General features: G+C 54.1%; 1 protein-coding gene across 3 annotated transcripts; it reads left to right on the top strand.

Moving 5' to 3' along the window:
• The first annotated feature begins 12,440 nt into the window (after positions 1-12,440).
• Positions 12,441-57,362, top strand: WSCD1 (WSC domain containing 1). 3 transcript variants are annotated; one of them, XM_036269344.1, is made up of 9 exons: positions 12,441-12,517; positions 22,830-23,532; positions 28,421-28,535; positions 30,017-30,201; positions 35,418-35,539; positions 49,602-49,761; positions 50,694-50,858; positions 53,735-53,935; positions 55,227-57,362. In XM_036269344.1, exons 2-9 carry the CDS (start codon positions 23,106-23,108, stop codon positions 55,577-55,579), a joined length of 1,728 nt encoding a protein of 575 aa, XP_036125237.1. In that variant the 5' UTR covers positions 12,441-12,517; positions 22,830-23,105; the 3' UTR covers positions 55,580-57,362. The 3 variants fall into 3 exon arrangements, with proteins under 3 accessions (XP_036125237.1, XP_036125238.1, XP_036125236.1); XM_036269345.1 differs by lacking the exon at positions 12,441-12,517 and adding an exon at positions 13,808-13,853; XM_036269343.1 differs by lacking the exon at positions 12,441-12,517 and adding an exon at positions 14,073-14,182.
• Positions 57,363-70,031: the final 12,669 nt, after the last annotated feature.

The raw sequence follows: 70,031 nt of genomic DNA, 5'->3' as shown, positions 1-70,031 counted from the left end.
TTTCATTGATTTTCAGATAGAATGGGAACGAGTGAAGGAGGGAGAGAGAGAGAAAGAAACATCAATGTGAGAGAGACATCGACTGGTGGCCTCCCGCATGACCCTGACCAGGGCCGGGGACCGAACTACAACTGAGATGCGTGACCTTAACCGGTATTGAACCTGCGACTCTTTGGTCTGCGGGCCGATGCTCTAGCCGCTGAGCCAAACCGGCAGGGCATAACGTTTATTTTTTTAGAAAGTCCTCTGCTTCTCTAAGACATAAGCCTCACTGGACCCTCCTGTGGGAAGCCTGTGCCTGTCTGATGCCAGCTGAGGCCGGGTGGACACATCCAGCTATTTGGTACTAACAAGCCACCTGCCTGACAGGCCTGAAGCCGCGTGTCCCACCGGATCTCCAGCAGCAATACACCTGATATTTTGGCCTCTAGCTTTACTTTTTATTTTATTTCACAACTTACTCAAAACCCAGGAAGGGTACCATTTATTAGGGGTTTCTTCAAAGATCCTTGATATTTGGTGCATTGAGGAATGGAAAAGAAGGACTGGATTCAGGAAGCCAGATATACAGACAGCCAGAGGCTGTGTCTGCGACCTGGGCCTCTGTGTGGGGGCGGCGCTTCTTGATCTTGCTGGTGTCTAGAAGCGTATTAAGCTAAATTGTGTGTGCTTGTTTGTTTGTTTACCATTGTGTGGTTGTCTGTTAATAGTTCTGGTGTGGGTAGGAAGGTTGTGCTCTAGGCCAAATGGGATATTGACTTTGGTGGGTGAATTTTAAAATATATATATTTTTTATTGGCTTTTAGAGAGAGAGGGAAAGAGAGAGAGAGACATCTATGTGAGAGCAAAACATTGATCATCTGTTTGCCACATGCCCCCTACCGGGGATCGAACCCAAAACCCGGGAATGTGCCCTGACTAGGAATCAAACAGGCAAACTTTCAGGGCACAGGATGACACCCAACCAACTGGTGAGCCACACCAGCCAGACTGGTGGGTGAATTTTGATGCATATAGCTAAAATGGGGGTCTCTGAGCACCCTCCAGTAAAAAAAAAAAAAACCATCTGGGTTTTGAACAAGTGGAGCAAACAGAGAATAAGGATGGAGGCCCACAAGTCTTTCAACACTGCATCAAGCCAGGCTGATGGGCACGACTCTAGGTCTGCTGGCTAGACCAAGGCTGGTCACCTCCCTGCAGGGCCAGAGCAGTCCAGTCCAGCTCCTTGTGGCCAGCTCATTCCCAAGAGGAGGAAGAGACAAAGAGACACCAGAAGGGAGTTTTGGAAAAGATTTCCTCTTGGAAACCAGGCCAGGGAGAAGGCATTCCCTTCTGACACCACTCTTCCAGATGGGGACCCAGGAAGAGGAGCCTCGAGCTGGCTTCATTGAGGCAGCCCCCATGGAGCACCTTGTGAAAGCTGTGAATTCAACAGTCAGTGTGTTGGGTCTGCTCACCCTGCGGAAGCCTGCCCAGGCACACCCCTTTCTTCCCTGCGCGTCTCACCGAGCAGGGGCCAGTGGGGGCCAGTTCTGCAAACATGTACTGAGACTGCCTGACCTTCACAGTGCCCTGAGCTCACAGGGTCTCTGGCCGAGGAGCAGATTCTCTGTCATTTGCTTTGATATTCGGACCCAAGTAAATAATTCAGCAGCATTTCCGCTCCTCCAGCATGTTCGACTGCGGCAATTAGCCAAGGCTCTGTTGGGATTGCCTTGTTTCCAGCGTTCCCTCACCTCTGACCCCAGCGAATTTAATTCAGCTCCTTTAATAATTTCTGGGAGTGCAGTTATGTTGAGTGAGCAGATTCCCTCCTGCAGAAATCGACTTAAATCCCGAAGCTGCATGCTGCATATTCTGGAAAGCTGAGCCCTGGTTTGTTTTGGGTGCGAGCAGGACAGGTTAGCTCCAAACGGAGGCTGGGGGACCAAGCCAAGTCCTGCCTGGATGCATGGGGAGTGCGGGAGGGCTCTCCAGCACCCCTCAGATGAGCTGTTTCCTGGGAGGGTTATGGTGCTAGGAATGGCTCCCTCACTGGGTTCCCACAGGGAACAGAATAGCGGTGAGATTGCGTGATGTTCCAGGTTAGAAACGCGAGCCCCTCCCCCACCGTTCATGCCTCCCTTTGCTCAACGACAACTGATGTTCCAGGCATGAACTGCGACCCGGAGGAGGCAAAGGTGAAAAACCGGTGGTCCTTTGGGCTTTATCGTGGCCCTTTAGGGAAAGACAGACCTGTGTGGTAGACAGGCACAAAGGGATTAAGCCACTCTGGAGTGTAAGGTCATCCCATAATTTGGGCTCCGGTGCTGAGTATCAGACCCTGGAGAGCCAATCAGGCCTCTGTCTGCAGAACTTTGAAACTGAATCAGAAACTGCTCAACATTCCAGGGGCTCCAGCCACCAGGAAAAGTTACTGAGGGGTAACGGGCTTCTACCCTGTGGCTGAGCTGAGGAAGATGCTGGTCTGCGAGGGGGTGGGGGATGGGGAGAGAGACGGAGGGAGGGAGGGAGGGCCAGACACAGAAAGACAGAAGGAACAGAAAGGGAGAGGGAGAGAGGCATGAGGCCAGCATTCAGATACAAGCAGAAGTAAAAGGGGGAGGGTGGATTTTCCGGTGTTTCTAGAGGCTCTCCAAGTTTATATTCCAGGCCTTAATGAGGCTCAGCTACACTCTTGCCCTTGGGGTTCTGTGAACACTTTCATATTGTTATAAGCAGCCCCTCGTCTTGCTTAACCTAGCTTGAGTGAGTTCCTGACACTTGCCAACAGAAATAGTCATAAACTATTACGACAGACGACTGCAACAGTACCGGCACAGCTGTCATCCGGACCAGGCAAGAGGCTGCGGGAGCTCGGACAACGGGCCACCTCACCTTGGGTGAGGAGTCAGGCCGGCTAGGACGCTCAGTATTAAGTTACAGCCACAAAGAAATAATAGCAGTGAAGAAGATCATTAAACAGTTACTTGTCCCAGACGCTCTTCTATATGCTCTGTGATCATCTCTAAATTAGCCTCTGTAGAAATCCAGGAGGCGGAGACGAGGGTGATCCTATTTTTTAGATCGGAAAACCAAGACTTGGAGAGGCTAAATCTCTGGCCCAAGATCATGCAACTCGGAGCTGAGATTTGCCCCCTGCCCCTGCTTCGTTCAGCCTCTAGGCTGCACTGCTCCCCTGCCCACTGACCCTTCCCCAGGGTTTTTCACATGGTCAAGGAGCAGGCAGGGCTGGCTTGAAGGCTGATGGCTGTAGGGGAACAGCAGGTCCAAGGAAAGTAGAGAGGTACAAGAGAGCACGTGATCAGCTACATAATTCGCAGGGCCCAGAGCAAAATGAGGACATGATTCTTTGTTCAAAAATGATTAGGAATTTCAAGGCAGCGGTGGCAGAGCTAATGCCCTTCTGGATGCCAAGCCCTGTGCACCTGTGCAGGTCACTCACACACAAAGCCACCACCACCACCGTTTCCCGCCGTGGGTTCAAGAGGGAGCGTGGCAGGTATGCTGGTCCCAGATAAGGGCAGAGTGGGCCTTTTGTGCAAGACACGTGGGGTTTAATCCTGTAAGAGGCTGGGGAGCCAGTGAAAGACTTTGAGAAACCAGCGATTCCATGTCCATTTGTGCTTTACCCAGAGCAGGTCGCTGTGAGTGCCCCCTCACCATGTCTATAGGTAATTCCAACAGGGGTTTTCCTTTTTTTAATTTTTTTTTTCTTTATTGATTTGAGAGACAGAGGAAGGGAGGGAGAGAGAGAGACATTGATGAGAGAGAACATCGATTGGCCGCCTCCTGCATGTCCCCTCACTGGGTATTTGGCCCACAACCTGGGCATGTACCCTGACCAGGAATTGAACCAGCGACTTCTTGGTGCATGGGTCGACGCCCAACCACTGAGCCACACCGGCCAGGCCAACAGGGTTTTTTTTAAAATGCCTGTGTGGACCTCTTGAATTCTTGAGAGGATCTGGCCAAGAAAGGTCAGAGGCCCAGGTGGGAAATACTCATTTAGGGGACGCTGACTCCATGAACACAGTATTTGTTTTAAAAGCCTCAGCTGGAGGAAAATATTTAAATAGAAGTCATTACTGAGCATGTTCTGAAGCCAACACCACCTAAAACGTCAAAATTGCTTTCCCTAAAAATGAAACCTATTGTAAGTTTCAAACCCCCTTTCTGAAGTGCTCAGTTAGGGTGGAGGAAAATCCATAGCTCTCCCCGGCGGAGCTTCCGAAAGGCGGGAGTGTTCCCTGTTCCCTGGTTAGGCGCTGTGGGACCACAGGGCCCAGGCCGGCCTTTCAGACAATGTCTGCCGGGGAGAAGAGTTCGGATGCGGGTCCTCCTGGGATGAGAAGCATTGTAAGCAAGCACTGGGCGGCTGTGCCCCTGCAGCCAGGAGTCCTAGCCTGGGCTCCTAGTGTTCCCACCGCAGGTCTGGGGCCTGCTCCAGTCCACACCCATCATCCTTGTGGGAGACTGAACCTCAGAGAAGGGCAGGGACCCATCCACGACCCCACAGAGGGCAGTGACAGAGCCGGTACCAGAGCGCTGCCTCTCACTGAGGGCTGGGACTGCCTTCCGCCTGAGGGTCAGGAGAGGACAGTGTGGAGGAGGGACAGACAGTGCAAGAAGACTCAAGGACATTCTGGTAGAAAGAAAGTACCAGTGTTATGATGAAAACAAACACAACGGAAACTATTTGTGTGTATGCACACATGTATGTGCATATGTACATGCACGCGTGAGTGTATACATTCATGTGTATATGTATGTGCACTCATGTGGTACAGTGCATGCATGTGTCCACGTGTTTCATGTATGCACACAGTCTACCTGCATGTGCATGTATTCACGTGTGTGGATATGCATACATGTATTCACGCACACACTCAAGAGTGCATGTGTGTGTCTATGTTGAGATTGGGGGTGCCTAACCTAGGCTGGGGGAATAATTTAACCCAGGAGCTGAGGATCAAGTCTTGGGTAAGGCTGGCAAAATGTGGATGATGAGTTGGGCTGCATCAGACCTGGAGTGGTTAAGGAGTTTGGACCTTATCTTGTAGGATCTTGAAGGATCATAAAGAAGGTGGCAACTTGGCCAGGTTGGCATTTTATTTTTTCTAAATATGTTTTTATTTATTTATTTGTTTGTTTACTTATTTATGTATTTTTCTTTATTGATTTAAGAGAGCGAGGAAGGGAGAGGTAGAGAGAGAAACACTGATGAGAGAGAAACATCAACCAGCAGACTCCTCACGCCCCCTACTGGGGACCGAACCTGAGAGCTGTGCGTGTGCCCTGACCGGGAATGGCACCAGTGACCTCTCGGAGCACAGGACGACGCCCCACCAATCGAGACACACTGGCCAGGGCAGATTTGCATTTTAGAAACTGTAAATGCCCACATACAAGATGAGATTATTTTTCTTTAATTCTTCCCCCAGAAAAGATTTCCTCCGAAGTCTCTCATGTAACCAACAGGACGCTGTCCAGATTGTTTTGAAGAGCAGGACAGTTTGGGGAAAAACATGGTAGCCTGACCCCTTGATCTGTCAGTAAAAATAAAAGGACACAAAGAAATAGAACACAGGTAGAGTAATTAATTACTCCTGGAAGACGGACCCCAGAATTGTTGAGTGTTCCTGTAAGCAGACCTTTAAAAGGTTATCTTTAAAGAGCACTGAAAAAGGGTCTTTCTTTTTAGGAGCTGGTCATGATGACGGGTGAAGAGGTGCTTGCAGCTGGATGTGGAGGAGCAGACCTGTCCGGATAAAGGGCGGTTGTGGGAGGCAGAGCCCAGGCTGCTACTGGACACGAGGTCCCCGGAGCCTGAGCTGGGAGGAGGGAGGCAGGCTGAGGGGGTTGGGGTGGCACCGGCCTTAGCGTGTCCCAGTGGCTCCTACAGGGCAAGGCTGCCTCTGAAGGGCCACCCTCACTCACAGCCAGCTCCGACTGCCTAGAAACCCCGGTGACAGACACGGAGTGACTGCTGGCACTGTGTCCCTTCCATTTCCCTGCTCTTGGAGCTCAGTCAGAGCGGGGTGGAGTCTGCGCGGAGAGCCTGACACACACCTGACTGCTGCCATCTCTGAGCGGAGGCACCAGGAGGAGCACAGGGCCCTAAAACCAGGCCTTGGCTCGGCAGGGATGGCGCTGAAGCGACTCACTGACCTGGGGACCCCAAGGGAACAGGCGGCCCCAGCTATTTGTCTTAAACTCAGGCCAAAATTCTGAGGGTCAAACTCAGACACATAGAAACAAAAAGATCCCACTCCACGCTCCCTGGTCCCGGTTGCCATGGTAACGGCAGGCCTGGACCCGGTGGTCAGGATGGTCAGGACCCACCACCCCTCCCCCTTCCCCCCATCACTGTTTCCAACTGTTGGTGAAACATTTTCCGTGGCTCTCCAGCACCCAGCTCCGGGCTGAAGGCCCGATTCCCGAGGGTTTCCCGAGACACTTCTGGCCTTGTGCCCCGCCCCCTTGCCAGCCGTAGAGGATTTCTCACCTCCCCTGGGCGTGCCAAGTGTGTTTGCCGCCTTCGTCTTGACCGTTTTGCATCACCCCCTCTTGGTCCTGGAATATTCTTCTCCTCCACCCACCCACTTCATCAACCCACATCTCTCTTTAAAGTGTTCTCCTCAATCTCCACTGCTATTCCTCCAAAACGAATTCTTCACTCTTCGGAGCTGCCCAAACGGGCGAACGCAGGGCCTTCAGAACCTATCTGAATTACACAGACATGCTCTATGCCCCCAGACCCCGCCCGACCCCAGCCCTCATCCGCTGTCCTCCAGTTTCCCGCCTTCCCAGATCCCAGGTGCACACCTCTGCCTCACACAATCCCAGCTGGAGGTGGACGAGGCAGCAGGGAGCTTGAACACTTCATTGCACACGTCTTACAGAGCCTGGCCCAATGCGGCCACGGTTCTGGGGAAGCAGCATCCATGAACTCCAGCATGGCCCTGGCCTCGTGCAGCGATGCATCATGGTCACGCGACACCTCTAGCTTCCAACCTTCTCTAGTATGAGACGTCCAGTTCATTGAAATGAGCCCATTGGACATTCTACGGGATACCTGGCCAACACCTCTCCAAACGGTCAAGGTCACAAAAGGCAAGGACCGATTGAGAAGGTGCCGCAGAACAGGAGACAGGAGAGGAGTGACAGCCGAATGCATCGCGGTGCCCTGGATTGAGTGTCCTGGGACAGAAAGAAGACATTCGTGAAAAAGCTGGTGAAATCCAAACCAAGTCTGGATGAATCACGTGAGCTTCTCAGCTTTGACAAAAGTACCCTGTACTATGAGATGTTCACAACCGGGAAAAGTGAGTGAGGGGTCCAGAAGAATTCTGTCTTTGCAACGTTACTGTAAATCCCAAATTATTGCAAAATAAGTGTATTAAAGTGAACCCACCTCCTCTTTATCCGTGCGACCAGCTCGAGGTGCTTCAGCAACGTAACTCAGTAGATGACTTGCACGTGCAAGGCCTTTGATGAGTGACTTACAGGGAAGCTCAGAAAAATGGAACAAAGATGAGGAGCTTGCTCTGCGAAGCACATACGTGTGCCCGCTGGTGCACCAGGCAGCAGGAAGAAAGAGAGAGCGGGGGGCCAGTCTGCCACTCTCGGTAGGGCCTGCCTACCACCCAGCACCCTTACACCCAACTGACAACCAACCCCATAAGCTCTGCCTCTAACCCAACCAACCGGCTTCTGCACTGGGTCCCACCCTGTTGCTGCCTTTGTGCAGGTAGGTTGGGTGTTGGGTCAGACAGCTATAAACCCAGCAGACCTTATTCCAGCACCTGCCAATCAGACTCCACGCCAGGCCCGGTTAGAGTCACCATCATAACTACCACCAGTTGGAAGAACCATCATATTAAATATACACCCTGTGCCAGGAACTGTGCATAGACAGAAAACACTTTCCCCATTTTGCAGATTAAAAAACTACTGGGAGAAATGATTGAATTTGCCCAGCTAGAGAAGCAGAACGGATCCCAAAGCACTTTTGTTTCATTCTCCTGTCTCACTTAAAGCCCTTCGACATCACTGAGACAACCCGCCCCCTTCCCAGAAAGGCAGACAGGACAGCAGGGGACGTTTTGCGCGAGGGCTGTGCAGCCCATTCAGGTGGAGCCAGACGGGTGCTCAGGCCTCCTCCTCGTCTTCGCTCAGTGCTCTCTCTGCTACCTCAGAAGTCCTGAAACTTTCAGGGCACCTCTGGCCCAGCCCTGGAACTGTGGGCTGCTCCCCGACCAGACCCGTGCTCAGAGGGGCTCCTATCCCCCAGGCAGATTCCAGGCTCTCCCTGCCCCTCTGGGCGACTGCAGGCACAGCTCAGCAGGGGGAACAATTACCATCTCTGTGGTTGCCATCAGAGGCTGATTTAAATGGCTTCAGCTCTCACAGGACAAGCAAGTAAATAGACAACTCAGCAAATCCTGGAACCAGCCTCAGGTCTGCACGCAGGGCTAGGGCACCAAACAGTTCACAGCACTGCAGGGGATTAGAGGAGGGAGGCACAAAGGAAGGAAAAACCCTACCTGCACCCCCACCCCCGCCTTTTGAGGTGTTGCCAAAAGTTCTGCGTCTCTGAGCAGTGCTTTTCCCAGTGATGCAGTCCTCCACGGGAGGAAACGGCAGCTTTCTAAGGCTACTCCGCAGTGGTCAAGCCCGGTCATCCTGCTGGCCAGGGTGCCAATGGAGAGCCGCTGAGAGCTGCGTGGGCAAAGGAGGATGCTCGGAGCAGGTGTTCCAAGATGCTGGCGGGGCACCTGCTTCCTCATCCCAACACAGGTCCCTGGCAGGGGGGACGCAGTGCAGTGAGTCACGCGTCCTCCCTCCGGTCTCCCTGGTGGCCATTAGAATTCAATGGACGATTATTGTGAGATGGTGGACACAGACAGGGATGGCCTGTGACCTGGGCAGGAGGGAGTAGTCTCTGAATTCTTGGGAGGAAACATGGCAACAACTGGAAGCCTGCTTGGGTTCATTTAAATATATCACACTCGCCCTGGCCGGTTTGGCTCAGCGGTTAGAGCGTCGACCTGCAGACCAGAGAGTCCTGGGTTCGGGTTCCGCCAAGGGCACGTACCTCGGTTGTAGTTTGTCCCCGGCCCTGGTTGGGGTCGTGTGGGTGCCAACCACTCGATGTGTCCCTTTCACATCAATGTTTCTCTCTCTCTCTCTTCCCCCCTCTCTCCCTCCCTCTCTATCTGAAGATAAGTGCAAAAATGTCCTCGGGTGAGGATAAAATAAATAAATAAATAAATATATCACACTCAACACATTGCATTAAAAAAATCAATTAATTATTTACTTAATTTAGTGAGCATGACTATGACCAAGAATTAAGCCTGACACTAAGGGTATAGTTGTGAATGAGACAGAAAGGTCCCTGGCTGGGTGGGGGCTGAAAGTCTAGCTGTGAGGGTCGGGGAGAAGAAGACAGACAGTAAACAAATACATATACAAGGTAATGATGGGGTGATATGTCTTCTGCAGCCTGGGAACTGGACAGGGAGGTGGCTATAGGGGGGCCTCTCTTGGGAGGTGGTATTTGGAAGATAAGAAGGCCTATTAGATCAAGAGAGCATTGTACCCGTGGCATTTCTAAATCGTAGCAAAGCCTTGGGAGAAAGCTCTTCATGTATTTACTAAAATGTGTATGTGCCCTGGCCAATGTTGCTCAGTGGTTAGAACATTGACCCACAGACCAAAAGGTTGAGGGCTCAATTCCCGGACAAGGGCACATACCTGGGCTACAGGTTTGATCCCCGGCCCCGGTAGGGGTGCGTGCGGGAGACAACCGATCAATGTGTCTCTCTCACATCAATGTTTCTCCCCCCACCCCCCATCTCCCTCCCTTCCACTCTCTAAAACTCCATGGAAAAAATATCCTCGGGTGAGGATTAAAAAATTATTTTTTAAATGTGCTTTGTGCTCGTTCTGTGACAGTTTGCTAAGAACTCAAGAGGCATTTATTTGATCCTGTCGGGAACCCAATAATGGGTGCATTTTCTCTAATTTGCCGACGAAGACATTGAGGCTCAGAGAGAGTATGACTTGCTCGAGGTGAGAGAGAGGTATGGAACTGGGATTCGACCCCCTGCCTGGGCTTGTCACCCCAATGCCCGTGACAACTCAGCTGCCCTTGACAACATGATGCAGAAATGTGGGGTGGACAATCAGTAACTGGTTCAGTGACTTTTCAAAGACTGATGACCAGGTGAGCACCCTGTGGAGGGAGGTTGCTGTGGTGGAGGCACAGGCTTGATCTACAGCCCTGCCGTGTCCACTGATGTCAGTGACACGAACGAGGGCTCAGGCAGCCAATAACGGTCCAGCCTTCTCTCCAACCACCCCTGACCTTGCACCAGCAATGTCAAATTACTGGCAATCTCCCTAATACACTGCGTGGTTCATGCTTTCCTACCTTCACATATGATGCGCTGGAATGGCCCTGGCTCCCTATGACCCAGATGATGCCTACTTCTTCTTCAAGAGTCAGCAGAAATGTCACCTCCTCCATGAGGCCTTCCCTGAATGTTTCCAAAATGACAATGCAGCTCTTCTGATTTCCAGTGCACCACGCACATATAGGGCACACACAGCTAGCTGCCTTCCCAACAGCCATCACACTCTTCTTTGCAAACAGAGGTACAATTTGAGCAAGTGGCCATGTGCCTGAAGCTGCAAGCATCCCAACCGATGTAGCAGAGCTTCCCGTTTGTGGTACGTCATCACTTTGGCTCCGTTTCTTTGTCCAGTTCTCCACACTGGAAACTCAATGAGGGGACAGGTTCTTCTTTTCAAAGGGTCTCCAATGTTGAAAAAAAAATTTATGGGTGCCTTGACCAGTGAGTCCATGATAGGATGAGTGGATGGATGGATGGATGGATGGACGGATGGACGGATGGATGGATGGACCGATAGATGGAGAAGCCAGCACATGACACGAAGCTAGGAGGCAATGTAAATTTTTGGGATCCAGTCATTGGGAGCCACAAGAGAGAAGATGGACTCAAGAGCCAACACAGGACTGGGATTGAAGTGGGATCAGCCTGTTCTGATTCCTAGTCCCAGCCTTGCAGAGGAGGTGGGAGAGTGGGAGGTGGGAGAGTGCCTAACTCAGCGTTAACTGCGCATGTGCCAGCGCTGTTGCGGGACCAACATACGACCCCCTGTGATGTTAAGATATCTTCCCACAGTTGCTTCTGGGATACAGACAGAGATGATGTACAAGCTCATATCAAACAGCCCCAGCTATGTAGAGAGAGAGAGAGCTATGGCAGAGTTGGACTGAGGTTGGAAGTGATTCTGTTATCAGGCATGGTCCAGGTGGCCTCCTCATACCCCTTCTCTGTCACATTGTTACAGAGGAGGGCCTCGTCCCAACTCTGAAATACTCGTGGCCATCTGAATGCTGTCATGGCCCAAGCCCTTCTCAACTACTTTCTGGATGCTTTTATGCGCCTCCTTTCTCAGCATCTCTCCCCAGAGTCAACAGGTGCTCCTTCCAACCTGCCTCCCACTCAGGCAGTATGGTGCACCCCCGGAGGGCTTTGCAAAGCAGGTGCAGTATGGCTTTGGCCACAGAAATGGCACAGATGCCCTGTAGGCTTTTTTCTTCTTTCCTTGAGACAACTGTCCTCCCTTGTGGCAGCCACTTCACTTCTCAGCTACAATCCTCTACCCCAAACGGTAGCTGCAGGGCAGGGACAAGCCTCTCAGAGGACCTGGGCTTGAGTTCCCAATGGGGTTTTATTGTGAGCCTGAGGCCCATGAAGACACCTGAGCCCACTTGTGCATTTGAAGTGCGGCAATGGCACGGAAGGGCCAGGGCCAGCTTCACAGGCATGAGACCTGTGTGGGGCACGGGGCCCCCTGCTGGAAGGCTCCACACCTGCTTTAATGTTCTGCTCTTATCTCTTGAAATTCTTAATGATTCTTGAACAAGGGACTCAACGTTTTCATTTTGCTCTGGGCCTTGCCTAGCAGTTCCCAGAGAGGGCTTTGAAATTCAAATGCACTGTAAAGTGTGCAGTGGTCATTATTGCTGATAATAATAGCAATGCACACATCCACATTCTGCAAGGGATGTGTATGGGGCTCTTCTGCAAGCCAGGGATGCTGGGGCCGCACAGGACGTGTCTATGCCCTGTGCCCTTGCTAGTTCGGGGAGCTCCCCATGTTCACCATGAGGGAGCTGACCTCTAACCTTGGTGCTTGGCCTGACCAGCTGTGTGAACGTAAGCAAGTGCCTTTTCTCTCTGTGTACCATTTGACTGACCTACAGGAAAGCGGGGCTCCCACTGGTCCCCAGGTTAATCCTCTCCCTGCTGCCCAGCACCTGTTGAAAGGCTCCTCGGAGCCTTGCCACGCAGCTCTGCCCCTAGCGGGAGTCAGAGGCATGAAACTTGCTTTCAGGAAGACGGGGCTAGAGCCACGCCACGCTCCCACAGCCTCTGCGGTCCGCTGCCTCCTGGAGCACCTTCGCAGTCAGCCATGGGTGAGGACGTGGCCCACTGATGCCCTGGCAGGGCAGGGGTGGCACTGTGGCTTGGGGATTTCTGAGGAGCAGGGGTGGGTTGTGGAGGGGAAATCCTTAGGCTTAGGTCCAACCCTTACTTTAAAGGGGGGATTGTGTATATAGCAGTTTTGTTGTATACCTGTGTGCCTGTACCAGCACCTGTCCATCTCAGTGTGTGTATGTGTGTGGGGGAGTATATGCCTGCCTGTGGGCCATGCCCAGTATGACTCTGTGTAAGTGTCTGTTAGTGGACTCGTGTGTGGCACTGCTTCTGTGGATGGCTGTATCAAGGCAAGGGTCTGTCACTATGTTGGTGTGGAGCAGTGGGGCAGCTGGTGGCAGGGCCCTGAGTGTGTAGGCAAGGGGATAGTGTCAGTGTAGTTGTCGGTGGTAATGGTTCCCTGAACGACTATTTCAGACAGCATGTGTATATAAGGATGTGGGGGCGTCAGTGTCTAGCTCTGCATGGGACAGTGATCCAAGTGCATCTGTGGGATGGTATCACAGTGCTACAACTGTGTGGCAGTGTGTATATATGTGCCTGTCACAGTGTCCCAGGATGTTTCTGAGTGAGTGGGACAGAGCTCAGTGTGTGTGCGCGCGTGTTCGAGTCTGTGAAGCAGTGACTCAGAGTGTTTGCATCAGACAGTGTGCGTCTGTCCCTGTGTGTGTGCATCTGAGTGAGTGTGGCAATGTGCTCCCCTCTGTGGCAGTGCCCAGTGAGTGTCTAAGTGTGTCTGGGTGTGAGCGCCAATGCATTCTGCTGTTGTGTGTATTCCAGCGAGTGAGGCTGTGTGTGCATGTATGTGTGTATGTGTGAACAAGACTGGGGTGTCAGCGTCGTTGCTCGGCACGCGGCCGCGCAGTGGGCTGGGCTGGCGGGCCAGGGCAGGTTGTGGGCACCACTCCGCCAGCCACGACCCCTCCCACGGGCAGGCAGGAGGGCGGTGGCGCGGGCGCCTCTAGGACCCGGCGGCGGCCGGCCGCTGTCCCCAGGCCGCGCGAGTGAGCATGTGCAGAGCCGGTGCCCGCTCGCCCGCCGCCCGCCCGCCCGCTGCCCGCCGCCCGCCGCCCGCCGCCCGCTCGGCGCCCGCTGGCTCTGCCGCCGCAGCTCAGCCCAGACGTCCGCAGCCCCGAGGAGCCCAGCAGCGGCGCCCTGTGCCCGGGCTGCGTCAGGCCGCTCGCCGCGGATCCCCCGGGGGCGTGCGGGCACCAGGGGCGCTCGGTCCGGGCACTGCAGGGCTGCGGGCTCGCCGCCCCGGGGAGGCGGGCGCGTGGCCGCCAGCGCGGGCGCCCCGGCCGGCCGCGATCGCTGGTGAGTCCTGTCTCCATGCCCGGCCGGGACGCCCGCGCAGGCTGCAGCTGCAGGCTGCGGGCTGCAGGCTGCGGGCAGGGTTTTCCCTGGCCGGCCGGCGAACAAGTTTGTGCAGACGCGGCCGGGATCGCGGTGGGACTGCACCTGCTCTGGCTTCCGGGCGGGCTGGCGGGGGGCGCCTTTCGGGGGCGGGGAGTGTGAGTGTGCGCGCGGCGGGGAGCGCTCCGGCAAGACCGGGCTGGCGCGGGTGCGGAGGCAGTGGCTGCAGCCGATTCCCCCTCCTCGAGTACTACGAGACCGTTCGTTTCCCCGGATGAGCCACGGATCAGGTACCCGGGAGGGGGGCGAAGACACGATTTGGGGTGCGCACTGCCTCTCCTAGGAAAAGACGTTTACCCAGCAGCAGCTCCCTCTCGTTCAGCTACCAAGCCAGGCTTCCGGTCAGCGGAGGGTTTTCTCCAGCTCTTGGTGAACTTGAGCAGAGGCAGAGGCTAAAGCGAAATGTGTGTATTTTGTCCCGATATATCTACCCCAAGTATAGCTTTGCATCTTTGCGGGTGTGGACGGAAACTGACGACCGGTGGCCGCTCATTGCGTTTTTCTTTTATGCTGAGACGCCTTCGCGAGTACCCTGCCTCTGGGTAACCTGGGGGTTGTCTTTTCCCGAGCATCTGTACCCTCAGATAATGCCAGCTCCGGTGCTGGCTCCCCCCTGAGGAGGCGGGGGCAGAGAGGGAACCCCTGTGGCTTTGCTGCCCTGAACTGTGGGAAGGATGAGTGCAAGGGTTCCAGCCCCCACAACCCTGCCCTGCGATCCAGCTGCTGCCCAAACTCGCCGGGTCCCTAGCTGCTCCCAAGATGGACAGACTCGGAACTCCACTGTACTTTTCTAACAGCGTTAGATGCCATGGTCCTTCATGTCGTCCCTCTTGTCGCCAAGACAGTATGCTTCTGTTTCTGGAGGCACATAGATTGTCCCAGGTTGGGCCACCATGCCATGGTTCAGATCAGGAGATGGGGGCTTTTTCTTTTCTTCTCTGAATTGCCTAGGTTATTAAGTACAGAAAGTGAGGGCTGGCAGGGAGTGGAACAGAGGAGGCAGAAAGCTGGCTGGTCCTGCCCCGTCTGCCGCAGCCCCTGCCTGATGCTTGCAGGTGCTGGAGAGAGGGCTGGGGGAGATGTCTCTCAATTATGTTTCCCACTACCTCATACACTCCTAGCTTGGCCCTCAGATGTCTTGTGGAGAAGGTGCCCTGGTGGGTCCCCAGAGCCCAGAGGTTCTACAAGGAGGAGCAGCTGAGCTGTTTTGTGGGAGGATGTGTTGGTCTCCCAAGCACACTTGTTAAAGGAGCTCCTTGGTGGGCTGGGCAGCTGGGCTGGTGGGCTGAGCCTGGCAGCTGCATCTTCTCCAGGAGGGTCTGTCCCCTGGGTCCTCACCTGCTGCTGCATCCTCCTGTCCTCAGAAGGACCATTTCCACATGGAAGGAGTAGTGCCTTATTTGGGGGTTTTAGTGGGTGTTAGCCTCCTGTGGAGTGCTGTTCTGTGGCCTGCAGCATACCTGGCTGGAAGTGGAAAGAAGCCTGGATTAGGCAGAAGGCCAGATCCCCGTCCCTTCCCTCCTGTCTGCTTAACCAGGCAGAAGTGGATATTCTGGGCCACCAGTTGGTCGGCTGCTAAAGCCTGAGCCTCCAGCTGAGTCAGTTCCAGCCCAGCACTGGGGAGTAAGTGCCTTTCGGGCGGCACAGAACCTCCAGCCAGATGGAATCATGTCTGAGTAGGGCCCCCAGGGAATGGGGATGGGTGCTTTCCTTTGTAGCCGCTCCTGGCCTGTGCTCTCATCTGTCTCAGATCCCCATCAGTCTTGGTGAGACTGGATTCTCTGACTCTCCCTCTGGTGCTACACTGAGGTCAAGGCCAAGGACTTTGTGGCAGCTCAGTGTTGAAGCCTTCAGGGTCTTCACCTGTGAGATGTGCACACTGATCAAACCCACCAGCAGGGGCAGAGCTGGGCCGGATTGAGCGCACGTCCATGGCCTTGGACCAACTTCTCCTTGGTCCACACTGCTTCTTCTAATCTCTCCTCGTGGCTTTAATAATCCATACTGACACAATGCCGGCAAAATTATCGAAAATATGCAGCTTTTAGAGAATGTGGTTAGGGAGGAACTCTGCCTCCCAGTGTGGGTGTGAGAAGTGGAGGGAAGAATGGGCTAGATTGATATTGTAAGCTATGAAATGCAGTGCACCTATTGGTGGCTGTTAAGGTCTCTCCCCTCCACTCTGCTTCTCTTCTCTTACTGCTGGAAGCCAGAGGGTGGCTATCTTGGCATGAGGGGGCTAAGAGGGAGGGCCTGATGATAGGAATGCAAAAGTGTCTTGCTTCCCCGCCCATCTCATGAGTCCCTTGTCCCAGTGACTGCAGGCACAGCAGGCAGAGAGCCAGGGAGGGCCAGGCTGACTTTGGGTGGGTACTTCACTCACTTGCCCAGATTTGCGCAGGTTGCTCAATGGGATCTAGGCAGCTTGCAAGAGTGCACCACTGAGTAGGAGAAACATATGAACAAATGAACACAATAGGGTTCTATGAAAGAGGTGACCCAGAGAGAGCCCAGAAGAGGTTGTGATTGGCTGCTTCAAGAGAGGGCTGAGCTCCAGATCAACTGAGTGAAAAGGGAAAACACCAGCCCTCACAGTGGTATTCTGTCTTTCTTTGCAGCCCTGGCCCCTAGCACGGTGCCTGGAAGAACCTACATCTCTGGTGTTGAACAAATGAAGGCCATGTGATAGTAGAAGAAACCACAAACTTAGAATCAGAAAACATGGGTTCAGGCTAGCAATAGTATTTGTCTTTGCCCATTTTAACTGACCCTCTTTCTGCCTCAAATACTGCGTCTATACAATGGGGATGATAATGATTTTGACTTCACAAGTTTATGGGACAATCACTCATTTGTTTGTTGAGCTGTTCATTTGTTCAACGCGCTTGATAGGGTGTGGAACTACCTTGCAATTTCTAATGTGGTATAGAAGAATTTATTCTTATTTAGATGAACTTCAGCAGTAGGGTGGATGGAGGAGCCCCTCTCTTTTGCACTGAATGGAGTTTCGACCTTACCATTATATTTTATACCTTTTTAGCAACATTTCTTATTTTGGACCTTTCTTCTTAAGTTCAGAAGATCAAAGATTTGCCTCTTTAAAGTTAGGGACCCCAACCCACTCCCATTTCCCAGACCATGTCTCACCCAAGGCCTAGCAGACTTATATTTAATGGGTCCTTTTCTGTTTCTGTGTCTCCAAGACCCAGAGGAGTGGAACCCCAGGTTGAGGGTGGCATGGCCCTGAGCATTGGAAGGTGGCCAATGGGCACAGATTTTCTGGGTGCCTGTCCTGTGTTCCACTTGAAAGTGGGCAGAGGCCCTGACTATGTCTCCAAGGGGCTCACAGGCTGGGAGGAGAAGTAGGCAGAGTAGCAGTGAGTCTTGACTCCAGGTAGGATCAGGAGCAATTCACAGAGCATCCAAACTTGCTGTCTAGCGCTAGGGAGCACCTCTGTTCCAGGGATCAGGAGGGCATCACGGAAGAGGTGGTATTGGAGCTGATGCCACATTGATTTATGGCCACAGTGCATTTCAGAGCCATGGGACAGGGCACAGGCATCCACGGCCGATGGAAGAACCTATATGAGGGGGGCGCAGAGCACCTCATGCTGGCCAGGGCACACTGGTTGGGAGAGTGCATTCTGGAAGCAGTGGCGAAAGGAAGGGGTTGGGGGACCGAGCCAAGAAGGGCCACTGAATGCCAGGCTGAGGAGCTGACACTTGGCCCTGTGAGTCCTGCAAAGCTATAGCAGGCCGCAGCATTAGTTCTTGTGTTAGAAAGATCACTTTCTTAAGCTACTGGGGGTGGCCAACCTATTGGAGGTGGGTAGGGTGCAGATGACAGGCACTGAGCCCCAGAAGGGCAGAGGCAGGCTTTGGTATGGTAGGAAAAGATGGGGGGGGACTTTAATTCAGAATGCCGAGCCCAGCTGAAGGCTCCCTGGTGTGGTTTTGTGGGATCCTAAGACTGAGTCCCCCCTGGCTGCCAGGCATAGAGGCTGGGGCTCAGAGCACCCATCTCCCTGTCTGGAGAGCGACATGCTGGGCCCTGTTCCTTTGTCTTTAGGGCTCCCACTTCACTAAGCTCCTGGCTCTGAATCCCTCGGGGGTCACAGCCTCCTGTTGCTGTGGTCACAGTGGCTGAGATGCTTCTGGGTTGTTGGGAGTCATTCTCCCCTCACCTGCCCCTGCTTGTCCTCTCTGGCCGGGGGGTGGTGGGGAGGCAGAATGATGTGACTGAAACCCAGTGGCCGCTGGTCAAGCCTGGGCCAGGTGTGAGCTCCTCCAGCTCCAGGCCCCCTGGGACTGCCCCCTGTCCTGTCCTTCCCCCCCCCCCCCGCTGCTGCCACCCCTCACCTGCTCAGTTTCTCAGACCCCTAAACCTAGGAGAGGCAGGTGCCATCGGCCCAGTACCCTCTCCTTTATGTTCAGCATCTGCCTGGGACCCAGATAACAACAATGGAACAGAAGAGGGCTCAGGCTGTGCGATCCCCGCCTGAGCTAGCCTCTTGCTCCCTCCCTGAGACCCCCAGCAGCCCCTTTGTCCTGTTACTCTCCTCTCATTCCTGAGAGGGAACTCAGGGTCTCCGTCCCCAAGGCCCTGCCCTCCTCTGGGGTGACACTTGGACTCTAGAAGGCCGCTGGGCATGGCAGAGGGTGCCCAGCTCTATCCAGCCCGAAACTGCACTCAGCCCGGCACCCCTCCCACAGGCCTGAGCCTCAGGCAGGCTGGAGCCTCCCCACTGTCCCCCTGGGAAGCACGGCTTAGGGAAGAGTGGTGCAGACTTCTGGAAGGGGAGGCCGCGGGGACTGGCACCCTGGCTGCGTGGCAGTGTCTGGGGTTTGACCCGACGCCGCCATGTGCAGCACCATCTCCAGCAGCCTTGGCCTGACACTTTCACAAAGGTGCTGACGGAGGCACAGTCTACTCCTTTCGGGGATCAATCTTGCCGGTGCGAAGCCAGAGCTGGTGTGGGGAGAGAGCAGGGAGCTCAGCGGGCACGGGGTGGGCTCTGAGGCCGGCGGCCTGCGTCTGCGTGCGGGCCTGGTGTGTCTGACCTTGGGCAGTGCACTTCACCCAGCCGGCTGCACAGACCTCGGCTCTCAGCGAGCGTAGTCAGGCGTCTGCCTCGGTGGGATGTGTGGAGTGAACGAGACGGCGCAGGTACGGTGTCCAGCGCAGTCTAGCCCATGTATTAACACTGCAGGTGCTCAGTAAATGGCGTCGTGGAGAAATAAGGCAATTATGAATAGCTGTCTTGGCACAGGACCCCCTTCAAGTAAGAAGGGGATACTAGGCACACCCCAGGGCATGGGGGACTAAGAGGAGGTGAAGAAGGTAACTGATTTCCCCGTGACACGGCCACTGCGAGCCTCTGACTTTTCCTTGTTTGCCTCTTTGCATTCGTAACCCATGTTTGCCATGGTTAGTAGGCAATAGAAGTTTTACTCCCTGATTCAACCCCACAGCAATGCAATGTACCCCCATTTAACAGATGAGGAGCCTGAGGCTCTGCCCTAGGCGGTGATTTTCCCAAGGTGGATTTGCTTTCATGGAGAGACCCCCTGGTTTGGGGGCTCAGTGGGCACAGCTGATGGGCTCCCAGGCCCAGTGCATTCAGGCAGCGGCTAGATATCCCCCCGGTATTGGCGCGTTCTGCTGTAGGACTATCCTCGTAGCTGGCTGTGCGCCCTTTAAAGATGCTCCCACCACCCAGCCCTTCTTCAGGTCCAGTCACTCAACAGACAGCTGCCAACCCTGCGTGCTGGGATCTGGGGACGTGGCGATAAATCATGTGATCTGTACCCTAGAGGGCCTGCCAACCGGGAGGAGAGGTGGGCATGGCAGAGAGTGGGGGTGATTGGCAAAAATAATATTGGTGGAGAAGCGTGGCAGAAGTCCAGGGCAGGGGACAAGTTCCTGCATGCTTTGAACACGCAGGCCCCCCACGCAGGCCCCGCAGGTGTCCTGGGCTGGGAATTGGCTTTGTGATTTTAAAAGTTTGGAGTGGCAGCCTGCTTTATAGGAGGCCTGGGTCATGGAGCTCTGGCCTTAAAGTGGCTGACCCCTGCCTTCACACTCAGTTCCCACCTCCCCAGACCAGGGGCAGCCCCTCTGGGAAGGGGAGAGCCCCAGAGAGGTCTTTGGAAGGCCTTGGGGAACTTGGGTGTGATCAGTAGAATTCTAACTGTAGCCCTGACCATGCCCCTCCCACTGTACCCCACCCTGACTTGTAGCTCGTGTCCAAATCCTGTATATAAAATGTACATGGGATCCACCCACATCTTCAGAGTTCTGAACTGTGAACCCATTGCCCGCATTTCTGCTCTATCTTATCAGGCCCTTCCTTTCCATAGCAGGAGTCCTTCCTTCCCCCCTTTTATTTGAATTTTATAGGATTTTTTTGCTGATAGAATCCTCGTCTTGTAACCAGAAGTCTTTTGTGGGCAGACCTGGAAACGCCTCCTCACGGAGTTACAGCAGAGAAAAGATCACGTAAACCTCAGGCACCTCGTCCGCTCCCAGGGTCTGAAAGGCCTCCCGGTGGAGCTGCCTTCTGCAAGCGAGCTCATGCATGGCTCCACGTCCTCTGCTTCTCAGGCCACGCTCCCCGGCTCTGGATAAACGCAGCTCGAGGTTGCCTTGCCGTAAAACCCCACGCGAGCAGGTTTCTGATACCAGGATCTGCCTGTCAATTTACCTTATCATTCATGTCAATAAATAGATTGAGAACCGAAGATCTCTGAGCATCTGTACTGCCAGGCTTCATGCTGGAGGCCAGAGTTACCAACATGAATAGGGTGTGACCTCTAGCCTGAGTCAGTCACAGCCCTGCCAGGATGACTGACAAGCAGGTGGATATAAAATCATCCCAGGATGTGAGTACTGGGGTAGGGGTCAGCCGTGGGCTGTGGGAATACTGAGGAATGTATCCCAGTGGCTGGGTGGTGGTCAGGGAAAGCTGCTCGTAGGAAGTAACACCTGCGCTGAGGCTTGGAGGCGGCACAGAGATTCATTAGATAAAGAAGGAGGGAAAGACCTAAAAGGCGGTGTGTACAAAGGCACCAAGACAGAGATGCTGCGGTGGTCGTGCTGGACCATGGTGTGTGTGTCGGTGTGTGTGTCTGTGTGCACACACGTGCATGGCTGCATGATGGGGAGGCCGAAGGAAAGGGCCTGGTAAGAGATGAGCTAGAGGGGTTGGATCATGGAGGGGCCTTGCGTGTTGTGCTAAGGAGCTTGGAGTTTATCCCCAAAGCCACGGAGAGCTATTGAAAGGAGTTTTAAGCAGGGGAGTGCTGTGATCAGATTTGCGTGTTAGGAAGATCACCCTGGCAGCCCTGTGGAGGATGGATCGGAGGGGCCAGAGCTGGAGACAGGGAGATCAGTCAGGATTTCTTGGGATTTTCTCTGTGGTTTTACAAATCTGATGAGGCTGGCTGGGGTGGGCCTGGCACACACCAGCCAAGAGAGAAAATAAAAGTCTGAAATGGCTTCCTGACTCAGAGTTTAATTCCACCTTCACTGGCTGATTACGCAGCCTGCCACCCCCGCTCCAGCCTGCTGGGCCAGCTGCCCTGTATTCCCAGATCCCTGCCCTCCCCAGAGGCCTCAGAACCTGGCAGCTATCAGCGCTCGACTAGAAAGGGTCGTGCTGGTCCGGGCGCCTCTGAATCCTCACCCCTGGAATGCCAGGCCACAGAGCCCAAACATTGTCTTTCCCCTCACACCCGGCCGGCTGTTCCCAGGGCACAGAGCAGCCATTGAGGGGCTGCCCGGGTCTGGCGGGGCTCCCAGGCCATGTTAGTTACGGGCAGCGGCTTGGTCACGCTTCTCGGAGCCTTTCTTCTTGGGACAAGCCTGTCCTTGTGCTGTGGGCCTTCCTCATGCTGCAGCCCAGCTCCAGGCAGCTGCAGACCCCTGTCAGTCCCTGACAGCACACCTCAGAGGCCGCCCCAGGGGGGACAAAGCTCAGTGTGAGAGCCGAGTGCTGGGGAGAGGAGAGTCCCTGGAAGGCTGCTCTGAGAGCCCTTCCCCCTTCTGTACATCAGGTGCCCAGCCCCGCGCCCCCTCGCAGGCGCAGGGCCTTGGGCTGTCCTGTCCCTTTGGCCTGTAGCCTTCAGGAAGCCCGGATGACGGCAAGTTCTCTCCCTCCCCCTACCCACTCCGGTGTTAAAAACTGACCAGTCTCTGCGGAGCAGTTTCCAAAACCCAGCCTGCAGTCGCAGTGTGCCCCTGGGGGTTGGCAGATTGCACCCTTGTATTGAGCACCTGCTGTATACTGAAGCTGTGGACCAGGTGCACTTACATGTGGCGGGGTCTCGTTGTGGGCGGGGTCTCGTTGTGGGCGGGTCTCGTTGTGGGCGGGGCCTCGCGGTGGGCGGGCTTCGTTGTGGGCGGGGCTCTGTGCAGTTCAGCGCAGGGCCTCTGAGTACAGACCCGGGATCCTCTGGGGAAAGTTTCTTGGCCTTTTGTCCCAGTTTCTTAGTCTGTAGTGTGGGGTTGCAGTAACCCCCTCACTGGACTGGTGGGAGGAATAAGTGAGATCATACATGAAGCGTTTACCCGAGTGTCTGACACCTCTCCCTCTTCCATGTCGCTGTCCATACTGCGTCCTCACTACTGCTCGGGACAGTGTTGTTCCCATTTTACAGGTGAGGAAGCTGAGGCCCAGGAAGTTAAGTAACTTGCTCCATGTCACACTGCTGGCCAGTGGCAGAGCTGAGGTTTGAACCCAGCTCTCTGTCCAGTGCTCCTCAACACGGCCAGCCCCTTTGGTAAAAACAGTCAGCAGTGAGGGGCTCCTGACCTTGGGGAAGTGGGAGTGGTGGGCCCTCCTGTTTCATTGAAGTGCGTTTTCTCTGCTTTTCCAGGTTTCTGAGCCGGAAGAGGAGGGTCGGCAGAGCTCAGGGATGGCGAAGGTCGTGACTCTGAGGGAGAAGCTGCAGCCACAGCCCCAGGGGCCGGGGAGAAGCGACGGTGCCGTCTGAGCACCTGCTGGAGACGGGGCAGGAGGAACGGTAACCCCGGGAGAGCACAGGCTGGCTCCAGAATGTGGAGATGACGCCTCCGGGGGCCCAGGCCTCCCTCCCACCCGGGTGCTAGGAGCCGTGCCCAGGTTCCAGCCAGGAGCCCTGCCGCCCAGGGGCATGGCCAAACCTTTCTTCCGACTCCAGAAGTTTCTCCGCCGGACGCAGTTCCTGCTGTTCTTCCTCACGGCCGCCTACTTGATGACCGGCAGCCTGCTGCTGCTGCAGCGGGCCCGAGTGGCCCTGCCACAGGGTCCTCGGGCACCAGGCTCCCTGCAGGCCTTACCCGTGGCCGCCATGGCGCTGGGCGTGGGCCTGCTGGATAGCAGAGCCCTGCAGGACCCCCGTGTCAGCCCAGAGCTGCTGCTCGGCGTGGACATGCTGCAGAGCCCCCTGGCCCGGCCCCGGCCTGGCCCCCGCTGGCTCCGGAGCCGCAACTCTGAGCTGCGCCAGCTGCGGCGCCGCTGGTTCCACCACTTCATGGGTGACCCCCGGGGGCTGCCCGCCCTGGGCCCTGAGGCCCCCAGGCCAGCGGCCAGCAGCCGAGGTAGGTGCCCAGCCCTGGTTCCCCTGGCATGTTTGGGAACTGCTCTCAGGAGCCTGCTCAGGGTCACGGGATCCTTTCTCTGGCCCTTGAGTAGCCTGAGAAGTAGGCTCTGCAGGCCCATGGCCTCCACAAGTCGTGCCTCCTTTCCTGCTCTGCACCACGCGGGAAGGGCCGGTGATGTGACGCCTTTAGGAGTTTTGCTCACTCAGCAGCTGGACTTCCACATGGCCACGGTCTGGAGGTGTGAGCCGGTTACTTCGAGCTCAGGCTTTGGGTTCAGACAGTCCTCATCTTGAATCTTGGTTTAGTCACAAACTTGTTGGGTAACCTTGAGCATGTGGTTGAAGTTCTCTAGGTCCCTCTGGAATGGAGATAGAGATCCCTACCCGTGGGTTAGTGTAAGGATTAAATGTGAACCTGTAGCGCAGGGGTTCTCAAGGTGGGGTCCCAGACCAGCAGCTTCAGCATCCCCGGGGAGCTGGTTCCAAGTACAGAGTCAGGGTCTCCCAGACTCGCTTAGCCCTGAACCGTGGGGCAGGAGCCGCAGACCGGGCAGTCACGCTCTCCCGGGGTTTCTGAAGTATGCCTCCGCTGAGGGCCCTGGGCTGGAGGACCTTGTGTATTGTTTGGCATTCAGTAACTGGCAGCTATTATTATTTAATAAAAATAGCGAACTCATATGGCATTTACTATGTTCCTGTAAATGTGCTGTTTACTGGTACTGTGATTAGATTCCAATATTACAGATGAAGAAACTGAGTCACAAAGACATTAATTCCCAAGGGCATTCTCTTAGTTTGCATTCCTAGAAGCAAACCCTGAAACCAAAATTCCAATGCACGTGGTATGTTTGGGATGTGATCCCAGGAACACTGTTAGGGAGCAAGAAGAGAAGACAGCCAATACAAGGTGTGTTCTGGAGCAGGTGGGGACTCAGGAGAGGGTAGAGCATGCATCTCAGGGTGCAGCGTGGAAGCAGTGAGGCCTGGGGGACATGGGCGGGCACTGATCAGACCCACCACAGTCACACTGCTGAGACTCCAACATGGGGACAGCCTGGCTTCACGTTGGGGCTCTGCCCTAAGTTATACAGTCTCTGTGTGGGGCCCAGTAATGGAGCCTACATGTGATGAAAACCCAGAAAATGTCACAGCTGTTGTGGGGTGGTGACAGCTCAATCAGCATCTCGGCGTCCCTGTCATCCACCCCAATTGTTCCTGTATCCTCAGTCACAGGGGGCATTTCTCTCTTAACTATAGAAAGTGTGGCTGGAGAATAGAGCCAGATATAGAAAGATATGAGGCGAGAAGGTTATCGGCCCGGGTCAGGGAGGGCTGTGAGGGCCAGACCTGGGAATATGACTTTATTCTGAGGACAGTGAGAAGGTTTCAGGGAAGAGAAAGGCACTCAAGCTTCCCTCACCTTAGAAGGGTGACCCTAGTGGCTCAGTAAAAGTAGACTGGAGGACTGTGCATTGTCGTCTGCATGGAAGGAAGTTTCTTCTAAAATCTTCTAGGTCAAAACCCTCACTGTGGGGTTCCTCAGCAAGGCTTTCATGGGAGAAATGAGGGAGAAGTGAGGAACTGATTCTGTAGCTCATTTTATGCAGGTATGATTTCTGTAAACTCTCCTCAACATACTCAGAAACTGGGTCCCTATGCAGGTTGCACCAGTGCGACTTATTTAGACTAAAGTGTAAATGATTGACAAGGTCAACATGGATTTTTTGAGAGAAAGCCATAGACGGAGCACAAGTTTTGAGAACAGTCCTGAGTTCCTGTCTTGGCATTGCCAGTTCTGGGCTCTGTGACCATGGCTAAATGAGCCGCAATTCCTGTCTTTATTGTTGTCAGTCTACATGAATTGAGGACTCATGCCTGGGTCTCCACATATGCTATTCACCATGCACTTCAGGATCTCGGTCTGGTGACAGAATCAGATATGCACCCAAATGATTGAGCATAATTGAGGCATTGTGCAAAGGGCTTTGGGCTTACTAGAGGTGACTAGTTCTTTATAACCTGACTTCAGGGTGACGGGCCAGCAGAGGGGAGGGCTCAGGGTGACCTAGTTATAGCCCTGGGTGTACAGTATGTCCAGAAGAACCAGTGGGTACCCCTTTAAGTCATCTTCGGTGACTTACAAAAGTGAAAGAAGGGCTCCAGTGAAGGCTGAAGGAATGTGGTTGGGTCACCATTACACACCAGTGTGGCCTCATTGGTTCTTAAATATTGGAACGGTGACTACCCCGTGCCCCTGGGGTGCTTTGCACACTCTGGCTGCCCTCCCCCGTGACCCTCAAACCTCCTCACGAGTGAGGCCTAGTGCCTGGTACAGCAGGAACTTCAGGGTCCAGTGCTAGTGTTGAATGGTGGCAATTCTGAATGGTCAGTAACCCCGCGTAGGTTAAGGTTTTTACTATCCCCCGAGATTTCAGGAAGACTTTGTACTCTGGGTGAGGCGGTGGTGTCACATGGCTGGAAATCTTCAGAGAAAGAGGGGAGAGGCAGGGCCCTGGCCTGAAAATGCTCTGGGAGCCCCCTTTCCCTCTGGGGGCCCTGGGGGCCCTGCACAGCCAGGCAGGCCTCGTGGGTGGAGAGTCGTCCACAGTCCAGCCCTCGGGACAGCTGCTGGGGCTGCAGACAAAGAGGGCATCTCTTTGAGGCGCGGGCAGCCTGCCATCCCCCTGAAAAGGGATCCTGCCAGCCGAGGAAGCTGCAGGAGGCTCCATCAATCACTGAGCATTTCATTATACCTTGGACAACATCCATAATGGAATAAAATGTCAGTAAGTTTACTAGGGGAAAAATAGTAACTTCTCCATAGCCAGTTTGTTTTTTATTGATAGTAATTTCCGAAGACATTCCAATATCTCCAAAGCCATCATTAATAGCCTCACAGCATGTCCATTTTGATGTGCAAATGAACAGATGTGGGATCGCAGACAATAATGCATCGCCTCAGTTTCAGCCGAAAGTAATAAATCCGCCTCGGAATGTGTCCCAGCGCATCTCTCGGAAGTCCTTTCTGTACTTTCTCGCCTCGAAAAGCCACGCATTATTTTTCCAGAAGAAAGGGCTCACCTCCTCCTCACAAGCAGGGAGGTGGGCCATCTGTGTCTCAGGCCCCTGCTACAAACCGAGCCAGGGCCGAGCAGGCGTGGACTTCCCCTTCGGACTGGTCATTCCCAACAGAGGGGCAGCTGCAGACTGGCCGGCCACTCCTTGTGTTCCAAAGAACCTGCGCCTGACTGCGTGGAACCATTTGTGTCTCTCTTTTACGAATGTGTTCATTATTCAGCCGATATTTACTGATCCGTCATTACACCAGGTCCCAGGTTAGAGTGTTGGATCAGAATGCTAATAGCTGTTATTTATCCGAACATCTGTTAATGGCCAGGCATTGTTCGGTGTAGCTGTACATCTGTTATCTCATTTAATTCTGAGCCGCCTTATGTGTACATGGCACAATCATCATTTTAATGATGAAGAATTTGAGTTTCGGGGAAGTCAAGTAATTTTTAAATGTTTATTGTTAATAATGATATATTAGCAATAGAAGCAGTCACGGCTGAGCCCGCCCGACAAGCCACGCCTTGCATTAGACACTTTCTGTGTGTCGTGGAATTCTCACCACCGCCCCATGAATTCCATGGGGGCATAGCCCCATTTCACAGGTGGGAAAGCTGAGGCTCAGCGAGAGGCAGCTGCACATGCCAGGTCGTACAAGCAGATAACGGTGGAGGCTGGATTTGAACCTAAGTCTGCCCATTCCCCAAACCTATTTCCCCCTCCCCCGGAAACATGTATGTGCCCTTCTCAGTCTTCAGGGGTCTGGAGCCCGGGCACCTTTACAACCTTTAGGTTAATTTCTCACCAACAGTGATAAATGTTTAACAACCCCTGAGCTTTTGGATGTTTAATTGAAAGCTGTAATAGAATTGCTTCTTTGCTGAGCAGCACATGAGAAATTTCTGAAATATGAGTTTCCTTTTACGAAGCAGGCAGGCTAAGGAGAGAAGTTAATTCTCGCTGACCTGGGTGAAATCTTTCTGCAGTGGTCCATTCTGGTCTCGGTGGTCCTGAGACTTTACATGAAGAAAGAGGAAAGCTTCTAGGGCCTGGGGGTCTGGGAGTCCTGAGTGCAGGGGTGCAGCGTGTGCCGATGGATGGACGCTGGGTGTGGCCACGTGTGCACTGATGACTCTCCAGGGGCTCATTCCTGGAAGGAGGCAAGATGCCGCCCTCTCTTGGGCCAGCACTGCTGCTGCCCTGTGGGTCATGTCCTCCCTCCAGGGACATGCCAGAAAGGGCTGGACTGGCGAGGACCCAACAGTCCCTTGGTCCTGTTGAGTCCCCCATGGGGCAGCTCTCTTACACACTAATCGACTGTTTACACACCTCCAGTGATGGGGTCTTGCTCTCTCCTGGGACGGCAGATTTTTTTCCTTGAAATAGCTTTATCTATTTGCAAGGTGTTGTTGATATTATCTAAAATCAGAGTTTCTAATATCCTCCAGATTACAAGGAGGTGACAGCAGCTGCCCATCGGGGACATTTGTGGAGGGAGAGAGGCCTCCCCGAGCCTAGGAAGGGTAGGGGTGGGCAAGAGGGGACCCAGGGGAGGTGCTTGACTTGCTGAGTTGTGGGAGAAGAAGGTGGTGTTCAGACTGACAGCAGGGTCCTGGCCGGGTGTCTAGGGAGACAGTGGGCCACTAACCAAGAGGAGGGGCAGGAAGGGAACAGGGTGGAAGTGTCCCGAAACACTGCAGGGAAGGCTGGACCAGCCTCATCCCTTGGGCTTCTCGGACAGGTCCCCTGGGCCAGGGAGGGCTGGAGGTGGCCTTGGCATTGCAGGGCCTGAGTCCTCTGTGCTTCTCTGCCTGCAGGCACCTATGTGGGCTGCTTCAGTGACGATGGCCAGGAGAGGACTCTGAAGGGCACTGTGTTTTTTGACTTGAGAAAGATGACCGTCTCCCACTGCCAGGACGCCTGCGCTGAGCGGTAAGTGTGGGCCCAGACCCTCGACTCCACCGGAAGGAAGGTCGGGAGACGTTCCCCGGAAGGAGGGGGTGCCCTGTTGGCTGTCAGAGCGTGACAATGAGAGCTCGGTTGATCGGATCCCAGGCCCGAAGAAAGACAGTTTCCTGATGAGGAGGTTGTGAAAGAGCCCCGGGCTGGTGTTAGGAGACCAGGTTCAGTCCAGCTGTGCCAGGGTCTCATCCTGTGACTCAGCTCTTCGTCCCCTTCCTCTCCTGGGCCTCAGTTTACTTGTCTGTTTAAAACAGAATAAAGGGGTTTAACCCATATTCCTCTGAAGACCTTTCTAGTTCCGTCAGAAGAGTCGGTGTCTCAGAGAAGATTTGATCTTTCTGCTACTCCCAGCTCACCCAGTATCGCCGGACTCTAGTCGTGTGCCAGGGAACGGTCCCCACCGTCAAGGCTCTCGCAGTTCACTGTGTGTGTGCGCGCGTGCGGGGGGCTCTTGATTTATTTCAACCCCATTCGATTCTTTCATGTTTGTTGTGTCATAAATCCTCACCGTCTTCTGCTAGGTAACAACTAATGATGCCCATTTTATAGGTGGAGAGACAGGCCAGAGAAGGGAAGGACAGGGCCCCTGTCACGTGTGTTCTCCAGTCCAGACAAAGCGAAAAGCGAGACTGACACATCTTGTTTTATCCTCCTGACAGTCAAGGAAACAGGCTGAGGTGGTAAGGGACAGTCAGGGTCACACAGCCGGCAAAGTGTCGAACGAGGGTTAGGAGCTTGTGTTTGGGTTTTCAGTGTATTGTGACCATTTTTCACGGTTAAAATCCTGTGTGATATGATGCTGGTTCCATTCGCTGTGTTTCTGTACCTGCAGCGTCACAGCGGGGGAGAGGCGGGTCAGAGCGTCCTTGGGGGAGGGGTCTTGCAGCAGGGCCTGTTTGCAACACGTGGAGGCGATTTGGACAGGTGTGTCCTGGAGCCTGCTTATGGCTGGTGCACGAGAGCAAACAGCTGAATTTTTAGAAATGTTGTAAGCCTGTTACTAAACCATTGCTAGCTTGAAATCATCTACAGAAATTAGCAAAAGCCACCAATTAGGGCTCCTTCCCTCCCATCCGGAGAGCGAGTTTCCAGCACACCACTGCGTGGCTCCGTCGCAGCCTGTTACCATGGCTAGCACCTTAGGGGACCACGCTCAGGCCTGACGAGAGGAACCAATGGGGCTGATTCAATGAGCTTGTCACAAAGGAAAGACTGTTCCCGAAACCTAGGCAGGCGACCCCTTCAGTCTGGCTGAGCCTGAGCCCTGAGGCCACCCACATGCTGATGGCCGTGGCCCCTGCCTCCTCACCCAGACCTAACCCCAGCGTCAAGCCCAGCGCTCAGCCTGGCCCCAGACCAGCTGTCCCCTGATCCGGACCTGAGTGCTGGGAGGACCTGGGCTGTAGGTCTGGGCCCAGGGCAGCTTACCCCAGGCCCTCCTTTCCCTGCAGGTCCTACGTCTACGCTGGCTTGGAGGCCGGGGCGGAGTGCTACTGCGGGAACCGGCTCCCGGCAACCAGCGTGGGGCCCGAGGAGTGTAAACAGGAGTGCAAGGGCGAGAAGGGCTCCGTGTGCGGGGGCCTCGGCCGGCTCTCCGTGTACCGCGTGGAAGAGCTACAGCCGAGCTCCAGGAAGCGTGAGTGTGCCAGCCTCCCCTGAACCCTGCCTGTCCCTGCTCTCGGCTGTCCCCGCCTGCAGCCCCTAGTCCCAGTCACTGGAAACAGAAACCCTGCCCTCCCTGCCTCATCAGCCCCCGGACAGACTCGTCGCAGTGGGAGGGGGTTAGAGCATGCCCACGGCTGCTGGAGTTCAAGACGGAGCCACATCTTTCTTTGTTCCCTGAAGGAGAGAGAGACTGACCAAGAGGCCTGGGGCCTAGGCCTCGGTACGTCTCAAACATGCTGTGTGGCCTCGGGCAGCTCACTTTCCGTCTCTGGGTTCCAGCCTATTTTGTAAACTGCAGAGGCAGACTTAGGTTTCTAGCATTGGGGTAGACCAGATAATCTGAAAAGTTTCCTAGCTATCAAACACCTAGAACTCATGGATAGCGTTGAATAAAGACTATTTTACATGCATAACCAAACTCGCAAGAAAGTAAAGGAACCGCTCACTTAAGGAATGCAGGGGGGACTCAAAATCATAGCCGTGAGCGTCGGAGAGGAGGCTGTGCAGCCCAGGCCTGTGCAGAGAGCCGCTGCTGGCCTTGGCCACAGGCTGAGCTCCCGGTGTCTGTGCAGGACGGGGAAGGAGGCGTGAGCTGGTCAGGATAGGGATTAGAGGGAAACCTCTGCATAAAGGTGGGGTTCAGTTTCACTGACATATAAATCAATGAAACTTAGGTGTTTTGTTTTGTTTTTAAATATCACCTACTAGTTCAGGGAGATAGAAAAAAAAACTTGGTTTGACATGATCTTCAGGGGGAAAAAAAAAAACCTTCCTAAGAATTTGTAATTGCAGGTGTGCACTTGTACGAGTTTTGAGGTTCAAGTTTATACAGTCTGCCTGGTCCCGAAAGCTCCCTCGTAAAACTTGGCCCTGGACCACCTGGAGGTCTGGCGAGGCAAACGCAAACCCCGCAAGGGCTGTGCCGCCAGCCCAGGTGTACACAGTTCCCGTAGCCAACCCAGGTGTACACAGTTCCCGTAGCCAGCCCAGGTGTACACAGTTCCCGTAGCCAACCCAGGTGTACACAGTTCCCGTAGCCAACCCAGGTGTACACAGTTCCCGTAGCCAGCCCAGGTGTACACAGTTCCCGTAGCCAACCCAGGTGTACACAGTTCCCGTAGACACACCCAGGTGTACACAGTTCCCGTAGCCAGCCCAGGTGTACACAGTTCCCGTAGACACACCCAGGTGTACACAGTTCCCGTAGCCAGCCCAGGTGTACACAGTTCCCGTAGACACACCCAGGTGTACACAGTTCCCGTAGCCAGCCCAGGTGTACACAGTTCCCGTAGCCAACCCAGGTGTACACAGTTCCCGTAGACACACCCAGGTGTACACAGTTCCCGTAGCCAACCCAGGTGTACACAGTTCCCGTAGACACACCCAGGTGTACACAGTTCCCGTAGCCAACCCAGGTGTACACAGTTCCCGTAGACACACCCAGGTGTACACAGTTCCCGTAGACACACTCACTGAAGACGAGCTTACAATTTAAGGACAGAACTCAGGAGGAAATCATCAGACGGCAAAACTGACCCCCCAAGAAGTTCAATGGAAAGTGTTTTCAAATAGAGATGACAACTGAGGGCCCCGGTTAGATGCGTCTGAAACTCAGTTTTGTTCTGATTGGAAGATGATGAGCCACAGGTCCACTTAATCTAATTATAAAAGGCTCCTTTAGCCCAGCCCATGTGGCTCAATGGATGAGCATCAGCCCATGCACCAAGAGGTCGCCAGTTTGATTCCCGGTCAGGGCACATGTCCGGGTTGTGGGCCAAATCTGCAGTGGGGGGCATGCAGGAGGCAGCCAGTCGATGTTCTCTCTCATTGATGTTTCTCTCTCTCCCTCTCCCTTCCTCTCTCTCTAATATCAATAATGGAAAAAATAAATTAAAAAAAAAAAAAAAAGACTCCTTTATAAAATAAATATGGTTGAGCACATTTGCTCATCTGGGGGGCCATTCTTTTCATAATTGGGAGGGCCGGGCTGGGAAGAAGTCAGCATGGGAGACCGCCCCCCACCACTGGTAAGGGTGCGGCAGTAGGTGACCGAGGTACAGCCCAGTGTCCAGGCACATGGACTTGTGAACACAACCACGTCTGGCCGTGACCCTGGCAACGACTCCAGGATGGCGAATGGGTTAGTTCAAGAACAGGGCAGAGCTCGGGAAGAGGGGTTAGGTCAGGAGCTGGGACTGCAGAGGGGTGTCCGGGAGAGCTCTCCCAGCAATGGATGTTTGCCACGCAGTCCAGAGGCCTGGCTGCGAGAACCGTGGTGACTACCTGTGGGGTCAGAGTGACAGGGAGAGTGGCTTAGTGCTCAGGGCCAGCCAACTAAGACCGCTTACATGCTTACAGCCAGATAGGATAGATCTGGGCACAAGGGCTCCAGATGGGGGAACAGGGACAAGGGTTGTAACCCTGGCAACACATTCTTTATGGATTCACTAATGAGCCCATTAACTCAGCAGGTAGTGATTGACACCTACTCTGTGCCAGACCCTGTCCTGGCACAGAGGTTGCTGTGGTGCATGAATCTATCAAGTTCTGCTCTGTCACCTGGGCTTCCTGAGGGCCATAGTGTTCCAGACTGGCTTCTTGGGTCTCTGATTTCCCTGGGTTCCAACAGTAGCCCCTGATCCCTCTCATCTGCCCACCAGCGGGACCAGGTCTATCTGTGGGCTCCGGCTGCCCCTCCTGCCTGCTCAGCCACTGAGTCTTGGAGACATTGCTTTGCTTCAGGTTGCCCATTGGTTAAGGGTGAGATGGCCCAGTTATTCAAGGCAGCCTCAGATCTTGAGCTGGCTGGACCCGATGCCAAGGTTAATGTTGAAAGCAGTGTGCTCGCTGCCCTTGTGGGCAAGCTAGGAGCCCAAGTGGTTGACCTTTGCCTGCCCACTCCCTTCTCAAGGAGATGAGCTGGCAGGGTCTCTGCAAAGAGGTGGCCGGGTGGCCACCCATGTTAAATTCAGCTTGTCTCTAGCAAGGAGCAGTCACAAGGAGTCAGAGCAATGAATGTGCTCCCTGGACTGGGATCAGAGGTAGGGGCAGAAGTCATCAATGACTTCATCTTGAAGGTGTCCTTCTGCCCTAAGTGGCCCTGGGGCTGTCACTCAGGAAGCAAGGGAGGAGGGTGTGGATAGACTGCAGTAGATGACAGACAGCCTCTTCCCCGCCAGTCACTCAGTGACCCCCAGAGGCAGCTGATGCTGCCACCCCAGCAGCCCTGGCAATGGCAGTGTGTGCTGTGCCCTCACGTGCCCTGTTGTATGTGGTTCCCTCACCTTCCCAGCCCTTACTGGGCGCCTGCTGTGTCTGAGTCAGGGCTGGGTGTGGGGAGCACAGGGGCAGCCCAGATGCAGCCGTCCCTGGGGCTCTGTTTTTTATTATTTTGTTCAGATAGAGTGGGAGGGAGAGAGAGAGAGAGAAACATCGACGTGAAAGGGACACATCGAGTGGTTACCACCCACTCAACCCAACCAGGGCCGGGGACAAACTGCAACCAAAGTACGTGCCCTTAGTGGGGACTGAACCCAGGTTTCTCTGGTCCACGGGTCGACGCTCTAACCGCTGAGCCAAAGCGGCCAGAGCTCTGGGGTTTTTTGTTTGTTTGTTTTTTGTTTTCTTTTATAAATATTTATTTATTGAGTGATTGATTTTAGAGAGAGAGGAAAGGAGAAGGAGAGAGAGAAGCATCGATGAGAGAGAACATGGATTGGCTGCCTCGTGCTTGCCCCCCACTGGGGATCAGGCCCCAAACCTGGCATGTGCCCTGCCGTCGACCTCCTGGTGCGTGGGTTGACACTCAACCCCTGAGCCACACGGGCTGGACGCTGGGGCTCTGGTTTGTACCTCCCTGCCACCTTGAGCTGGCTGAGGTGCCCATAACCCCCGGCCCTGTGCCTGCTGAGCTGCTCACCGTCCCTGCCACGTGCCCCGGAGCCTGTCGCTGTGGTGTCTGTCTCACCCCAGAGCAGCGGGCTGAGGAGCACAGCCTGCTCCATCTAGCTATTTTGTTCTCCGGGGGCCCAGTCATGCCCAGGACCGGAAGGAATTCTGTGGGCCCAGCACAAGCCATCACCCCAGGCCCTTCCACCCAAGGCCAGGGCAGCCACATTAGGGGCTGGCCTGGGGGTGCGTGTTGCCCCTCACCACAGCTCCAGCTGCCCGGCACGATGTAGGTGAGGGAACAGTCTTAGGCCATGACACACCGGTTTCCGAGCACATCACAGCAGGGCCAGGACGGACTCAGGCCATAGGATGCTCAGCTAGACTGTGCTCCTGGCACCAGGCTGCTGTCCTTTATGTGTGCCCAGGTCGGGTGTTGTCCTGATGTCCAGCCCACTGGTGCTGTGCCTGGTCAGATGGGCGTCCAGGCCCAGGTTGATCCTGCTCGGCACAGACCTCCCGCCGTGGTGCTGCTGGCCAGGGCTTTGTTCTGGTCAAGGGCTGTGGCTCACGGGAGGGAGCAGGGAGAGACGCTGAGCCTCAGGAGACCTGAGAATCAGGATGCCATCCAGAGAAACGGAGGAGTCTGGAAGAAATATGAGCAATTGGGGCGGAACATTCCAGAAGGTTTGTTCAGTACCAAGGAAACCAAGTAGGGAGCTGGGATTTTCCACCAGAAGGTCTGGAGAAGGACGTGGCCTTGGTAGCACGGGCTTAGGAGGTATTCCTAGAATTTGGCGGGAGTTCAGGATCGGGGAGGAAGCGGAGACATGGTGCGACTCAGTGGCACAGCGAGAGGGAGCGAGGCAGGATTTCAGATTTCCAAGTCGGCTTTTCTGTCTGCACATTCACGGGGAAGTCGGAGACTGTACCAGAATGTCTGCCTCTCGGATCCCCTCGTGCAGAAACTGGCACGTGATGGGTGCACCATCCGGATTTGTGGGAGGGTAAGTGGATGGACACCGTCCCCTAGAGCTGGTGGGAATAGTGGGACCCAAAGGCAACAGCTTTAGACAAGTGGCCCCTTGTCAGTGACTTGGGTGACCAAGGTTCTGGCACCTGGTTTCTCTCAGGAGCTTGGCTCGACCACACCTGGTCCAGGGCCGTTTGCCTTCTCCGATGTGCAGTCTGCCCCTCCTGAGGGCTGTACGCCTGTGTCAGCATCGGAAGCCACACTCCCCATGTGACAGACACCAGCCACCATGAGCACCACTTCTTACCGGAATCTCTTTCCCCCAGGGAGGACCGTCACGTACCGTGGGTGCTTCGGCCTCCCGGAGAACATCACGCACGCCTTCCCCGACTCCCTGATGCAGGCCAACGTGACGGTGGACACGTGTTCGGGATTTTGTTCCAAGAAAGTAAGACTCGTTATGATTCCGCCAGCACCCGGCGTGTGCGGTGGTTTCGGAGAGGGGGCAGGGCCGGTGCGGGTCTGCAGGCGCCGGTGGCTCTCAGAGCAGCAGGCCACGCAGTGGGCATCCCTGAGGCGCCCGCGGGGAGCCCGTGGAGGCTGGCGATTCCAGGCTGGTGGGGAATGGTCAGCGAAGGTTGTGAAGGCTGAATGGATCGTGGCTTTCCCGGTGTGAGCTCTCGGCACAAGGGTCAGATGTTAATTGACTTGGTTTGGAAGCAAGATGCTGGCCCAGGACTTGGGGAGAGCTGACGGGTCTGCGATGTGTCCTGACCGTGTTGGCCGTGGTCCTGGCTCCTGGGACTGTAGCCACCCGGGCTGAGGAGTGGGTGAAGCTGGGCAGGGCTGGGCGAGGCACCGAAGGCCATTGTCCCTGCATGCGCCTTAGCTCTGGGGTGGGACAGTTGGCCAGGGCCGAGGGGGCTTGCAAAGGCTGGACCGGGGGGTTGTGAACGAGGCTGGCGAGACCAGCAGGCTGTCCAAAGAGCAAGGAGATCTGGGGACGTGGGGCGAGAGTCCAGTGATCTCTAGAATGGTCTGGGCACTGCAGCCCTAAAAATGTCCCTCAGTGACAGCAGGCTGGGGTTTGGGGCTGCTCCCCTGTGGTGGGGTTCAGTAGCCTGGATGGGACTGATACCTGGCAGTGTAACACAGTGGGGCTAGGAGAGAGGAGGGCCTTGGCGATGATGATGATGGTAGTTATCAACATTCACTAACATGTATGGATCATTAAATCCATGCTAGGTTCTGTTCCAAGCCCACATGTGTTACCCATTTAGTCCTATAGTAACCCTATGGGATAGTTATTATGATCACCTGCATTTTGCACGTGAGGAAACTGAGGCAGGGAGAGCTTGAGCATTCTGCCCGGGCTCACACAGCCAGTCAGCAGGGGAGCCAGGATTTGAACTCAGCGTAGCTCCATAGCCTGCTGGTGGTTTGAAGGGCACAGGAACTGGGCCTCAGTGAAGGCAGATGTGGTTGGACATGAGGGAGCCTGCCCTCCGCTGGTGCCCCCCCCCCCCCCGGGAGCTGCCCTCCCTGTGCTGTGAGTTCTCAGCCCCCTTGAGGCACTTCCCTTGGAGGTGGGTGGAGACAAAGCCTTTCATGTGTGCTTCCCTCTTGCCCACGTGCAACCTTTGACGTGGCTCTTGCATGTGCAGCATTTCCAAAGCCTCTGCCGAGGATGTCTGGGGCGTCAGGGAATCACGAGACACATGCAGCGAGCCAAGAACAGTGTGTTGACTTGCAGACATCTGGCCCGGGGACCTCCAGTTCCCCTCTCCCGGTGGTGGGAGCAGAGCCCCGGGGAGAGGCAGCAGGGACGCCTGCTTGTGGGCGCACGAGGAAGCAAGTCGCTTTCAGGGCTGCCTCTGCACCTGCAGTTCAGAGCGGGTCCCTGGAGCCCCCCCCCCCCCCGGGAAGCCGAGGAACTCGGCTGGGCCGGACCGGGCTGAAGGCAGACCTCCCTGGGTCAGCCGCCCGCGGAGGTGTCGCCCACGGGCTGGGCGCAGTGTTGGGGCCTTCCCACCAGTGATCTGCTTTAATCCTCCTGGTGATCCCCGGGGGGAGGGGGGGAGGCTCTGTTCTCTGCCTGTGACGAGAGCCAGTGCGGGTTCGCACACAGGCGTGGAGTGACCGGCTTCGTAGCCACTCTTGCCCCCTCCCCCTGCTTTTATGCCGCTCCCTTCGCGTGACCGGGTGGGGAGGGGACTGGGTGCTGAGTGCAGAAGGGAGGCAAGAGGAGGAAGAGAAGGAGACATACCAGGAAGCAGACGGTGTCACCCCCATGTGTCCTTAGTGTTTCAAATTATTTTTAGTAGGTATTATGCGTACATGGAACATGATGAGAAGACGCCCAAGTGCTCCGAGGGGAGTCTTCCTCTCACCCCGTGTGTCACCCACCCAGTGTCTGTCCTTCCTTGGAGCCCATGGCCCTGGCTTTCTGTGTCCAGGTCAGAGAGTCTGCAGCTATTCGAGCAGTTGTTCCTTTCAGAGACAGTACCCTTTGCGGGCCCGCCGGTGGACGAGCTGTGCGCGCTACCCTGCGCCGGGCGGGCTCCTCCCGGCTGTCAGCGGTCACTCTCTGTGGGCAAGGAAAGCGCTTTCCCAGCCTTTTATTCCATTACCCGGTGCCCGTGATGGATTTAACCAGGCCCCGCTGGCACACGTTAGCTGGTTTCCAGGTTTTTGCTTTCACAGATAAGGCTGTCGTGACTCCCCCGTGGGTGGGTCGTTTTGTCTCGATGGCTCTGAGACAGAATTCCCAGGAGATGCTGGGCCACTGAGTCCTTGTGGCGTCGGTCAACTTTGCCACCTTGCCCTTGGCCGGGTTGTGTGCATTTCACATCCCACCAGCGACGTAGGAGAAGGAAACGAGGCACCCTGTGACGGGCTCTCCCCTAGGGACAGTGACTTCAAAGCAGCCTCCTAGGTAGGCATCTCAGTATTCTGGGGGCGCCTCCTCTGGGGCAGCCCGTGGGGGCCCGGAAATGCCTGCCTTGCGGTTACAGACACACACCTGAAGGTTTCAAACTCCTCAACTTCTGTTTTCCGCCCTTCTTCGTTTTTGCGGGCACACACGCAGGTCGCTACAGCTCCGCGTCGGAGTGTGTGCCCGTGGCTCCCACGGGCTCGTGATCTCTCATGCCGGGTCACACTTGGGCACCGTGCACGGCCCCCCCGCGGGACGTGTGTCAAGGACAAGCCACGTGCTCAGCCCTGGCTGGTGCCGGTGGGAACGGTTCAGGTCGGACGAGGAGGAGAGGGCATCCAGGGTTCTCCAGCGGCCTTTGCTGACTGCTTTTCCTGGCCTCCCCGTAGGGTCGGAGGGGGTGGGAGGGTGGGTGTTTCCTCCGGTCTCATTGTTTTGATGCTCAGGCGTTTGCAGCTGTGAGGCGCAGTCATCCGGTCCAGCTTTCGTGACAGCAGGTCTCAGCAGGTCACAGTCAGAGGATGTGGTGAACACCTATGCTGACACTGGGTGGGGGCAGGGGGTGCCAGCAGAACTCAGAGGTGGGGAAACCCAGCCCCCACTCATGAGGTGGAGCTCACCCCTGGGAGGGGCTGAGACCAGAGCGGGCAGAGTGAGGTCGGTGCCCCGTGGGGGTGAGGTCAGTGCCCGGTGCCAGGCTCGGTGGCGTTAGACACAGGGAGGAGGACGGTGGGAGGGGGCTGGTGTGGTGTGGAAGGTGGGGTGGAGGAAAATTCCAGTGGGTCTTGGATGCTTGCCTCAAAGTCCAGATGTGTTTTGGTGGGTAAGAGGGAGCCACGGGGAGTGTAGCCGGGAGAGGGCGGTGTGCCCAGCGTGGCGCTTCACAGCTGTGAGCAGGAGGTCCAGGAGGAGGGCGGAGGTGTTCCCTGTGGGAGGCAGCGTCCTCAGGGCCACCCCTGGAGATGCCTTGGCAGAGCTGCCATGGAGGTCGGCCTTGACCTGGCTCTGGAGTCAGGGACCCCAGGGAGGGCAAGGGCGACACCTCAGATGTTAATCATTCAAGGAAAACCACCATCGACCCCACAGAGTGAGCCCTTGGTTCCCAAGCTGTCCATCCTTCTCCCTCGTTTCACCCTGCGGGTGTTGGTGTGTCTTGGACTCAAGCCTCTGGAGCACCCCCTCCCCACACCGGGCAGCTCTCGGCTCTGCAGGTTCCTGGCCAGGGTGTAGCAGGGACTCTGGCTTCACCGTAGAACCGGGTTGCTGGGTTTCTCAGCCTTGAGCTGTGGACATTCCAGGTCAGCTCACTGTGTTAGGACCTGTCTGTGCGTTGCAGGGTATTTAGCAGCATTTCTAGCCTCTCCCCATAACATACGAACAGCATCTGCCCCCTCCATTGTGACATCCCAGACTGTCTCCAAGCAAGGCCACGTGTCCCCTGCAGGACAGAATTGTCTCCTCGCGCCCCGTCTCGAGAACCACTGCCCTAGGGGCCGGCTTGAATGTGTTGGCTCAGCAATGCCCAGGCACGGCCCACATTCTCCATGAGTCTGAATCCTGGTGGACAGTTGTCTTTTCCAACTATTTGGTGATGAGGAGGAAGCAAATTCTGCCTCCGGTGATGAGGTCTGGTGGGTGTGAGATCAGCTGGAAGTGCAGCTGACCCAGGCCTGAAGTGACCAGCGACCTATTTGCAGGAATGGTTTCCTCTCTCGTGCCCTGGATGCAGAGTGGGTGAGAGGTGAACTCAGGTCCTGTCTGAAGGGCCACGCACTTCCTCTCCAGAAAGACCAGGAGCACTGAGGCTGCGGGCTGGCCCAGGGGCAGCTTCCTCTCATCCTAATCCAGCTGAAAGCCAAGCTCAGATGTTCTATGACATGGGAATGGTTACATGAAGCCCCAGCCATTCAGTGGACTATATGCAGCCATTGAAAATGTTTTCAAAGACTTTTATGATGGAAAATGCTCACCACAGAATGTTAAATGGGACCGAGCTAAATCTGGGGGAGGGGACTCAGGGCTTAATTAGGGCAGGTTGGGCCAGCAGCAGATGTGAGAAGTGGGGCTTGGAAAGCGGAAAAGAGGGGAGCCCTTCTTGGTGCCCCAATTTCGAGCACCATCTGGGGGTTATTTGTAGCCCTCGATAAAAATACTGTTGTTTGCTAGTTAGTTAAAATGAATTTGGGGAGCTCCAAGAGTGTAGTTTGACAGAAAAAGAACATTTGGGGGAACATCAGCATCTCAATGACCTGACTCTCTGCCAGCAAGAGGGACTCGACCAATGTAATGTGTTTTTAAACACAAGTAAAATGATCTTGTCTAATTTTCGGGGATCGTTTTGGAGATGGAAGGAAACCTGCTTGTTCTCAGAACTCAGCATCCTGTCACCTCCTTCACTGGGACCGAGGTGAGAATGGGGGAGGGGCTTAGATATCTGCATTGCTGCCACTTCAGATCTGGGGGCGATTAACTTGGAAGCCCGACATTTGTGTGCAAACTGATAGACCATTTGTGGGAGTGTGCGTTCCCACCGTGGGGCTGGTGAGTGAAATCTAACACCATCTGTAAGTAGGTTACTAACGTGTGAAGCTTCAACAGCTATTATACCTTGTGATCTGAGGTTTTCTCCGCCAGCCCGCCACTGCTGGTGGCTCTCCTGAGGCCATCGGAGGGACCGGATGGAGGAGGGGAGAGGTGTTACCCTTCCTTTGGCCCTCTTTTAGCCTCTTTGGGGTGTATACGTTCTTTGTTGGAGAATATTAATCTCCTGGATGTTTCCCCATTGACATTTCTTCTAGGGTTTTTTTCCTTTGGCCATTTAACGGTGGTGCGGACCCAGCCACCTGTGAAATGGAAAAGCAGTATTCACATGGAGCGCGTGTTCACGTGGAGCATGTGTTCACGGGAGCTGCGTGTTCACGTGGAGCCGCGTGTTCACGGGAGCCGCGTGTTCACATGGAGCCGCGTGTTCATGGGAGCCACATGTTCACGGGAGCTGCGTGTTCTCTGCCGGGCGGCTGCTCTGGCTCAGTCCCCTTGGATCCCCATAGACGCAGTCTGTGCTGGTGGACTGGGCGCCTCCGTGGGGCCCGCAATCCCATGCTCTGCCAAGGTTGGGTGTGTAGGAGTCAGGGTTTTGTGAATTACTACCTTGATATCAAAATTTTTTTCTCGGCCAAAATACTGTATAGTCATTTCAGTAGGTGACTTGATAGGGCGTGTTGGGTTTCTTATTAAAATTCCGTAGCAAACCTGTTGATGTTATACTGTGCGTCTCTAAAGAACGTGGGTGGTTTTCTTTGGGGCGTAACACAGGTTTTATTTTAGAAAATATTAGACATTTTTGGAAATGCAGAAATAACATGAAAATCCACTTATAACTAACACATCAGAGAAAGCAACTAATGACAGTTTGCCTACTTTGGGTCTTTTATGTTATATATCTGTGACATCTGTTTTCAATGAATCGAATCTTCCTTCCATTTGTTTCCTTTCCTCGCTCAGTGTTTCATGAACTGCCTTTGCCATGCTGTGCCCTCCATGGCTACGAGGCATTCCGCCCTCCACCGCTGGCCATTGAAGCTCTTTTTCATAGTTTTTTTCTGTCGCTGTTACAGACAGTGCCGCCGTGCATGAGCATCCTGGTGGGTAAGCCTCTGAGCACGTTCATGATCATTTCCTGGGCTGGATTATCAAGTATGGAATGGCTGGGGCAAAGCATGTGTACATTTTCCATGTGCACTTAGAAGACTTTCCATCCCTTTGGTGCAGTGAGTCCCATGGTCTCGTTCTGAAGATGGTAGGAGGGCAGCTGTAGAGTCATAGTGACCTGGGCACACAGCCTGGCCGATCACATAGCCCTGAGCCTTGTGTCCTCACGGGCTGAACGGGACTGGCGGCGGCGGAAATGCCTCGCCAGGCTGTGAGGACTTAGCGGACGTGAAAGAGTTCTGGGTTTGGGTGTCTCCTGCGTAACGAGTGTTTCAGGTGCGGGGTGATGACTTATTATTTGGCTTCCCCTGGTTCCTTTGCTGTGCATGGGATATTTGAGAAACTGCCTAAGATGAGGCGCTGGTCTCCCTCTCCCAGGCACCGGGGGGTCCCAGGGGTTTGGTGGTTCTGAGCCACGCTGTGCTTAATGGACTCTTCATTCTGATGCATGTTTGGCTTGGGCAGGGAGGGTGTTGCCTGGAGAGGGGTTAGTGGGTCTACTGTCTAGGGGTTCGGTGTCTGCAGGGAGCCACTGCTGATGGAACATCCCATAGAGATCCCTGGAGACATTGACCTTTGCGCAGCGCATTCTTGAAGCAGCACCTTCGAGGCTGCGGAGAAGCCCTGCCCCCACCCCACGCCTGTAGCCTCCCCTGGACTCGGGCCGACCAAATCTCTGGGTGTCTCCTCTCTGAAGGGCACACAGATTTCAATCCATCCTCAGAGCCCCCTTCCAGATGCAGAGATCAAGACTCAGTTCATCTTAATTCAATCGTACCTGCTGACCCCAGAGCCTGCCATCAGTAAGCCCTGCTGCCTTTAGAGGTGATCAGACTCAGAGATGCTTAGTAGCTTGCGAATCCCGTGTACCTGGCGCCAAGCCTTGGTCTGGTTCCACCTCCCCATAGCTGCCTCTCCAAACCACACAAGCCCCGCTCTGCAGCCACACCCCACGGGCATCAGGCCGGAGAAAACAGGCTCTCTCAACCACTGTCCCGTACCAGCTGGGCATCGTTATTTCTCTTTTGTGTCTTGAATGTCAGACTTGCCTCTGGAGTGAAGGGAACTGCCCTGAGGGTAAAGACTGGTCAAAACTCACCTCTGAGCTCGTCTGCAGCTGTCATAAAAGTTCCATGCATTCCCGTGTTTGCCTCCAAGGAGCTGAGTGTGGGGTGTGGCGAAGCCCTGGACGGGAGTCCGGGAAGCTGGCTTCTGTTCCACTCACCCCGATGGGCTGAGGTCTGGGGCTGCTCGCCAGCTGCCTGAGAGCCTCAGTTTCCCCTTCTCAGACTTGAAGTGCTGATCTCTGAAATTCCTACAGTTCTGTGTAAACATGGAGATCCCAAGAAAGGTGCTCAAGAGGAACGAAGATGGAGCAGATGAGACCCAGATGGGCCAGTTTGTTGGAAGGGCCCTTCTCAGGGCCTCGCTCCTCATCCATCCAGCCCCTTGGCCATGGCCAGCCTCTGCATGTGGATGCCCACCAGAGAGGCCAGCACGGGCTGTGTCATGACCTGGCTCCAGGCTGGACACCCAGGCTCAGGCTCAGCAGCTCCTTCTTTAATCCCTCTTTCACCCCTTGTCTAGTTTGCTGAAATGATCCCACATTTCTGTGTGTGTTTCCTTTTTCTGCCTTGCTTTTTCTAATTTTCTCTTTTCTCTCTGGTCTCTCTCTCTCTCTCTCTCCAGCTTGGGGTAGGGGTGGAGAGAGTGGAGAAGTTGGCAGACAAGTAGGATTCATCAATATTTAATTTTTATGGAAATCATGTCCTAGAAATCCCCAAAGGGGATGAAAACTGCTCTGTGTTTCCAGAGTCCAGTGATGTTGCTGAAGTGGTTATGTTGTAAATAAAACCACATTACTGTCTGCAGCTCTCCCGTAGCTCTGCAAACACCCGGAACTTGACAGTTTAATCCACTCAAGGAAGCAAAAAGGTTCAGGTCACTGGCGGGGGCAGCCTGTCCTCAGCCCTCAGATGCAGGACCATGGGGCATCGTTGTCGGCAACAGCTACAGCCCGGGAGCGAGACAGAGCCAGCCTCCCCTGGCAGAGCTGCCAAGTTGCTGAAATCCTCTCTGAACAAGAATCCCAGGAGAACCGAGCCCCCTGGGAGTCCTGGTGCTGGGGAGGGTTTGCTTAGATTCTGTGGCTTTCTCCTCCCCCTCACGACCAGGGCGAGAATGACCAATGGGAGGCTGATGCCCAAGTCCATTGCCAATAGCTTTGGGGAGAGTTCGGATCTGTAAAGGACATTCATTCATTTATTCATTTTTTCACTGGTTTGTCCATCAAACATTCGCTGAGAATCCGCCATGTCCTAGAGAATGCAGCAAAGCTCACCAGACCCACAGTAATCCCTGCTCACCTCTTCGGGGAAGGAGGCAAGCAGTAAACAGGTCAGTAAGTAAAACACGGCGTATGTTGAATGCTGACAAGTTCTGTGGAGAAAAATGAAGCAGGAACCTTCAGAATTAACCCATGAGAAATGAAAATATCTGTCGACGGAAAGTCTTGGACGCGGACATTCACAGCAACTTTATCCATAATAGGTAAAAGCCAGAAACGGCCCTTGTGTCCATCAAGTGGATGAATCAACAAATTGGTGCATTCACACACAGAATAATAGTGGCAAAAAGGAACAATCTATTAACAGATAAAACAACGCGGATGGTTTAACAAATATATTTCTGAATGAAAGAAAGCAGACACACAGAAATAGACATTGGATGACTATTTATAGGACTTTCTAGAATAGACAGGATGAATCTGTGTTTGTAGGAATCAGTAGCAGCTGCTTTGCGGGGGCAGGCTGACTGGAAAGGGATGGAGGGAACTGGTTGAGGGGAAATGCTGTGTCTTAATATGCATTCATCAGGACTGGCTGACCAGTGCACTGGGGGTCAGAGCATTTCATCACTAGTACACCTCAATGAAACAAACTGAGAAAGCCCAGCAAGGGAAGAGGCCGTGTCGGTGGTGGTGGGAGTATTGCAACTTGAAATGGAATAACCAGGGAAGGCTTCACGGAGAAGGCGAGTTGAAGAAAGTAAGGGAGAAAGCCATGAGGGTGTCTGGGGGGAGAACATCCTAGGCAGAGAGAGCAGCAAGTGCAAAGGCCCTGGGGTGGGTGTGTGACTGCAGTGGCCAAGGACAGGTAAGAAAGCTAGTGTGTTAGTTTATTGGGGCCACGGTAATAAAATACTACAGATTGATGGGGGGATTAAACAACAGAAGTGTATTTCCTTACAGTTCTGGAAGCCAGAAGTCTGAGATCAAGGTGTTGGCAGGGCTGGTTCTGGGCTTGCACCTGGTACCTTGTCCCTTTGTCTTCACATGGCCGTCCCTTGGGCTGTGTGTGTTTGCGTTCTAATCTCTTCTTCTAATAACTACATCACTCAGATTGGATTAGGGCCTACTACCCTCATGGCTCCGTGTAAATGTCATTACCTCTTTAAAGACGCCATCTACTGCCCTGGATGGTTTGGCTCAGGGGTTGGAGCATCGGTCCTCGGACCAAAGAGTCACGGATTTGAGTCTGGTCAAGGGCACGCACCTCGGTTGCGTTTCGGTCCCTGGCCCTGGCCGGGGTCGTGTGGGAGGCAACCAATTGATGTGTCTCTCTCCCTCTCTCCCACTCTGACTTAAGATAAATGGAAAAATATCCTCAGGTGAGGATTTAAAGAATAAAAAAAAGACCCTTTCTCCAAATGCAGTCACATTCTGAGGTATGAGGGTTAGAATTGCAACGTGTAAAATTTAAGGGACACAATTCAGCCCCAAACAGCCGGTGTGCACAGACAGGGGACAGCCAGGTGGCCACATGCTCGCCGCATTGTTCCTCTTGCTGTGGGAGGTGTGACCTGGAGGAGGTGGGCTGCGGGCTTTGTGGGGAGGGTGGGTGGTGATGGTGGAGGCCGGAGGCTACAGTTCCTGTGATGGCTTTGCACTAACTCGCGTCAGCAGAACTTGCTTCCAGAAAGCCAGTGGTGTTCTGATGGAGGGTCGGGACACAGATTTCGCTTTCTGTGCAGAAGTGGCCTGGGGGCCCCGGGTGGGTAGTCTAGCTGGACATGCCGATAGGGTTTTCAACCTTGGTCCAGTCATCTCGGCTCTGCACCGTGACAGTGGCCCTGGCTGCCGGCGCTCAGTGTCACTGCAGCGGACATTGGGGACAGCTGAGAATGGGGTGTGGCTGGATCCATAGTTAGGGCCTCACTGTGGCCGCCGAGTCTTCAGAGCAATCCTTTTCTGCCCATGCCTGGTCAAGACTGAAGGGCCACCGTGCCAATGAGGGGCTTCTGGCCTTGGCTTGATGCTTAGCTTCGGGGGCCTTGGAGGGGGAGCCAAAGTGTGGCAGGTGGTCTGGGGCCCACCTCTGGTACAATTAAAGGCCTTCAGGGATAAAGATCGGGTGGCACTTACTATGTGCTGGGCACGGGCTGGGTCCTTGTCAGGCATCGTCCTCCCTTCATTCTCCAGCTCTCTGTGTGGTGGCTGCTATTCCCCCACGGTCCAGATGGGAAAATCCAGGTGCACAGGGGGCAGGTACTTGCCCAAGGCCACACGGATACTGGATCATGGCGCTGGAACTCGAGTCTGGGTGTTTTGGATAGAAGTCCCTGGATACCCAGAGCAGCGGCCCACCCCCACCCCCCACCCCCGTTGCAAGCCCCTCCCAGGAAAGGCTTGGGGATAGCCTCCTCGTCACACTGCCCTCGGGGTGGGCCAGGGGAAGCTGGTGAGAGAGACGTGAGCCTCCAGCTCTTGGGGCGAGCTGATTCGTGGAATATGTCCATTTGACAGATGGAGAAACTAAGGCCCCAAAGGGGCCTCCACTTGTTTGTGGAATCCCATAGAATGTTTGTGCAAGATGTTTCCAATGCAAAAGGGAGCGCTGAGCTCTAGAAGCAGAGAGTACAGCAAGATCGTGTGTGTGTGTGTGTGTGTGTGTGTGTAGGTGGGTAGGTGTGTGTGTAGGTGTATGTGTGGGTGGGTAGGTGTGTGTGTGGGGGTAGGTCTGTGTGGAGGGGGTAGGTGTGTGTGTAAGTGGGTAGGTGTGTGTGGAGGGGGTAGGTGTGTGTGGAGGGGGTAGGTGTGTGTGGAGGGGGTAGGTGGGGGGGTGGGTAGGTGTGTGTGGAGGGGTAGGTGTGTGTGGAGGGGGTAGGTGTGTGTGGAGGGGGTAGGTGTGGGGGGTGGGTAGGTGTGTGTGGAGGGGGTAGGTGTGGGGGGTAGGTGTGTGTGGAGGGGGTAGGTGTGGGGGGTAGGTGTGTGTGGAGGGGGTAGGTGTGTGTGGAGGGGGTAGGTGTGTGTGGAGGGGGTAGGTGTGTGTGGGGGGTAGGTGTGGGGGGGTAGGTGTGTGTGTGAGTAGGTGTGTGTGGAGGGGTAGGTGTGGGGGGTAGGTGTGTGTAGGGGGTAGGTGTGGGGGGTGGGTAGGTGGTGTGGGGGGGGGGTGTGTGGGGGGGTTGGTGTGTGTGGAGGGGGTAGGTGTGGGGGGTAGGTGTGTGTGGAGGGGGTAGGTGTGTGTGGAGGGGTAGGTGTGTGTGGGGGGTAGGTGTGTGTGGAGGGGGTAGGTGTGTGTGGGGGGTAGGTGTGTGTGGAGGGGGTAGGTGTGTGTGGAGGGGGTAGGTGTGTGTGGAGGGGGTAGGTGTGGGGGGGCAGGTGTGTGTGGAGGGGGTAGGTGTGGGGGGGTAGGTGTGTGTGGAGGGGGTAGGTGTGTGTGGAGGGGGTAGGTGTGTGTGGAGGGGTAGTTGTGGGGGGTAGGTGTGTGTGGAGGGGGTAGGTGTGTGTGGAGGGGGTAGGTGTGTGTGGAGGGGGTAGGTGTGGTGTGTGGGTGGTAGGTGGTGTGAGGAGGAGGTAGGTTGTGGTGGGGAGGGGGTAGTGTGTGGGTGGAGGTGGTCGGTTGTGTGGGGGGGTAGGTGTGTGTGTGAGTAGGTGTGAGGGGGTAGGTGTGTGTGGCAGGGGGAGGTGTGGGGGGTAGGTGTGTTTGGCGGGAGTAGGTGTGAGGGGTAGGTGTGTGTGGAGGGGTTAGGTGTGTGTGGGGGGTAGGTGTGTGTGGAGGGGGTAGGTGTGTGTGGAGGGGGTAGGTGTGTGTGGAGGGGTAGGTGTGTGGGGGGGTAGGTGTGTGTGGAGGGGGTAGGTGTGAGGGGGTAGGTGTGTGTGGCAGGGGTAGGTGTGGGGGGTAGGTGTGTTTGGCGGGAGTAGGTGTGAGGGGTAGGTGTGTGTGGAGGGGGTAGGTGTGTGTGGAGGGGGTAGGTGTGGGGGGTAGGTGTGTGTAGTGTGAGGATAGTGAAGCGTCCTTCCCCCGTCCCTACATGGCGCTCAGCTGTGAGAGACAGACGTGGGCCTGGGCCCTGGTGAAAGTCCTGGCAGAGCTGACCCTCGGCCTTGAAGGAGGATGGTGGATGCAGGGAGAGGCCTGCAGGAGGGCCACTGGGCATCTAGGAGACAGTTCAGCCTGCGCCTGTAAGAACAGCCTGCGTGGGGCGGCGTCCAGCAGCGTCTCCTCCAGTCCTCCCCAAAGTCCCTCCCCTCCTCCAGGCTCTGCATCGCCCTCCTTTGGCTGGGACACCACCTCTGTTGTCTTCTCTGAGATCCTGGCTTTGCCCAGCTGAGCTCAGAGAACGCGACTGACTGTCTTTTATGTATTTATTTATGAGATTTTGCTGAGGGCAAAAACAAGGAGGTTTGTGCAGCGCTTCCCTTGGCGGGGAGAGGTTTTCTCCGCCCACACCTCCCTCCTGCACCGAGACTCCTCTGCACACTCCGGGAGGCTCGCCTGCAAGGTGCAGGGGTGCAGAGATGAAACGGGCCACGTGTCCTGTCTAGTGCTGACACCTAGTAGGGGCTCCACCACCGTGAGAGGCGGGTGAGGAGTTTCTGAGTGAGCCATGGCCGATGCCTGCAGGGTAAGGAGACAGGATGACCCGCTCCTCTGTGAGAGCTCGGAGAATGTTCTGGGCCCAGGGCTGGGCAGCTAGGACCGTCTCCTCTCGTCCTCATAATAAGCGTGCAAGGTGGATTTTATTACTTGTGTTCAGCGGTGAAATTCAGACATGTTAACCAGCCTGTGAACCAAACTCACATCCAGGTCCGGATGCCAGCGCTGCCGCGCTCCATCGTACGCTGCAGCCTCCTTGGGGGAGAGAAACCACGTGAGAGACTGCCAGGAGCTGAACCCTGGCGGGCCCCCTTCCCTCACCCCCCCACAAGTTCTCAGGAAGCCCCCTGGGGCTCAGTACCTTGGTGGATCCAAGTCTACTCTGGCTCACCTCTCCCATCTTGGAGAGATGGGCATGTGGGGACCTCTCCTTGGTCCTGAACCCCACTCTGCAGTGGACTTCAGGCATGAGGGTTGGGTTGGGTCTCTTTCCAAGGAGAGCTAGCGGGAATTCCAGATGCCACTCAGGGCTCCGTAACCCTTGAGCCCTGACTGCTTTGTGTAGGTTTATCTGTCCCATCCTGACCCCCACACTCATTTTCCCCCATGAATCCACTGTCCGGAGCGCCTGCTCCCACCGCGGCATTCCTGACTGCCCCCTGGACATCCTGAAAGTCCACTCCCAGGCCCTGCCTCCCCCTTGCACAGCTGGCTCGCCTCTCTGCCGCAGCACCCACTCCTGCCGCGCTGTGACTGTTCTCTTGTCATCAGCCAGCTGTGAGCTACTGGAGGGCAGAAGTCACAGCTCATGGAGTTGGTCTTCCTGGGCTTGGGCACAGAGCCCGATGCTGGAAGGACGGACAGACATCCCTGTGGATCCCCTGTAGCCGGCAGTAGGTCCGTGTGTTCATCCCCGCACCTGAGCTGCAGGAGGCATGGCCCCTGCATTCACCGGAGACGCTTCTCTTCCTCTCCTTGTCTGGCAGGAGTTCCCCTTGGCCATCCTCAGAGGCTGGGAGTGCTACTGTGCTTACCCCACCCCCCAGTTCAACCTGCAGGATGCTGTGGACGGCACACTGTGTGGCCAGGAGCCTGAGGCACAGAGGCTGGCAGAGTACTGCGCGGTCTACCAGACCCCCGTGCAAGGTGAGCTCCCCCAGAGGCGGACAAGGTGGAAAGAGCCCTCCCCCCTGGGCCTGCCTCTGGTGTGGCATTTGGTCTGGGGGTTTGAAATGTTGGCTATGGCTGGATGTGCAGTCATGGGGCAGGAAGGGTGTCTGTGTAAAAACCCTGGTATCTCCATGGGTGGTCTCATCTTGGGATAATGGGTTGGAGGAGGCCTTCGCCATCCCTGGAGGCTGGACACAGGACACAGGGCTCAGTTTGAAGAGCTCCTGACCGTTATCTGAATCTCTCTGGGGATGAGGTGGTTTGAGGAAGAGCAGAGAAGCAGGGCCCGAGGGATGGCAATGGCAAAGGGGCGGCGTTGGGTGGCTTGGGAGCTCAGGACCTGGGGACCCGTGAGTTTCCCGGGCGGTGACGAGTGAGCATCCAGTCTGCCCTGGGTGCCTTAGGAGCTGGTGGAGGCAGAGCAGAGGGGAAGGGATGTTGCCACCTCTCCCGGGCAACTGCCTGATGATTTCTTGCAGCCCTGCGGGGGGAGGGGGGATAGGAAGAGGAGGCTCAGAGAGATTATTGGCCTGAAATTGGTCCAGCAGGTCTGTTGTTGGCACCAGAATATGTGTCATTGGTCAACCCAGCCGTGACCCCAGCCACCTCCCCTGCAGTTATCTGTGCTGTGTGGGGAGCCAAGGTTTAGCTGTGGCCATGGAGACAGCACGGGCTGAGGGTCCGCAGGGTGCCAGTTTTCACCCCACGCTTGAGTGAGCTTTGGGGGCCTTGTCACTGGGGCTTTCTCTGGCCAGCCACGTGCCGGCGGTGAACCCCTCTCCCTTTTGGGGCCTCAGTTCACCCTCCTGTTAAGTAGGGATGTCGGATCAGCAGTTCTGTCCAGGGGAGCTGGGCAGCGAGTCTGAGTCACCACGAGGGTGAGTGACCCCGAGACGTCCGGCTTTCAGACACCCGGTGCACAGACAGGAGGTTCCTGCCCACCAAGTCCAAAGTGTTCGTGGCTCTGTCCAGCTTCCCGGGAGCCGGGAACACCTGGGCACGGCACCTCATCGAGCACGCCACCGGCTTCTACACAGGGAGCTACTACTTCGATGGAGCTCTCTACAGCAAAGGTGAGCGAGGGCTGGGGTCCGAGGGAGACCTGGGACAGAGGCGCCCACAGGGCAGTGAGCTCTCAAGGTGTCACAGGCGTAACCAGCAGGCCGAGAGGGTGGCCGGGCGGTCTCCGCGGAGCAAGGAGCAGCCCTCCTCCCACGAGTGGGTCTCAGAACCCCCGAGGGCTGTGCAGTTAGTTCCACAGGTTCCTGGGCCAGACTCTCCGATCCAGTTCAGCGGGGTGAAGTGGAGACTGGGCAGTGCCATCGCTGACATCTCCCAGGCGACGACGCATCTGAGTCTCAGACCACACGTCCAGTGGACATTTACGAGAGCTAGTCGGACTCAAAGGGAAAGTCTAGGAGCTCGGATTCCCTCTCCAGAAACATGTTTTGGACTATCCTTACTTTTCAGAACCCTCAATAATTAAGTGAGACTATCTTTGTTCTTTCTTTTTTTTCTTTATAGGTAGCTTATCAAAATGGGGGGGGGGCATAATTCTCACCTGAGGTTGTGCTTAGAGAGAGAAAAGGAAAAGAGAGAGAAACATCGATCTGTTGCCTTTGGCATGTGCCCCAACCAGGGATCAAACCAACCTGGGCATATGCCCTGACCGGGGATCAAACTGACAACCTTTTCAGTGCACAGGATAACTCTCAACCAACTGAGCCACGCAAGCCAGGCTCAAACTGCTATTTTTAAAAAATAGGTCCAAAAATCTTTAAGAGCTATGATTTCTATTCTCGTAGAAATAAGAGGCTTCATGAGGCCAAGTAAGTGAACTTAAATGTCTCGAGTCTGTGTGCTATTTACGAACCAAGGGCCTCAGATAAGTCAAGTGGCCTCTAAATTTGGTGAAATACATTTCTCTGTTGTCAAGTGTTACAACCACAGAGTTTCTTAATTAGAGGTTGGTTTAGGCAAGGAAGGTACTCTCGTAACATCCTAGGGAAAACAGAAACGTCCTGGACTTGGCAGTGGGTTCTGGAGTCGCCCACAGCAGTCTGGTCTGGTTTGGGAAACAGCCAAGACTTTCGCAGAACCCAGCCCCGCGGTCCTCGGGAGCCTTGGTGTGATGGGCACCACAGGTGAAGGGAGAAGCATGTGGTCCCGCCCACTCTAGCCTAGTCCCCTGGGCCCACCCAGGGTGCACAGGCTGTAGTCACCCACCCCGTTCCCCTAGAAGGCCTTCACCTCTCTCACGCAGATGGCTGCTTTGGTCCATAAATGGCTAAGTGGCCCAGTGGTTCGAAAGGCCCCTGAAAGGGTTGGGTGATGCTGCCTCAACATGGCTTTAGAGGTACCAGAGCATCTTCGAGCCTTCCAGGACCAGTTTGATGTGGCCTTGGCCTCAGAGCACCTTTGGAGCAATGAGGGACACACACACATGCGAAATTCGCAAGACAGCCCCAATGCCGAAATGCCAACCCTGTCTTGGGTGAGTGTGGTTGGAGTCACAAGGAAAGTGGCCGCTGTTGACATAGGCCGAGCGTCCCTGGGTCTCAGGTGTCGGAGACCAGATTACGTGTCCACACAGCCCATGGCTGGACCCCTCCTTACCAGGAAACGCCCGTTTGACAGAATGAATCAGAGCAAGGACTTCTGTCTGGTGTTTGGCCCATGGCAGAGATGAGCTTGGAACATGTTGAGCTCCAGTAGGTGAACCCAGACGTCCAGATTCAACAGAGACTTGCCAATTTCCAGGTGTCTGTAGATATAGGTGCTTCCCAGCCACTGGCGAAAGGGGCGGGGCTTATTTGTGTTCCGGAGAGCTCGTGCACGTTTACGGAGCGTGTCCCCAGGGCTGGCTGGCACAGCTACGCGGGGATGTGGTCAGGAGACACGATTCAAGGGACTTCTTTCCTGGAAGCCTTCTATGACATCCCGCTACACCCTCTCACTGGTCCCCGCTAGTCTTTGTTCCCATGAGCCCTTAGGCTCTGTGGTAGACCTGGGCTGTTTTTCTGTTAGACGAGGTCTGAGTCTTGATCCCCGGCAGAGAATCCAACACAGTGTGAGCACACAGCAGTCGTGGGTAAATATGCGACTCTGCGTATGGGTGGGCAGAGTCTGACCTTCTGCCAGAACTCATTTGGGCGCGAGCGCCCAGGACTGGCCCAGAGGACCCAGGAAGAAGGCAGGCCCCCAGCCCAGCAGGGCCAAGCTCAGACACTGGATGAGACCTTGGCCAGACCTGCTCTGGGGTCCCAGGTAGAGAATCTTCATAGATGCCAGGCTGGGGCCCTAGTTCAGGACTGTGGTGTAAGGTCCAAGGGAGAGGCAACAGTGCTTATAGCCCTTGAGCGTAATGATGGGGATCCTGCTCCCACTGTGGGGAGGTGGGTAGAAGTTGGGGGGCCTCTCAGGAACATACACAGCCATGTGGAGAGAGCCCTGGCTCTGTTGCCATGGTGCTGTGTGATCTTGCGCAAGTCACACACCCACTCTGAACCTCAGTCTTCTCATCCAGTTATGCCTGCAGAGGGGTTGACTCAGAGGGGTATTTCAGATGTTCATGTGAAATTGCCAAGAAACCACCCAAAGGTATGCATCGCCAGTGTCTACAGACGGGGCCTGGTCAGGCCCTCCGACTCCTGACTCCTGGGGATCAGCAGGAGGTGCCTTATCTCCTTTGTCCAGCAGATGCCATCTTCCCAGCTCTTAGCCATCTCCTGCTGCCTCGGGCCGGGTCAGGCCTGTGGAGGCCGCCCCCGTCAACCTTCCCTGGGCCCGCCCAGTGCCCTCCGCCCTGCCATCCACAGGCCTCCCTTATGCCCCTGCTGTCAGCTTGCCCTCAGGGATGCAGGTCAGCACTCGGATTTGTCTGCTGCCCTGGCGGTGGGGTGCCCACCATGCCTTCCCCCAAAGCAGCCCTCTCCTTTCTCCCGGGCAGGGTTTAAGGGCGAGAAGGACCACTGGCGGAGCCGGCGCACCATCTGTGTGAAGACCCACGAGAGTGGCAGGAGGGAGATCGAGATGTTCGACTCGGCCATCCTGCTGATCCGGAACCCGTACAGGTCCCTGGTGGCCGAATTCAACAGGAAGTGTGCCGGGCACTTGGGCTACGCAGCTGACCGCAACTGGAAGAGCAAAGGTACGGAAGGGGCTCACTGCAGCTCGATCACAGTCAGGCTGTGACACACACTCACTGAAGTCCTGCTGTGTGCCGGCGGCCCAGGGAAAGGGGCCGAGGTCTCTGCCCTCAAGGCAGGCACAGTCAGCCTTTAGGCAATGAATTGCAGAGGTACCGGTCAGGAGGCGAGCAATAGAAATAAAGCTGTGTTCAGCAGGGAGGGTGGCGTGATAACATGTAGAGCCGTAGGCCAGGCAGGCTGTGGATCAGTTGAGGCTGGCCTGTGTCCTCCTCCCCCAACACCCTTCACCTAGGCCAGCCCCCAGCCATCCCTACGCCCCTTGCTGACTCCCCTTCACGATCGAGGCGGCTAAGCTCTGATCCCTCCTGGGCCCCGTACCAGCCCAGGTACCCGGGCAAGCTGCATTCCTTCTGAGCCTCAGTTTCCCCATCGGAAAAACAAGGTGGTCTCCATCTCAGGGTCATGTTGAAGACGAGAGAAAACAAAGCTTCCCACAGCTCAGTTACAGAAACTACATTCCTTGGGGGTGATTTTTAATATTGGAATGCCCACCCCTAACGAAACACCGAATTTCTTAATTTGCTAGAAAAGAAATCTCATGCCGTAGGTCATCTGCACAAGTTTGCGGTTGCCCCCGTCCATGGTTCCATTGTACGTCCTCCCGCCCCACTGGGCCACGCGTCTGACTGGTCGCACACCCACCAGACAGCGCGTGGGCCGGACAGCACGCTCACTTAGATTCACAGGCGGGGCGAGGAGGGACGCCTGGCCCGAGCAGCATCTTCCTCTCGTCAGGAGGCCCGGCAGCTGCCCCACACACGCCGCTCAGTCCCTGTCACCCATATCAGATGTGCAGTGGTCAGAGACAAGATCAAGGTGAGCGGCGGGCATCCCAGAAGAGATGCCCTGCCTCAGTTTCCCACCTGCTTTAATACTGCCGTGTCCTGCACTGCAGCCCAGGCCAGGCTCAGTCCCTAAGGCCAAAGAATTCATAGCACACAAGAGAGAACCAGTTCTTGGTACATGCAGTTCACATGTGTTTTATCTTGATGTGTTTGCTGGGGGCCAGGGGGACTCAAGGTCATGTCTTCCCAGCTTAGGACTCTTCAGAGCCCAGCCTGATATTAACCTTAACAGGAAGTCACCAGGAAGGTCTTTCTCCGCTGGGGATTCGGGCAGGTGGGCCCCGGGCAGTGGGTGATGGAACATCCCGGCGGCTTCCCTGGGCATCCAGAGGGGCCAGCAGCCCTCCCAGGCCGGACCCTGACACGCACCCTCTGTCCTCCCCAGAGTGGCCGGAATTCGTCCACAGCTATGCCTCGTGGTGGTCCTCGCACGTCCTGGACTGGCTCAAGTACGGCAAGCGGCTGCTGGTGGTGCACTACGAGGAGCTGCGGCGCAGCCTGGTGCCCACGCTGCGGGAGATGGTGGCCTTCCTCAACGTGTCCGTGAGCGAGGAGCGGCTGCTGTGCGTGGAGAACAACAAGGAGGGCAGCTTCCGGCGGCACGGCCGGCGCCCCCCTGAGCCCGAGCCCTTCACCCCGGAAATGAAGGACTTGATCAATGGCTATATCCGGACAGTGGACAAGGCCCTGCGTGACCACAACTGGGCCGGGCTGCCCAGGGAGTATGTGCCCAGATGATAGGCTCGGCCACTCTGCCCGCCCTGCTGAGAGCCGGCGCCCTAGGGCTGCACCCACTCAGATGCTCCGGTGGCGGGGCTGCTCCCTCGTGCGCAGGGAGACCAGCCACAAGCCCGGAGCCTGCCCTCGCAGACCCGATGCCGCAGGACCGACACAGATCCAACTCAGCCAGACGCGCTTAGACACGCCACTCCACGCTCACTGTGCCTGTTTCGACAAGCCCAAGACACCACGCAGGGTGTGCCAGACACTCCCAGGCTTGCAAATGCAATCGCACGTAGCCGCCAGGTTACCTGCTCCCAGAGGCTGTCGGTCTGTCTGTCTCTCACACACAGTCACGCGTACACCAGGGCTCTCAGAAGCCCCGGGTTGTCTGTGTTCAGCCCCAGGCGTGGACTTGCTGGTCAGGGCTCCTGACTGTGGGATGCTGGGCTGGGCGGGCATCCATGCTCCGGGCAGCAAGGACTCGGGCAGGAGGTGGGCTCAGGGACGTTGCTGGGCCACATGGCGTGGCATCCCATAAATGCGTGTGGTGACAGCCGGCACCACGAACTCTGCAGCCCTGCCTCCCCCTCTCTGTGGATGGGCTGGCGGCACCGTGGGCAGAGTGGAGCACCCCCCACACACCCCAACCTCAGGACCCACTGCAGTTCTCCGCACCCCCTGCCGCCCCTTCCAGTATGCGTGCTCCTTGGAGCGGGGCCGTGCCCGGCTTCTTTCTCCACTGTCCCCAGGAAAGCTGGGCATTCACCCCATGCCTCAGACACAGGGTGGGAGGCTGAGGGGACAGGGAGACGGAGGAGCTGGGCCTCAGGGGAGTCCTAGACCCCAAGGCCCTATGTGCTCTCAGGAAGGGTTTAGGGGGGCATGGGAAACCCAGTAAGTGGGTCTTGGGGATCACTGTAACTACCCATCTTGACAGGCCTCTGCTTCCTCTCCGTGGGGTCCCACCCTTGGGTCATGAGGAAGGGGTGCTGCATGGTCCATCAGCAACAACCCTGGATCCTTGTGGGGAGACCATGGCTGCGACTTCTGCCTGACCCCCGTGGCCATGGCTGAGCCCTCTCTGTCCCTGTTCCTCACCCACCACTTCCTGTCACTGGCCTCTGCCACACTGTCTCTGCTACACAGCCATCTTTCCCATTGTTCATCCGTCCTCGACCAGTGCGGAGGGCACTCAGAGATGCTGCCACCAGCTGAGTGCTGGCCTCCAGGAGGAGACCTGTATGAAGGCATCCTCCCCCCCAGCTCAGTCTAGTGGGGCCAGGCGTGGGGTCGTCACCCATGGAGTGAGAAAGCCAGTCACAGGAGCGTGTGTGCCGTGCAGACTCCGGTGCTCGGCCCTGTGCTGGCTCCTCGGGGAGTGCACCGCAGCAACAGACCTGGCCTTGAGAGGTCTGCAGGGATTACCCCCGCAAAGCAGAGGGGAAGGATAATTAAGGTACAGAGAACAGTGTGTGCAAAGGCTCAGAGGCTTGGAACACCTCTGGTGTGTTTTGTAAAACAGGTGAATGGAGCGTGGGGTGTGTTTGTCTCTCCATGTCTGCAGCAGGAGGGGAGTGGGTGGGTGAGGACAGAGGTGGAAACACCGAAAGGGACTCTGACCATTTAGTGTTCAGCATGGTAGGGGCAGAGGTGTTGATGCTAATTACCTTCCTGGGTCACCCGTGCTACATGTCTTAGGCTCGGGAAGGAGGCTGCGGAGACCAGGAGTCCAGGTCTAGAGGTTGGAGTGGACCAGAGAGCATGGCCCAGGACAGCTGAGAGATGCAGGGAGGGTTGTGGGGAGATGCAGGGAGGGTTGTGGAGAGCCTAGCTGCACACTGAATCCTGGGGGGGGGGGGGGAGGGGCTGAACTTGGGCAGCCCCTGAACCTCTCTGCAGCTTGTCCAGACCTGGAGTAACCCCAGCTTGGTCCCTTCACCGGACGTCCCCTCAGCCTGAGCCTAGATACATCACAAGGAGAGAACGAGGCGAGGGGTTTGGAAAAGCTGGGCATAGGGACGGCCTGACCCTCTGCTGCCTGACCGATGGTGGGAGCTAAGAGCCACCCCTGGTGAAGGCAGACAAGGCTGGGGGGCCCAGGGGGGCCACCCTTCCTCAGAGGGAAGCCTCCCCCACCTGCAGTTTTACCAATGAGTGGGCTCTGAGCTCCTGGTGGCCTCCAAGTTCCTCCTGAGGTTCCCCCAACCCACACTGATGCCGAGGCTGTTCTAGACCCTCCCAACACATCTGGCTCCACCCAAAGCTGGAAACACCAGCTTTGTAGATGTTTATTAGCTCAGCGTGGGCTCCACGGTGAAGTCTGTGAAGGCCTCTGATGAGGCTGTGTCTCCCAAGTTCTAGGAGCTGTTGAGACCCACCGGGAGTTTCCACACTGCCTTGGAAGAGGGCCAGGGACACCTGCATCCCAGAGCAAACTGAGAGTCTCGAAGGTGGAGTGTCACCCATTCAAGTGGCCTTGTAGCTTGCTTGTACCTTAGCCAGGCCTGCAGATGAGTAGAATGACGGGGTCAGGGTACAGCCAGGTTGCATTGACTCCCTGCCCATGGAAAGGCACTTGACTCTCGGCAGGTGCTTCTGGATGTTGGGTGAGCAAGGAGGTGCAAAGGCCCTGCCTGCTGCTGCTGGTTCTCAGCAGCCGTAGCCTCGGGGCTGCCTCTGCGGGAGAGCAGAGCACAGGAGGGGGTCCATCTGTCCTTCTGGGAGAGTCTTTTTGTATCCAAGTTAGGTCTTGTCTATGGCTCCCAGCTTCTTCATAAAGAGTTTACTGTCCCAGCCAGCCAAGGAGTAAAAGCAGATCTGCATAATGTGGTGAATGCATCAGGGACCCTTGAACAGTGCAGACTCCAACGTCAACAGCACGGCTCTGGAGCTACACAAACCTGTGTTAAAACGTGTGATTTTCACAGATTTCATCTCCTGTTGTGGTTCAATTTGGAAAACCCAAAATATCTCATTCTAAGAAGCTAAAACACATTCTAATAATCCCAGTGACGTGGAGATGGGAGAAAAGACTAGACGGGCTCCCAAACCCTGGGAAGAAAGCTGCGGAATTGTGTGAGCATCTTGTCATGCAGTCTCTTGCAGCTAAAATTAGATGTCGAGTGCATGAATATGCAATAATGTTTGCATACCAGGATGCGTCTTTCCCCCTTAAAAGTAGCAGGAACTACTTGATACTTAGGGGTCGTTAAGGGGGGGATGGAAGTGCTGGGGTTGATCTTTGTGGCTGCGAGAATCCTTGGAGCAGAGGTTTGTCTCCTTCACCTGGAAACTCATTGGAGGTGTTTGAAATGATGCCCCTGGCTCGTTCAGGTTTAGGGAGAAATTGATTAGCCTGGATACACGTTGATCGGCACTCAGTAGTGGGCAAGTTGGCCTGAGTAAATAGAATAGAGTAGAAGTGAAACAGGGTCTCAGATTGAAGGGCTGGGGCGTGGTCCCGGCTCCCCCCTGCTATGATCTTGAGAAGGCCTGGTCTCTCTCTGGTCTCAGTGTTCCATCCATAAAATGAGGGGTGCGGTGGATGCTGTTGGCTGCACCCCCAGTGTCCATTCCCCCATTTCCTTTCCCAGCAGCCCCTGGTTTCTGTTTGGGGGTTTTAGGTCTGGCTGAGCTCGCTCAGTCATCACTTCCAGTGGTGAACTCGTGGCCCGAACCAAGCCGACCGCACATTGCAGCTCTCTGGCCGCAGCGACTGGCTCGGGCAGGGTCCTGTGAGCTAAGGCAACGCAGCCGGAGGGAATGTCAGGGCTTTTTCTGGGAATGTTGGGTAGAGGCTGTTTTGATGCCTCCTGCTGGATGTGAAGGAGGAAGGAGGTAATCTTGAGTCTTGATGGTGGCTGTCTTGGGACCATGAAGGAAAACCGCTTCAGCCTGGAGTCGACAATCCTGAAGGGGAGTGAAGAGGCAGGACGGAGCCAGGGCCTTGCTAGCACTGCTTAAGTACAGGATCAAGCTTTGCCTGTGATCGGCCCCACCTCTGGACAGTCATGTTCCATAAGCCAATAAATTCCCTTTATTGTTTAAGTTGGGTCATGTTGGGTTTTTGTTACTTACAGTCCAAGCAGTGTCCAAAGGGGTGGATTGGAAGTCCCTGGGGTCCTGACATTCTCTATCTCTGGCTGATGTAGATAAAGACCAAAACTCAGACCAGTATCATAAAGTTGCTTTTTATAGGAATAAGGCTGGGTGTGAAATACTCAATAGGAGGCTGTGCTTAGTCAGCCAGGACAAGAAGCATTTGTTGTTGTTGTTGTTAATCATCAAAAATAAAGGATATTTTTTCCATTAATTTTTTTTTTTTTTTTTTTAGAAAGTAAAAGGGAGTGGGGAAGAGAGAGAGAGAAACATTGATGCGAAAGAGACACATTGATTAGTGTCCCAAATACACCCTGACCAGGCCTGGGATCAAACCTGAAACCCAGGTACATGCCCTTGACTGGGAATCAAACCCATGACCCTTCAGTGCATAAGCTAATGCTCTAACTACCGAGCCACACTGGCCAGGGCGACAAGAAGCTTTTTTTTAAGTCAGTATACAGTGAAGTCACCTATATATATCCTTAGAAAATTATTCCTTGATTGTCCAGCTTAAACCTCCAACTGTCTCATTTAATCTTTAATCAACACTTTATTATTATTTATCTCCACTTGACAGATGAGAAGACTAGGACACCAATCTTTAATGATTGTAAAAGTGTGTCCCTGTTGTATTTACCGTAACTCTTTCCATGAAGAATATTATGTGGTCTTGGCAGGAATGCTTTGATAAACTATTTGGACTGAAGGTGAGACCTCCTTTAAGAGACATTTTTGAGTAAGAGCTGATGGGCCATAAACTGCCTCTAAAGAGGGTAAGTGTGGTTAGTCACACAGCTTTGGTTTTGCTGAGTGGGACATGCAAGCTTGGGGCGGAGCAGAACTGCTGTCACTGAAGTAGATGGGGTGATGAAACAGAGTTCGCCTCTTCTGTCCTCCCCTCTTTAGCTCTGCTGAGTGAAAGAAATTAGAAGGACAGAGAGCGTTATGGCCCCTGTCTTCAAACTGTCCTTGAAATTTCTGACTCTAATACAGTATGCCAGGATGGAGATCTACACAGTAGGCAGAGAAAGCCAAGAATCCTGGGAAATCTCTGTGAGTGTATCTATTTGCCCCTGCCATGGGAAACAGGAGCAGGTCTGACCTAAGTAACAGGCACCATTGCTTGGATAAAATGAGCAATCTTGACATCAAACAAAAGTAAAAACAATTCCAGTTGCTGCTGTGAGCATAAGTATGAGCTGAATTAATTAACTTTCCAAGGTGTCTTCAGTACTTGAGACATTTTTTTAGATTCAGACATTAGCAGTGACAGACACATGGCTGGATAGCGTAGCCAATGACAATCCATAGCAGTGTCCTTACAAGTTCATGAAGTTCTACAAACATCATCCCCCATGTGCCTCAGTGAGAATTTTAGTTTCTGAGAATGTTGCCGAAAGTTCAAATCTTTTATTGTACAGATAAGAAAAATGAGACTCGGAATGCAAAAGGGTATTCTACGAGGTCATGCGGTGGGAACAAGTGGTGGAGATAGGGCTGGAAAGAGGGCTCTTCCATGAAACCACCTGATTACCCTCCGACTGCATTCCTGTAACTCCAAGAAATTGCTGGAAATGAGGCAAGTGAGCCATTAAGCTCACTCGGTAGTGACCCCATTAATTTCACTGCTTGTACTTTTTGGTGGGCACCCGAGCTCAGTTTTAAGAGCCATTTATCAAGCATCCCGGTACTTGAAAACCTTGCTTCGATGGTGCAGGTCTTTCCACGGGAGTGAGGTCAGAGAGAGGGACCATGAGAAAGGAGTCCAGGGTTTTCATCTGAGTCACAAACATCTCAGGCAGCACAAAAGCCCTGTTCCCAAAAAGATATTAATAAACAAGCATCCTTGGTGAGCCTGAGCCCAGCAGGGCGAACGTGTTCCTGAGCACATGTGAATGCAGGTGTGAGCTCCAGCTGCTGGCAGACAGCTGCCCCTTTGTATCCCATGCCAGCCTACCTGAGCATTACAAGCGACAAGAGCCAGGTCACCTGACTTGGGCAGCAACTCACTCAGATAACTTCCTCCCACAGGCAGAGCGACCCCAGCCAGCTGACACAGCAGCCCAGTCCCACTCTGGAAGGCAGGGCGCACACCCAGTGTGTCTGGGGGGATGCGGAGCAGTGATATCAGGCACAGATACTTCCTTCTACCCAGCCTTGAGCCATCTACATTGTACCATCGAACATGCCAAAGGTTGAGATCACAACTCATTAGAGTCAGCTGGATTCATATTCTATCGTACATAACAAATTACCACAAACTGAGCAGCTTCAAACAACACATCATTCATCCCTCAGCCTCTGTAGGTAAGGAGTCTGGGCACAGCTTCGATGGATCCTCTGCTTTAGGATCTCACTGAACTGCAATCAGGGGGGTGGCCCGGCTGTGTTCTCATCTGGAGGTTTGACTGGGGAAGTGCGCTTGTCCTACTCAGACTGTGAGCAGAACTGAGTCCCTTGTGGCTGCGAGATTGAGGCTCTCAGCATCTCCAGCCCACCCACAGTTCTCAGTAAGTGGGCCTCTCATGGGCAGCTCATAGCACAGGTGTTGGCTTCTTTAAGGCTGGCTGCAGAGCAAGACGGTCCTGCTTACATTGCTTAATCACAGGAATGCCATCTCTCCACCTTTGCTGTACTCTGGATAGCAGCCAGTCACATACCCTACCCACACTAAGGGGCAGGAGATGACACCAGGACTTGGACACTGGAAATGGGGAGCATTGGAGACCACCTTTGGGTCTGTTCATCTTAGCACCAGCATGGAAAAAGTCCAGAAATCAGTACATTCTTTATGGTCTGTAGAGCACGGCTGACCACTGGATTACACTGAATGTAGTGGATGTTTTGAAGAATCACCCAGGAGGATCAGGTTATATCCATGTTACAATAGTGAGTATAGGTCTAATGTCCCCAACCCACTGCCTTGACATTAATAGAATCATTAGAAACATCTCTAATTCATATTGGCACATCTATACTCACTTTTTATTTATATTGCTCAACACATAGTGGGCCTTTCAATATCTGGACTTCTTTCTTTGATTTTAGGACATTATTAACTATTATTGATTTGAATATTGCCACTTCTTTTCTCCCCTAATCCCTCATTCTGGCATTCCTTTATACACGGATGCCAGAACTCGAAAATCTAGTTTCCACACCTCAGCTCTCTTTACACATTTTCCGTGTCTCGGTCCCACTATGCTGGGTTCTGGGAGAATTCTTCACTTTGATAGTCAAAAACTATCATCTGCTCTTCACTGTGTACCTCCTTCTATTCAACCAACCTGTGGATTTCTATAATTATGTTTTTCATTCCCGAGACCTCTAAGTGATTAGAACCTATTTCACTGATGATACTTCTTCATAGCTCTCTGAGGATATTAAATATACATATGTAAATGTTCTCTACTGATTGCTCAATTAATTCTGTTTCCTTGGGTGTGAGTTTTTCCATTGGTCGATTTTGCTGTCTTGTTCATGGTTTTGGTTTACATCACAATTTTGGCATCTGCATATTCATAAAAGGGGAAGAGAGCTGTGGAAAGGTCAACCATTCTGGCTGTCCCAGGTTTGACACCTCAACTAATGGCTCTGTTAAATACCCCAGAACACCTCCAGCCCTCCACTTCCAACTCGTGTTGGGGAACACCCCCCTTTCTGAGGCATAGCTCCCAGCAATGTCCTGGGTGCCGATTTCCTTATCTTTCTCTTTTCTGTCTTTCAGAGTCTGTTCAGTTTTGGGTCCACACTGGTTCTCTTTTTGTTTTCAAGCATAGTTTGGTTATCATATACACTTGATTCAGGGAGGAAAAGAAAAAACAAGGCAAGGGCTTACTTATTATACCAAGATCATTAACACCAGCTCCTTCATCATGAGCACCAGCTCCTTCATCATGAGCACCAGCTCCTTCATCAAGAACACCAGCTCCTTCATCATGAGCACCAGCTCCTTCATCATGAGCACCAGCTCCTTCATCAAGAACACCAGCTCCTTCATCATGAGCACCAGCTCCTTCATCAAGAACACCAGCTCCTTCATCATGAGCACCAGCTCCTTCATCATGAGCACCAGCTCCTTCATCAAGAACACCAGCTCCTTCATCATGAGCACCAGCTCCTTCATCAAGAACACCAGCTCCTTCATCATGAACACCAGCTCCTTCATCAAGAACACCAGCTCCTTCATCATGAGCACCAGCTCCTTCATCAAGAACACCAGCTCCTTCATCATGAGCACCAGCTCCTTCATCATGAGCACCAGCTCCTTCATCAAGAACACCAGCTCCTTCATCATGAGCACCAGCTCCTTCATCAAGAACACCAGCTCCTTCATCATGAGCACCAGCTCCTTCATCATGAGCACCAGCTCCTTCATCATGAGCACCAGCTCCTTCATCAAGAACACCAGCTCCTTCATCAAGAACACCAGCTCCTTCATCATGAGCACCAGCTCCTTCATCATGAACACCAGCTCCTTCATCATGAGCACCAGCTCCTTCATCATGAGCACCAGCTCCTTCATCATGAGCACCAGCTCCTTCATCATGAGCACCAGCTCCTTCATCATGAACACCAGCTCCTTCATCATGAACACCAGCTCCTTCATCATGAGCACCAGCTCCTTCATCATGAACACCAGCTCCTTCATCATGAACACCAGCTCCTTCATCATGAACACCAGCTCCTTCATCAAGAACACCAGCTCCTTCATCATGAACACCAGCTCCTTCATCATGAACACCAGCTCCTTCATCATGAGCACCAGCTCCTTCATCATGAGCACCAGCTCCTTCATCATGAACACCAGCTCCTTCATCATGAGCACCAGCTCCTTCATCATGAACACCAGCTCCTTCATCATGAGCACCAGCTCCTTCATCATGAGCACCAGCTCCTTCATCATGAGCACCAGCTCCTTCATCATGAGCACCAGCTCCTTCATCATGAACACCAGCTCTATGTTTGATGTTTCCAATGACCTAAAAGCATCATTAAAAATCCTGGCTTGGAGTGAGAGACCTAATTTTTATTGTAGAAGTGTAGTTTACTTGCTATGTGACCTTGGACAAGTGTCTTCCTCTCTCTGAATCTCAAGTTCTTCATTAAAACAATAAAAACTTTGAAGTGAAAATTAGTCTAAGTCCTCATCCAGCTTTGGCATTCTAAAAATCTGTTCATCTCATCTACATAATCTGCTGAAAAGGACCAATCTCTGTCCTTCGTCAAAGCACAGGCCTTCACCAACATGTCATCACAGACTGAACTTCACCTAAGAAGCCAGTCTTTGTCCAGGCTTCCTACAAATGGATAGCGCCCTGGGAACAAGAAAATACCCTTACGATAACGTTTGTTTACTCCTTCCATTCTTTATTTTTAAAATTTTGATAAACAATTCACCAACATTTTTTATTAACTTGAGAACTGCATTTACATATGTCCTTCCCTGTATTTTAAACCACTGGAGTCAAGAACAGTATTGGATTGTATTTGTCTTTGTAACCTCCGCCAGGGGCACAGGGCAGGTATACAGGAGGCACAGGAAATATTAGTGAACTGGAAGGAGGGATGCATGAAAACCCTAAGGCACCTGGCTTTTAAAGTGTTTCAGGAAAATAACATCTTCCCCAAAAATAATGTCTTGCTTTTCTTATCTGTGAGTTGAGAGGATGTTGCTAAAGACACTTGGTTGAATTTTCCCATCAGCTGCTTGTTGAGAAGCTTGGGAACTGAGGTCGGCCACACCTGTTTAGTGCTACAGGTGAAAGCGAAAAAAAAAAGTGAAATATGGCAGCCACCAACTCTCACTGGAGAGTTGTTTAGAATACTGTACACGTTCCTGGTCAACCTGTCTGCCCCTGAGTCTTGGAGAACAGGAAATAAATCAGCAAGATTTTCCTCGAAAGCCCTGTTCATGGATGTTCAGGAAGATAATGGTGTAGGCCTCACCTTTGCTCCCACAGGAGTCCCCACAGCTGGCGGGCTCCATTCTTGTTTGCCTCGGGGTAGGTGGGTTTCTCTACCTCCCAGTTCTGCAGCTCATTCCCCAAAGATAATCCTTTCTATAGCAAAACTATTTTTCTTCTAAATAAAAACCTCCCTTCTCTTTTATGCCCCAAGGTATAACACAGAGACCTCCACTCCTCTTTCCCCTGTGAGCAGTTGAGGAAGGGTGGTGTGTTTGGATCAGTGGTGAAGAGAGGACATCTCTCCTGGACCTGCTCCCATGCCCTGGCTCAGGCAGGGAAGAGTAGAGGCTTCTCTCCCAGCCCTACTCCTGCGGTTAGTGTAGGTAGGTCTTTTCTCTCCGAAGGATGGGGCAAGGGTGAGGAATGCAGAGACAGAAAAAGGAGGGTCTGCCTGCTAGGCAGCCTAGAGCCTCCTACCTCAGCATCATCAGAGAGTCTAACGCTCCCTGCATCAGTTATCTCTCATCACCTAAGACATCATCCCAAAACTTAAACATGACTTAAGGCCACGACTTAAACCAAATATTCATTAGCTCAGAGTTTCTGTGCGTCAGAAAACCAGGCACAGCTTAACTGGTTCATCCAGCTCAAGGACTCTCAACAAGGCTACAGTCAAGAAGTTGACCAGGCTGCAGTCTCATCTGAAGGCTTAACTGGAGAGGACTCACGTTCAAGCTCTCTCACATTGTCATTGACAGCGTTCAGGTCCTCGTGGGCTGTTGGGCTGGGGACCTCCGTTCTTTGCCATGTGGGCCTCCCCATAAGGCATCTCCCAACACGGTAGCTTGCTTCATCAGAGTGAGAAAGGCGAGCTAAAGAGAGCGAAAAAGAAAGAAGTTAGTTTTTTGTAACTTAATCTCAGAAGTCACATCCCATACTTTTACTGTATTATATTTGTTAGAAACAAGTCACTAGGTCCAACCCACATCCAGGGGAGGGGAGTACACCAGAAGCTAGGGTCCCTGGGAGTCATTGCTGGAACTGCCTACCATCGTCACTGCTGGAAGCTGCTCTTCGCCTGGGCCTCTCCCCTTCTTGGGCCACATCTCCGCCTTCAGCGCCCTCAGCAATGTGTCTCCATACCCTTAGGCTGGCTGGCCGGGCCCTGCCTACATTATTGTTGAGGACGGGGTGCATTCCCTGCAGTCTTCTTCCTCACAGCGGCAGCCATCACTTCTGCCTACCAAGAACTGTCCTGGTCCCCACACTCATCCTGGACCCAACAAGACAGGAAAACGTTGGCCAGACATCCTGGCGGGATGGCCCACCCCGTGGGCTCAACCACAGAACGTGCTGTTAGCACAGTGCACTACTCCCCGTTACGCCCAGGCTTCCCTGTTCCGTTGGCCCATTAACCTCCATCAGATCGTTAAAGGCTTGGCTTTCCGTGAGAGACCTTAAATGTCACCTTTCTGCCACCCAATACATCTTTGAATGACACAGACTCTAATGAGATGTTCAAATATAGAGAACTGAATGACTCCTTGCTTTCGTGGTGACATTTATTCAGCCGGAGTGATCTGACTAGACCACTACATTACTTATAATTTCTACCTGACCTTGGGTGGTGGAGTGTAATCTTTAAGGAAACTATCCATTTACAGTCCCTCGCCTTATTAGCATTTAATTACTATGACAAATTTCTAGATGTACAAAGGATGTTAGGATTATAATTTAATTTTCCCCTCAAATAGCCCAGTAGCCAAGGGCAGCAGGGCCATTTCTGATTCCATAGAGGTCTGATCAAGGAACCGTCCTGGACCTGACTCAGTCTCCTGGCCCTCAGAGCACTGAGCAGGGCTTACCCCAACCATAGCCCCCAGGGCCCAGTAGTGCCCTCTGCCAGCGCAACCTCTGCCCCCTCCTTCTCTCTCTCCTTCCCTCCCTCTCCCCACCTCTTTCCCTCTCTTTCTCTCTCTCAGTGGGCTAAGCTTTATTCCATTGCTCAGGGTCAGACCAAGTCCCTGGGCCAGGAAAAGGATGTTCAACGCCCAGGGTGCCAGCAAACCTTCAGATTTCAGAGCTGCACCGGACAGTGAATTCAATAAGCGAACTGTTTCAGGCAGATTTTTAAAAATGTTATTATTGATTTTAGAGAGAGGAAGGGAAAGGGGAAAGAGAGAGACAGAAACGTAGATGTGAGAGAGAAACATCAATCGGTTGCCTCTCATAGGCACCCCAACCAGAGATCAAACCCATGACCCAGGCATGTGTCCTGACTGGGAATCGAACTGGTGACCTTTTGGTATGTGGGACAATACTCAGCCAACTGAGCCATGCTGGCTGGGGCTAGGTATGTCTTTGATGGCATTCAGACAACAGATGAAAATAATCCAGAGACACCCTCACCTATTCTCATTCTTTTAAAAAGCCACATCCTGCTCTGTGAGTTACTCTGCTATTTTCTCACAGAAACACCCCTTTCTGACTCCCCTTGCCTGTCCTAATCACTGAACAAATCTTGCCTGGCGTCATCAGTCTGTGGTTGTGGAGGAAGAGACAACTCTGAGGAGCAGAGATGACCAGAGCTAGGACCCTGGGGGAACTGGGCTCCAGAACAGACTGTCACTAACTGTCCGTGCATCTGTGGAAGACTCCAACCCCACTTGTCACTCAAGCATGGTGTGGAGCTGGCATCGGGTTTGACCTCATGACCCTGTCTTCCTGGCCAGAGTTCACAGGGGCCCCCTAACTATGAATTTCATCTCATCTCTCTAAAATTTCTACTTTGTGTTTGTTTATCCTACATTTAGGATATTCAGACATGTAAATAAATATCTATATTTTGGAGAAGCATACTATCATTAAATGAGCAATCAAAAATACTCAGAGCCCTGACCAGTTGGTTGGAGCATCATCCCGTGCACTGAAAGGTTTCGGGTTTGATCCCTGGTCAGGGTGAGAACGAGAGGCAACCTATCAATGTTTCTCTCTGACATCGATGTTTCTCTTTCTCTTTAAAAATCAGTAGAAGTATATCCTTCGGTGAGAATTTTTTTTTCTTTTTTTTTTTAATCACCCGAGGACAGTTTTACATTTATCTTCAGATAGAGTGGGAGGGAGAGAGAGAAAAACACCCACATGACGCCAACCCGGGGCCAGGGACAAATTGCCACCGAGGTACGTGCCCTTGGCCGGAATCGAACCCGGGACTCCCTGGTCGGCAGACCAACGCTCTAACCACTGAGCCAAACCGGCCAGGGCATCCTTCGGTGAGAATTTTTAAGAAATACTCAAAGATCACCAGTCTACAGAACCGGAGAACAATTGATTCACACATTTCCCCTTTCGGCGGACATCAGGGGCCACTGCGCACGACGCTGCAAGAAGCACCCCTCGCGGGCACATCTGCACACGGGTGCTCTTAGTGTTCCAGGACCGAATCCCGAAGACAAACTGCTGATTCAGAGAGTATGAGACGTGTTAATTCCCATCGCTATTGGTGACCTGCTCTCCAAAAAGTCTGTAATGATTCACATTCCCACCAGCAGTGTAGGAAATGCTGTGTTCCCCGCATCTTCACGGACCTTGGGGGTTACCACTTCCACTTTTGCCGATCTAGTGGGTGGGCTGAGAAACGGCATCCGATCTTGAAGGTCACCTGCATGCGCAGTGAGGGCGTTGGACCAGGTCACCTCTAAGCTCCTAGCTCGTGTCTGTGATTCTCTAATTATCTGTTTTTAGAGCTCACCTGTTACAGATGTGTCTTTAATCTGCCTGCACTAGCTGCTGTGAATCCCAGAGACATCTATGGAACAGTTGCCAGAAACCAACAAATCAAGGGCTGGAAAGGAAGGAAGCTGAATCTGGTCCAGCAGATCGTCTTGCCAACACTGTTCAGCTTGTAAAAACCATCCAGGCCAAATCCCTGCAATTTCGCCCAGAACAAATCATGAAAAGCCGTGTGTAGGATTTCTAGGATGAGCATATTCATAGTAAATATTTTAAGATCAATGGCTGCACAAAATGCCTTTTCCATGGTGTTTCACTTTTCAAATGGCTTTGTATTCAAAGTGCTACTTCAATAAATATTCATGGGGAAATTCATTGATGTGTTTTATCGTTTATAGCAAAAATTTCAAAGGTCCCGGGGGAAATGATGTATGATGTGTATTTTACCCTCTTCGAAGAGAAGTGGCAGAAAATGCATGATATGGCTTGGTTTTCTCTGACTCTAAAGCCTCCAAGGCAGGTTGCTGTCCTTTTCGCTCCTGCTCCTCTCTAGCCAGACCGGGGACAGATCGCAGCCTGAGCAGAAGCAACTGGTGGAAAGGACTGAGGGCGGGTGGGGTGGTGGGAGGGAGGAAGGGGGTGTCCTAAGCCTTTTCAAAGTCTCGGAAGCCCCTCCTAACAGCTACCATTTGATGGGAACTTATTGCATACCTGGCAACATGCCC

This window comes from Molossus molossus, unplaced genomic scaffold, assembly GCF_014108415.1.
Source record: "Molossus molossus isolate mMolMol1 unplaced genomic scaffold, mMolMol1.p scaffold_m16_p_19, whole genome shotgun sequence".
Taxonomy (NCBI): domain Eukaryota; kingdom Metazoa; phylum Chordata; class Mammalia; order Chiroptera; family Molossidae; genus Molossus; species Molossus molossus.
This window is presented reverse-complemented; position numbering and strand designations above follow the sequence as displayed.

Excerpts from the sequence above, each read along its gene's own strand:
- WSCD1 (XM_036269344.1), top strand. The coding sequence starts at position 23,106 with ATGGCCAAACCTTTCTTCCGACTCCAGAAGTTTCTCCGCCGGACGCAG. Across the intron at positions 49,762-50,693 it reads CTACCAGACCCCCGTGCAAG|ACACCCGGTGCACAGACAGG; the intron begins GTGAGCTCCCCC and ends TCCGGCTTTCAG. Across the intron at positions 50,859-53,734 it reads TGGAGCTCTCTACAGCAAAG|GGTTTAAGGGCGAGAAGGAC; the intron begins GTGAGCGAGGGC and ends TCTCCCGGGCAG.